The 72,089-nt window shown below is 34.9% G+C and overlaps 1 protein-coding gene across 1 annotated transcript; it reads left to right on the top strand.

Annotated features, from left to right (window-relative positions):
• Positions 1-13,938: 13,938 nt before the first annotated feature.
• Positions 13,939-45,204, top strand: LOC111036335 (PR domain zinc finger protein 16-like). The gene is made up of 7 exons (XM_022318331.1): positions 13,939-14,507; positions 20,496-20,908; positions 33,219-33,344; positions 33,437-33,572; positions 40,207-40,336; positions 41,588-41,909; positions 42,637-45,204. The coding sequence occupies exons 1-7, from the start codon at positions 14,498-14,500 to the stop codon at positions 44,509-44,511; spliced, it is 3,012 nt and encodes a 1,003-aa protein (XP_022174023.1). The 5' UTR covers positions 13,939-14,497; the 3' UTR covers positions 44,512-45,204.
• Positions 45,205-72,089: the final 26,885 nt, after the last annotated feature.

Genomic DNA, 72,089 nt, shown 5'->3' with positions numbered 1-72,089 from the left:
CTCCCCGCGGAGCCCCAACCTAATGGCTTTTATATATTTTACATAAAATGCACCGTGTGACTCTGTCATGGTTTATTTATGGATGTTTGATGTCCTCGTTCTCAAAAAAGTCCACTATTGTAAAAACTATTACGCGTCAGTCGTCAGGTATCAACCCTTTAAGCCAGCTACTATAATACTAACAGCTAAATCCAATTCCATTTACTGCAAGTAGGTGTACTCGGTATATTAATTAATATTGTTTATAATCATTTCCATGTGGTTTATTTCAGCGTATGCCCATTATCTTGATTATGTCATTATACATCTAAGCTGCATTGGTGCAATGCAATTCATCGGAATAGTGTTTCAGAATTACTAAACATTTCAAATCAAAATTTCCAATAACCTCAAAATAGTTTATATACTGCTGTTTTCCGTTGAAAATCGTATTATTTTACGTGTAGCTATTTTTAATCTCAAGTTTTTATATATATATATAAATGTATTTTCTTAAATTGTCAAAGTTATATGATTATACCTTCTTGACTTTTAGTAATTAAATTCTTTCTCTCTTCTACTGCGTAATATAATATTATGCATAGCTAGAATATCCAACATTCGGTCAGAAGTCCTCCACCCGGACAACTTAAAATGCATGATATTTTGTATTATTAATTCTTAATTAATTAATCGTTTGTAATTTGTACAATATGTTCTCAATCTAAATTAAGTTATACGCCGAGGCTGTATTTCATAGTGAATCAAAACAACAACAAATCATTATGTTGTATAATGTATATTGTGATATTTTTAATGTAAAAATTATATTCGAATAGTTTGTTAATATTTTATTTTACGTGCCTATACCTGGCTACCTTTAATAAATAGTTAAGACAAAGTATGTATAACTAATAAACATTAAGACCTTAAAACCACATTTTGCTTTCCATTGTTATATGAAATGCATTCATCTATTCAAGTGAAAGATCTATCGTTTCAAAATATCTTCAGTGTTCAAATCCAAATGTTATTCATGTGTATGCCTATATGAACAGATGAGAGCATTTTGATGTTTTCCCTTTCAAATCACCTGGTGTAATAACACAATAATAAGTGAAATTCGATTATCCCCAAAAATATACATCAACGCTCTAGATACTATAGGGGAGAGAAAAATTGCACAGTTATATTTTTAATTGTAAAAGTTAAATGTTTTAAATGTTTATAATAAATTAAACATACGAAAAATTATATAAATGAATAAACATTTACTACAAATGTTATATCATACAGTTTTTATAAAATAAATATATAATTTGTAATATAAACATAAATGTATATTTATTATGTTATCAGTAACAAACAGTTAATAAGGTTAGGTTGAGTTAAAAAAATAGTTACTATTTTTGGGGTGGTTATTGTCAGTTATAAAACACAGAACTAATGAGTTTATAAAGTTAAAGTATAAAATACTTTCAAGGAGAAACTTCTTATCGAATACGAACATGCGTAAGAGGTGCTAGTGAAGGTATTCAGTTATTTATATCGATAATTAATACGGTATAAATTATTAGTAATTACTAAATAGTTAATAGTAATTACATAATAAATGTAAATTACTTATATAATTTTACTATACAAACTAATTGCAGTGTTTGCAAATTATTATTTTTTTTAATTGCAATTATTAATGTAAGGCAACAATGTTATAGTGAATATTTTAAATAAATAATTTAACCACGGGACATGGTGGGTACCTGTTTGATAATCTCTTACACAGCAACACAAAATTATGACACTTAGCAACTGCATACAACCACAAAGTATATAATATTTTTAATTAGGTACACGCTAAACAAGAACACCTAAAAATTATACATTCATTGATACATATTATATAGATCAGTTTTTGGACGGATGAGTTAACTTTTAGGAAATGTCATCGACTTGTAATAGTTAACATGGTCTGGACTCCTTAACCTGCAGCTGCAACGCGTATTGCTATGACTACCTTCAATACACCTATACATATTAACGCGACATGCGTAAGGTCAGGTTAGGTGCAGGCAAGTAAACTTGTGTGTTTTATACGTGTGTAAAACACCGACGTCGAGTGTTGCTCGAAACGAACGTATTTTTGACAGTCCCGCGAGAAATAACAACACGATATACACAAAATATTATGCTATAGTGAAAAACGTATGTAAAACGATGACAGTGATGCGAATGCCACCGCTCAGCTCGGATTCCGGAAGTCGAAGATTCGCGCGGAGCGTCCTCGCGCCAAACAGACGCAGCCGGCAATGAAATTTGCATATTAATATAATATTATATAATAACATATACCTATACAATAGTAATAAACGCTTGCAGCACATAAAGTATTGTGTACAATACGAATACTGCTCCATATATATATATGTATATAGGTTATACCCGTGACGAGTAGTGTGCGCTTTTGGAGGGGAGAGCCGCGGGTCGACCGTTTTGGTCTATAGATTACAATACAATATAATATGTACAAGCGGTTAAGGTGTATATACTATATATAGAATGTTTATATATATATATATGTATATACACAGAGACGTTTATACACACGCAATAATATATATACATTATGCTATATACACGTGAGTATATATACAGGTCGCGGGGCGCGTGCCCGAGCTCGTCTCGACAACTCATCGACGTCGACTATGATGGGCGTTTTCTTATTTTCTTGCACACGCATAATATAATGTATACGATATAAGTATATTTTATGTATACGCTAGTTTTTTACGGACAATTTTTTTTTTCGTTTCGCCCCGTTGTCGTCGTCGTCCGCCGCGGTGGCGGCAGCTGCCGTCGTCGTTTCGCCGGAAATGGGATGTGAAAACTAGTCTTGAGACGTATGTGTACAATATAATATTACGTTCTCGTTTTCTTCGGCAGCAGCTCGCTCCTCCGCGACGCTTTCATATATTGTTTACGATTGCGTATTGTTTAAGGGCGCGCGCGCTCGCGCCCGTCGTCCTCCCGCCCGCCCACCGACGGGATCCCGTATTCGTGTATGTATAGGTACATAATAATAATAATAATAATAATAATAATAATAATAATAATAATATAATATACGAATGTGCGTGGCATTATAACGGTCATCGGAAGTCGGCGTATACCGTTGCACAACCCGCGCATTGTTCGGCTCTTCCGCCTATCTCTATTGAGGCCAAACTCCGCGGAGACTGACGCGAGAGACCCTCGTCGAGAAGCGTGCCGAGCGCGCGCATGGGCGGACCGCTCGGAAGATCGTATTTCCCGCGCGCGTGTCTATATTATGTACCTTCGTATTGTGTTAAACACATACGCGATAAACACGTATTATATAATGATAGTCAATAGTACGTATATATGTGTACTGTACATAAATATCATGGTACATGGCTGGTATAATATAAAGATGTTGGGTATAATAGGTATACCTTAAGTACGCGGTATGTGTGTACCTATATATATTATTATGCATATAGGAACTGGCGCATTGCATATTATATTGAATATAGACGTGGATCCGACGAGTGGTTGACCCAGTTCTTTGCGGGGGTGAAAGGAATATAAATATAACTTATCTGGGCCGAGTGTGATGCGAGTCGCGTAAAGTCTTCTCCCCCCCCCCCCCCAGTTCAGGGTCGTTGGATCCCCGAGCATATTGTGTTGTACTAATGCGCAGATAGATGTACGTTTAAAACACATATATTATACGCGTATAGGTAGTCGGCATTAAGAACGAAAGCAATAACTATTCTCATTATATTATATTTTATACGATGATAACCTATACATATAAAATCCAAATACCACTTGCGGCCGATTTCACAAAATATGCTTTAATCGTGGTTACAGTAAACAGAATTATAAGTTAATCGTGATTAAATCTAATTTGGAATTCACCATGCTAACCTAACCAGGGTAACCATGATTAGCTCAACTAATCGCAATTAGAGGCACTTTCAAACAGCTGTGTACTATATGATAGTATGATAACATTGACGTTGTTATTTATCAATTTCAGTTTTCGAATTTCGATCGTTTTTTTTCAGTTTTGTTGATTTGTTTTTTAATTTGTGTTAAATATGGAAACTGTAAAAAATTCAAAGTGGAAACGGGAGCGTAGTTACGAGTAGGTACTCCGAAAAATGTGTTAACTAAATTTGATTATGAAATAATAAAACACACTACAACACAGATAGTTATTCCGATCTCTGAGTACGACTAGGTTAATTAAACTTAAACCAATTTAAAATTTAGAACAATTTTTTTATGCTAATTAAAAACAATAATACCCAACTGATAACAACTTTATATTGTTTCTAACCGTGATTAACAACGCAAATCGGCCGAATTTGGACGGTTAGTTCTTAATCACGATTACGCAGCGGTTACGCTTAACTGAGTTTAGTGAAATTCATAATCTCTGGTAATCAATGTTAATCGTGATGAAGGTTAGTTAACCGCGATTAAGAGTGTTGGTGAAATCGGCCCTTAGTCACTAATCTCTGTACTCAAAAACTACGCAACGTACGAACTTGAAATTTGGAATAGAGGTTCTTCTCATATTTTCATGGTGCATCAAGAAAGGATTTTCAATGATGTTGCGTATTAGTGGAGTAATTAACAATTATATTTGTAGTATTGAGCGGCAGGGCTGCTTCTAACTACCTGCAACTGTCCTTCGTGTAGATAAGAATTGTTCTGAGAAGTTATAGGGATATATTGTAAATATAAAAATAAATAAAAATAGAACACGGGCAAAGCTGGGTAATTCGGCTAGTATATTATTATACGCATTGAAACCGTGCCTCAGTCATACCGGGTTAGACCCTCGATGTCTTTCGGTTGTCCCCGCATCGTTGTCGTAATAATATGTTGGTTGGGTGTGCAATATACATGTTATATTATATCCGATATGCGTACTACCATTTTTCCAGCGATTCGTTTTTTTTTGTGAACTTGATACAGTCTCAACGGCTCATGTTGTGTGTTCTTCCTTTCGATTTCGTTGGTTCGAAATGTATCATATGACAATAATTATTATTGATATGTTCGATCGTTATAGATTATTTCGTGGTGTAATGAATACTTTTTAATCTAACTAGATGAAAAATAAATAAAATAATAAATTCTAATTTTTAGGTACATATACCTAATACCTACTTAAAAAATATAGTTTATATTACCTACATAGTATGAACAAAAATTATTTTAATATCAAAAATATATTGTAGCACGAAGTTATATATGTATATGCATACCTGCAGTACAGGCTGAATTGCCCTAGTTCTTATTATAGCATGAATATAAACCATATAATTATTAATCGTGTCTTAAAGTCAAAGAGATTTATACCAGAGAATAATAGATGTATATAAATTTTCTACAAAATCGATCGTTATAACTCAAATAATATAAAGTAGGTACTGAATGTATGAAACTGCTATTATTACGATTTTTATTTTTAATTCTTGAATTTGCATATTTTGAGATGTATTCCAAAATTGAAAAATATAGTAGGTAAGTACTTAATTATATTTTAAATGTATATAGGTATAATATTATATTTATACATTTTAAACTACATAAAATATTAACACACTTTAAATATTAGATAAAATAAATATTTCGTGTTCGATAAATAAAATATATGGATGGTAATGAATTCATGGTAACATTAAAATGTTGAAATTAAAATTAATACATTTTTTTCTTAATTTATTAGGTATTTTATTTGAGTAATATTACTTTAGTTTATCAAGCAGTTGCAGTAGAAGTAATAATTATTAATAAAGAAAGTTAAAACTTTTGATAGGTAGGTACTATCATTCATTATGTCTATAAATTAATTTATAACTACCTATGTATTTATTACCTAGTCATAAGTGAAATAAGCTAAAAAAAATAATATCTGAGACCGGCTGCAGATTATAATTTATAAAAACATAACTGTATTAATTAAAGGATTATTTAAACGGTTACTTCACATTTTTTGATAAATTAATAGCAATAATACATAAAAGTACATATTATTACATATATATTTTTTTTTAATTAAAGATATATTAACATAAATTACATTCAAATTGTTCATTTGAAAAAAGAAATAAGCAATAATTAATAGCATGTACACTGTACAGCCCACCTATTTTTAAATTTTGGGTCCTATTATCGAGGATGCAATGAAGAGCTTTAATTAAGATAAGATTTAGAGACAAGAAGAAAACTAGTATTTTAAATTTCGCCTAATGGAGAATAGAGCCGTATACCTACAGTTTATATTTGCAAATTGTGAAAGTCAAAGAATCGATAATATTATCACAGTTTGGTTGGACTAATAGTTAATTTAGATTCAATATGAATAAATGATGGAGTGGAAGATTATGGTCGATAAGTATAGTTGCAAATAATGTGCCTGAAATAATATAATAATTTAATAGTGTTCATATAACACATATTATTATTTTATTAAAATACTTGTTTACTTAAAATAGCGCTAGCTTGTGTTCATTTTCTAGTATAGCCTGTTTGCAAATGGATTTCTCAACTACATTCGTCGAGGGACACGTAATTCAAAATACTTTAGTGAAATTGATTGTCTGCGTGACCCAATTGAAAATGAAAAAAGGGGGTGCGAAGTGCGCTGCGAAAAAAAAAATACAACAAACAGTGAATCACACGGGTTCACGCCGGACTTTAAAATCATCGTTCCTTTTCCGAGATAAGATCCTTTAAATCCACATGTATCTAAAACATACATATGCTAGTTGCAGCTTCTGTGCGAGACGAGGGGTCATTTATTGCCCGTGCTTCTTTACAAAAGCCGCCGCGCTGACCTTATCGGTCGGCGGTGTATGTATATATACACGGGCACTGCGTATATATAAAAGTACCAGGAGATTTTTCAATCGCGAAAGTCAATTCCGAGCGGATTGAAAAAAAAAAAGAAATAAAAAGAAGAAAAAGAAAAAGCTGAGTGAAAAAAAATACCGCGTCCCTTGTGGCGCTCACGGAACCGCCGCCGCCAGTCGTTATATATATATTTTACATCGGGAGGAGAAAAATAGAAACTTTTCCCGCACAATGGCACGTGTCCACCGCGCCCCCGAAAAAACTATCGCGGCTGCTATATTGCATGTACTTCCCGCTTCTTTGCGTCACCCATCACATGTATAGTAATACAATATATGTATAGGTATATAAACGTCGGTATCGGTTATATGCATAAAACGTATTGCATGTACCTATTAAGAATGGGTCGGTATTGCGTATTTTAAATAATATTCTCATATCGTAATATTCATAATGTGCGTTAAATGACTTTAAAATGGTACATATATGTATACGTACCTGCCGACCGTTCGCTCGGCGAGCGTCTGCAATAATATCCGCCAAAGTCAGCGAACCAGCATCTCAAAACGATCCATTAAAAATCCGTTATGTCGTCCGACGTCGATCATCTCGGCGGGTGGGGATTTCCGTATCGCGGGGAAGGGTCGAAGAGGTGGGGGGATGGCTCGCGAGGTATATGCTCGCGCTAGGCTATTATTCGGCGGTTTTTATTATTATTATTATTATTATTATTATTATTTTTTGCAGCTTGTGCAATTCAATAGTAATTATTATTGTTATTGGAGAGATCTCCGCTGCGTTCCGCACAATGACATAAAACATACGAGCGCTTCCGATCTGTTTCACAAGCACAATAAACCGCGGGCCGGCGGTACTTATCTGTGTTGACGTTATATGTGCGACGGGTGCATGATGTGTTGTACAAGCCTCACCAAATATACATACATTATATATATATATATACGCAGACCGGTAACCCCCGTTGCGGACCCGCGAAGTCGTAGTCGTGACTTCATGAGAAAAACACACACGCTTCTATTATATGTGTGTGTACTACATATATATTGTCGAGTGTATATACGACTTTATATACATATATATATATATATAGTACATATGTAATGCATATTCTATATAGCTGCAGGTATATACAAGTGGTATATAACCCTCTCGTCGTGTGATCATCGCAACGAACATATTATATTATTATTATTATTATTATTATTATAGAGTAGACGCGACTTCTATGTGTATATTATTATTACTATTATTTCGGGTACACAACGCGCAGTGTACCTTCTGCATGTCTACGACGACAACGGCGAGACGACGTCGTGATGTTTGTGTGTCAGGTATCGTGTTACCTTGTGCATATTTTGTGTAAGGACTCGTATGCGCATATATAGTTATGTCACACGCGGATAGTGATCCTCGTTGTCCGTCCGCCGCCCGTCTCCGTGAATGGCTTTTTGATTAGCGCAATTGTTGTCACCGCGGTGCAATAGATATATAATACTATTATGTACGTTGTGTCCGTTATACGACGTACATGTACGAGACACGCATACGACTTGGAGATTTTGCGACGGGTACGCGGGGACGAGCCGAAAAAAAATAACAACAATGCAACAACAATAATAATATAATAATAATAAGCGTATATAATATGTGTGTAGTAACAAGAACGCAGAGTTGTGTATAACGTCGTCGTCGTCGTTCGTCGCGGGGGACGAACGTCGAGGGATGAAAAATGAAATATCATACTTACGAGACTACCTATATACACGAATAAAACTTAAAAGCCCGCGATGCAACGCCAAACGTATACCTATATATACACATACATGTATAGCAGCTGCAGGTTACCTATCCAGGGCGTGGCGAAAAGGTCGCGAATATCGATCGGTTAGCGATTTACCACACGACGCCCGCCGCCGACCCTATGTATATATATTTGCCCGCCGTCGTCGCCAAGAATCTTCAGATTCTGGACCAGCACCGCTCGAGTAAAATCTACTTTCGTGCAGTCGAGCACTGCTGCAACTATATATATAGGTATTTATACCTACTACTTATGTATGTGTATAGGTTCCGTTTGAAAACCAGCTATTAGCTCTGTAAATTGTTTTTTTTTTTAAATTTTAAATTTAATTGACAATTCGTTTTCCCCTTTTACAGATGTGTATACACTTTTACGTATATAGACCTGTACACTATATACATGTAGGCATCGATAAAAATCGTCAAACAGCTTTATGCCACCGTAAACATAACTGTATACATACTGTGTGTCACTGCAGCGAAACGACGACACGAAAATAGCGATTCAGTTGCACTCACTTTTATATAATTTAACATAGGTATATGTACATTATACTTTAACGTATATATAGGCACTCATCGCCGTACCAGCGATAAATCTCATTAAAAATGTTTAGGTGATACGTGTCGTGTATATATAAATACGCGTGTTAAACGCATAACACACACGGATTTGCGTGACTCGCGCTTAGAACGTCGCTTATTACGAGAGGGGCTTAAGCGTTATATATATATATANTAACACACACGGATTTGCGTGACTCGCGCTTAGAACGTCGCTTATTACGAGAGGGGCTTAAGCGTTATATATATATATACTTGTTGATATCCACTCTATAATATATAAAGGTTATAATATATCATATATTTATAGTAAATGTAGATACAACACCTTGTTCACTTATTAATAATAAATACCTAATATATATATGAGGTACCTACACGAATAATAGCTATATATATTAGTGTTTATGCAAGTAGTTATATATTATATGTATTTATACTTTTATATACTAGCTATATATAACAACAACTTTGTTGTTTTACTTCATCAGAAATAGAACTTATACTTATATAATATACAGAACACTATCTGTTGCAATATATTATGTATATATTTTTTATACTAGTATAAATATATACATAATATATATATTTTATTATATATATATTATGAGTATAAGTTCTATTTCTGATGAAGTAAAACAACAAAGTTGTTGTTATATATAGCTAGTATATAAAAGTATAAATACATATAATATATAACTACTTGCATAAACACTAATTTATATAGCTATTATTCGTGTAGGTACCTTATATACAGTTATACGATCTTCACAACTATTTAAATTGAAAACCATGGTGGCATTATATATACTTTAAATTTAAGGGTGTAAATATAAAGAACTTATAAAAATCTTAAAAACTCAGTAAATTCAATAAAAATCCCAAAACCCTAAAAAAAATGTACTACCATGATCAACATTTAAAAAGTAAACCTTTAAACATTTCAAAATGCGATATTATTAAGTATGTTGTTTAATATATCTGCAGGATCTGTATACAACGTGTACTTATCTAGATAATTTCTAAGACAAACAAAAAAAAACCCTAAAATATGTTGTGTAAAAAATTTAAATCGACAAAAATATTATTAAAAATATCAATAAAGTATATAAATTCCTAGAAAAAATGTAATCTGCAGTCAAATTGTCCAGATAATTATACACCCTGCTTCGCTTATGAAAATGGAAATAATGAAAATGTGTATACGGTAATTTCGTTTTCGCCCATTTGTTCGTGTTTAAATATGCATAATATTATATTATCATGTAACAGCTATTACCTATATATATATATATATATATATATATATATATATGTATACTGCAGTAGGTATATAAAAGTGTTGGGTATATACTTGTAAGGGGGTTAAGGGGTGGGGGCATTCGCGAAGCGTCAACGGACCGAAAGCGATGCATTGGCACACACTGCACACTCACACGCATACACACGGATAATATAAAGCAAAACTGGTATTATAGCAGTACCCATAGGTGAGGCGAAATTGAATAAAAAAAGTCGTCGATTGTCTCTATGTACGAAATATGTGTGTAATGTGCTATTAGTATATTGCCGAATACACACGCACACGCGGAGACGACGACGACGGAATCGGATTGACGTATGAAAGCGCCGGGCGGTCCCGAGATAACAATTGCCTTCATGTCATCGCCGCCCAGGAGTCGCGCGGGGGACCGTCCGCGCGATTTGTGTGCATATATGTTATTACTGCGCCAATGACTTCCGGTAGCCCCGACATCCGGCCCCAACGGATTTTCGTTGTTCTACTTTAGTACACACACACACACACACACACACACACACAGACACCCATAGGTACATATTATACACAACGCATCGGCGGCGGCGGCGTTGGTCCACAAGAATAAACGACCGATTATAATTTATATTATTACGTTTAGTTCCTACACACACATATATATATATATGTATATGGTACACACTGTATAGTAGATCATTTATATATATTATCCAAGTAATAGTGACGGTGGCCCACAATTATCGACCGGACACGTCGTCGTCGTCGTGGGAAAGGAAAATACGCGAATTTGTTCCCTTTAATGTACCACTATGTATAGTATTATTATGTATATATAAAAAAAAAATGTATATCAATATAAATATACATACTATGTATCGTTGCTATATTATTATTATTGTTGTGGTGGTATATACTTATAAATAGCCTATATAGTTACACATATAATATGAGCTATTTTTCAGAACAGCCCACTTATAGTTGACGGATATATATATATTATACATATTATATGTATATTATACAAATAGTACTATAATGCGTATAGGTACCTTGCATATAGATCGGACGGTTTGATTCAGTCGTCTGCGACAATAGATTTTTTTACATGTGTCGGACATATTTAGTTATATTTCTATTACATTCATTTAAAAATTATAAATAAGAGCTAGTATACAATACATTTTTTAAGCATAAGGAGATGATATATATATATGTAGTGTATATAATAGTGCGCATCACAACTACAATTTATGACTATTTGCAGTGAAATTGTAAGTGCTATATATAGGAGATATAGTATGGACATAATATCATATAATCATTGCATCATCGTGTATCATCATATGATATATAGTGTATAGGGTCGTATGGAATTTTACAGTAAATATCCAGGTATAAAATATATTTATATCATTAATAGTAAAATATCCGAGTAACATTTTTATATTACCTTTAAAATAGGTATTAATTAATCGGCCCCCAACATTTTTTAAAAGAATAAAACAATTTCAAGGAGTTAATATTATTTAAATAATATATTATGTATAGTGTCCAGTATCTACATTCAAAAATTGTCACCCCCCTATACCCTTTCAAAATTGATATGCGGTCACGGATTTGTGTGCGTAAAACAATAAAGCGTTATATGTACCTACCTATGATTTTTATTTATTATGATGTAAAACGGTGTTATAATGCGTTAGTTGTTACAGTACATTATACAATTATGCGTGTGTATACTATAAACAGTATATCTATATAAAATCACAATAGTTCAATTTTATGTTTTGATAAACGACTTATTGTTTTTGTGGTTAAAAAGTATTCTAATCGAAATGTTACATAATGTAGTTACAAAAGTTTTCAAGACCATAATAAAATATCTGTAATGCATGGATATATTTTATATTACGGCGTATACTTATCCATATATAGTATATATAATATACACTTATTAAGTATCATATTCAATATGTCAGAAATATGTGTCCGTTTGATAAAGTTATAGTACCTATATGTACAGTATGTATATATATATATGTAGCAGGTATCTATATATAGAAAAACTTTAGATGCATATTATTAATAATATTGGTTTGGTAACCACTTATACCACGTCTTGATATAGAATTACAAATGTACCTATATAATTTTGTTCGAATTCGTTTTAAAGCCTCACGTATATAATACAGTTATTGTATTTTTTTCTATTTCAAATGCGACTATTACATACTATAATATACTTAAACCAATCGTAGACATTGTACAGTAAAACCACTTGTTAGATATTTCATTTCATTTTCAATAACAGTACCTATGTGGCTATGTGTAAATGCGTATATTATTTATGTAATTACCTATATATATGTTAAAATAATGTTTTTACTCATGCATGTATACCAATCCGCAGAATAAATACCTATAGTATATTATTAACCAAATGTATTATATTAAGTTGAAATATTATGTAATGTATTGGAAAAAGAGAAAGAGGAAACTTTTGAAAACCATCATGTGTAGAAAACCACTCCGACTTAAAGAACTTTAGTATAGCCTATTTGTATGAATTGGTAATAATATATTATAATACAAAAAAACTCGCATACAAAATCGATGATGTCCGTTGCCAGCAATAATAAAATAAGAATGTTCAAATTAAAACTTGAACAAGTCCACAAAAAAACAGTTTTTCCGCAGTGTAGTGTTCACCTAGAACACAATACTCGTGAAAATTATAATATAATAAAAATGATTGTATATACACTACGGGATCTTATATAGGTGTATATTGCATGGGCGCCCATACTATAATATAGGTACACCCATATACCTATATATATAAAATTAATTTATCAGATTGCAAAATCCAAAACACAAATAATAATATATAATACAATATTAATTAAGAGCGAAAAAAGGAAATCTCACTCGCGGCTTGTTGGCGGCACGGCGAAGACACCCCCTTAAACGGAACGGGCGAGAGTGGTCGGAGTCGGCGTGCGAAGGGATAAGGGCGGCCGCCGCCGCCGCGGATGACCGCGCGCGTCGGCGATGAGCGACGATGAGCGCCGTTGATGAGCGGCGGCGGTGGCGGCTACGACGTCGACGAAGACCGCCGCCGCGGTGGTGGGGAATCGCCGATTGCAGCTGGCAGGGTGCCGGCCCCGCCCACAATCTCCGGAACCGGCTCCGCCCATCAGTCACTCACGCACACACGCGCACACACGCCGCATCGATGTGTGTGCTCGACGGCGGCGAACGTCCCGGCGAGCCCAAGGAAGCGCGTGCGTGCGCATCGTAGTGCACCCGCCGCCGCCACCGCCGCCGACCCATCCCACCCCACCGCACCACCGTCAGCGCGAACCCCGGGGACAGCTTCGGCGTCGTCGATCTCGTGGCCCGGCCGCCGCGGCAGTCAACAGTCCGATCGCGTCGATCCGGTTCGCGGTCTGGTGAACGCAACGCTCATCATCTGACGCTATCATCATTCGTCGTCGGTCGTCGTCGTATAGTTGTCACGGACGGTTGATCTGTTTTACATAAAATCTTTGCTTATTATCGTCGAGTTTAACATATTATACGATGACGGTATGTTTTTTAACGACCCATCATAATTTTATTTACTCATAGAGATATTGTTATTATTATTATTTTTTTTTTTTGTCATACCTCGTCGATTTATTTAATATTTATCGATATATGTATATATCTATATAAACATTATAAGTCGAACACCGCGCTTAATATACGTCCTAGTACAATAATCATTTATTTTGTATACGATTTTCCCGATTGTGCAACCCACTCGCTCTGTATATTCGCGACAATATACACACCTCCCGGGTGGGTTTTTTGTCTTCGGATCGGACGGAGTCGTTTTTTTCTTTACGGAGTGACATCAAAAGTTCATCGCCAGCATTCGTGTATGACTCGACGTCCCCCCGCCCTGTCTAGGTCGACATGAGCAGAGGTGAGTCTTTATTATAATTATATAATCTAAACATCAGTATACAACTCTACATTGTAACACATTTTATATATTATATACACATATGCAACTTCTCAAAGTATTTTTTCTTATTATTATTATAATCGATCTGTGGCATCTATATGGTCATTGGAATTAACGATAAATTACATATTTTTTCTTTTCAAAGTGAGGGATATAATATATAAGTATTACAAAGTATTAAATAGGTACACTAACAATTAATATTACTCAATCGATGTATCTATTATTAGATGGGTACATAGATTTTTAACGTAACTATAGTATTTTTATTATATATATGGCTTGAAAAATTGCTGTAAGAACCGAATATACCTATCTAATAATTATTAACTACTATAATATGTTAATCAGAAGTAAACACCAAAATATAAATACAATTATTTGTAATTATTTTCAACTAAACATTATTATAATATAGGTATCAATTTGTTATAAGTTATAACATCCCAATTACTCATCGAGAATTCTGTTCTTTTGATTTCATCATAGATTATTTTAATAGTTTTAAAATATACCTAATTACTGTTATTATTCAATTAGTTATGTTAATACTATATGCTATATAAGTATATTATGCAGACGTAATAGAAAACATAAATGTTAAATTCAAAATTTAAATGTTAAAATAAAACATATTAGATGTTTATATATTATATAACTGGGACATATCTATATGGTATCAGTTATCACTTATCACTAATATTGTACATATTGTTCAACCTAATTAAGTGAGTATTCAAAGCTCGTATATTATCTATATGTGACACTCCATGTCGACTGTAGATAAAATCTAATTTTATATTTTAGGTTTTTCATATAAATTATCAATGTATACGGAACATTAATTGGCGGTCATTTCGTTCGAAGAATTGTGTGGTTCATCGTTCATGTCTAAATAGACAATCAGGTTTCCTAAAATAACAAAAATTATATTTGTACAGCCCGTATAATATATAGACTGTCATCAATTGGGGGCTAGTATATTATTGCATTGAACGGAATAACCGGATAACCATTAACCATATTCCTGCACTATCGATAATACAAATACTAAAATTATATTATAATATTGATGATTTGACCAAGCTAATTTGCTATAGGTACTTAAAGTAACATTATACTCTGAAATCATTTGAACGTACAATTCTAGTGAATATTATTTAGTTTTCATATCTATGTGCAAGTTGCCTACAACTGACTATGAAATATATTAAATTTCTATAATATATAATATATAATCATATCTAAGTATTTTTTTAATAATGTTAATTTACAATGAGTATTATTGGGTTCAGAAAAGTATTTGTAAATAGTTTTAAGAAAACAAATTAAAACATGGACCATGTATATTTGTGTAAAAGTATTTATGTAAGATATCCACGAGAAAAACTATAATTAATTTCAATGATGAGGATGTCGTACCTATGTGTTATTGTCTTCTTTAGTAGTAAGCGTAAGGTAGGATATGCACAACAGACGACCAAATTGTATACATTCATAATAATCTATTTTACTATTCGTTTTTTTTTAATACTAGACGATAAGTTGATCCCGATATCTATTATAGATATAGATATTATTTAAAGTTAAGAACAATGATTATAGGGCCTTCCGCAGGGTTTTTTCATGTTTTAATATTTAAGTTCATATGATTATATTGGAATTGTAATTTTTTGTAAATCGTATTTAAAAAAAGTGTAAATTATTCATATAATACCTTATAATACATTACATTATAAAGTGTTAAACATACCAAACTATCCAATGTATTTATATTGTTGACACTCGTCGTGTGAAAAATCTTTTCTAAATATATATGGTTGGATCAAATTTTACGTTGAACCACGTATAAATAACGCGTGTATATGTGATACATATTGTATTAAAAAAAATATGTATAATGCTTGACAATTTTTTTCATTGCTTACTTATATTTTTTTGGGGTGTATAATATCTATACACCGTGAAACCTCGATACGTATGTCTCAATAATATAATAGTCCCCTCACGCATGCGATTTATATGTACGATTGCGACGGTTCTTATAGACTGAACAGGTTTACATGAGACAATTTCACGTACGTACACGCTACCACAAAATATAGTCCCCTCATGCGTAACGGACGCAGACGTAAAAATCCGTCAAAATATTGAAAACACCAATTCACGGGAGATGATAGCAAAATATAAAAATTAACACTTTAAAAATAATTACCGGGCCAGTATAATAGCCACGGGGGAGCAAAGTTCAATCGAGTGCTTTAAAAAGTCAAAAGTTCATTATAATATCTGCAGAGCGGCGTATCATATGCAGATGTTATAAATTATAATAAGTAATAACACATTTTTGGTTCGACGACCAATTTCCTTGTCTACTTATTATTGATTTTGTAATAAGCTATTGCTGTCCATGTCATTTATGTACTTCCGCTTTTTCCGCACATGGTTAAATGATTTCTTCCTCGTTGATAACACGTTAAGCGTTTTTAATTAAATGCCATCCCATTCGTTAATTATTATGATTATCAAATCAAAATATTAACAATGGCTGTTGTTTACACACATAATAATATATAATTTGTGTACGAAAATGATTATACATTATTATAATATATTGTTTATTGTGTTACAAATAATATAATACAGCTGTTGTCGATTTCGCCGATTTATTAACGCTAATTAATGCCTATAATATAATATATTATATTTTTGTATGCAATATTATGTACCATATTATATTATATGGATAGGTACGTCCCATTATGTGTATTTTTTATACATATTAATAAATGATAAAAATACACAGTATGCGAGTCGTGTGCGTGTGTTACCGAAATATTTAGATCGTTGATAACAAGTGCGTATAGATTTTGTGTTGCAAAATTGCACGTGTTTATATCGCTATTTGACAAAAATAATAGGTAGGTATTGCAAGTTTTGCGTGTTGAGGTATATAATAGTAACACGCTCTTGATATAATAGGCGCAGTGGGCTGACGAATTGGCACATTGAGTAAATCAATAATCATTATAATATTATTATACACTATTTTTACTATCATTAATAATTATTACATGAATACTTTACCGGTGATCAAAGGAATAATAATAGGTAAATTTCCTCATATCGGTTCGATTACTTAGAAATATCCACGATAACGTTTGTACGATCGATTACTACATGTATATATTTTTTCCAAAGTATTTCCATTCATCGTGTTACTTGGTTCCCATTGAACACTCGTTTTGCGTACAGCTATTATCCACAAACGTATGTATAATATAATAGAATAACAATATAATATTACTGCATGACCGTATATTAAACGAGCGAAAATGCCATTAACGAGCCTGACTTTTTATTATTATACGGTAACCTAGTTGTCGTTACGATAATAATCACCGTAATTATATAGTTATCGGGACAATGCAATATTTATGTGTACTTTTTGTATGCCTATATTATATATGCTTGAATACGATTTATGTAGCGTGTTCAGCATCTTTAAGTTCGCGGTAATGTTGTGATTCTGTTGATTCCGATAAATATAAACAATTTTGATAACTCATATCGTAATTTAGTCATCGAATGCGTCACACAATCACAATTAAGTCGAACAAATAACAAAAGCTGTTTTACACACCGTGATTTGTAAGGGTTCGAAGTTATTATTTCTAAACCTCCATACATTTTATCCAATATTACTGTATGAATATATAGTATTGATACACTAAAAAATATAATCGTTTTTATTGTATGCTTAATATAATACGTATATAATAGTTAACAATATAATTATTGTAGTATATAATATACCAACGTAATCTTGTTTGTGTAAAATAGATTTTTAAGCACCTATATTCTACCCCTAATAGAATGTAGGATACAAAATATGTTATATTGTAGTTGTAGGTGCAACTTATACATTTTATTTGTTTTTTTGTAATTATTATAAGTGATTTATAATATGTGTATAGAGTATATTTGAATAGTTCGAGAAAAGACGGATGATATTAATTATTGCTATAATTTTTCGAGCATTTTATTTTATTTAGTGTTGACATTTTGTAAGTACCTATACGTAATCTTGTATTTTATCTACGTATAAATTTTTGACAAAAAAACACTTAACTTATTATTATTAGTTTTTAATGCAGTATTTATTTTTTGTCTTGACTGGACCTCGAAGCATTGAGTGCACCGGTAGTGATAAGAAAAAAATCCTACGCGATTAGGCATGGGACAGACGGTGTTTGCCTCTTTTAATCTCGACTGGTGTCCAAACATCATGTCTCCTAGGGGATTTGGCTGTAAAAACAAAATAAAAATAAAAACAAAATATAATAAATATCCCTTACTTCGACCTTGTGGTACAATCTTCGAAACCGCAAAAGAGTGTTATTAAACAATGTCGTCAACGAGTTGTTGATCCCAGGGCAATAAATCGGCGCGGGGACGATTTGTACAAATATTTGTACTGTCGACCTTGAATGTGCGATACAGAGACCCCGAGATAGAGATTGCCTGTCATATTTTATGATGTCTTGTATGACGTCAAGACCCGACTACGAGCTGCATGTGATCAACTGTATTGCATTCAAAGTCAAAACGATTATACGTATATTAATATAATACTTTAATTGATATGCCTATAATTTTATGATCCAGATGTCTGAACTACAGCAGCAATGTTTTGTATATAATTTTTCTCAAATATATAGGTATACATTTTGTTATTAAAAAGTTTCCCTTTCATGACCTTTAGCAATTATCGTTATATTTTGCTCGTTACAATATAAAATAATATTGCATTATAATATATCGTGTACATTACATTATGTTCACCTCCGCGTTTTTATACACTCTACCAGCTATAATGCGTCCCTCGATATTTGTCACGTGCATACTATGAAATTCAACGGCTTTCATATGTATACTTCACAAACATTGTTGAACGCGTCGGATAGTGTGTGTATATACTATATAGAAACGTGTTTGGTAGTAATTATTGTAAATTTTTTTTCGTAAAAACTCCCTCAAATGCTCTTTATTTAAAATGGGTATATGAATTAAGTTGTAATTATTCTATACATATATTATATAAATAATATAACATTATGTGGCTTGTATGTCAGGTTTATGGATGTAATATATTTTTTAATCATTCGAAAATTACACGTTTCATAGTTCCTTTGTAAAAACACGCATATTTCTCGAGAATATACTACTTTAATCGAATCCATTAAAATATCGGTTAACGCTGAGTTCGCCGACGGATAATGTAAATTTCGTAAATTCACGGAATTCTCCAGAAATACAATACGCGCAAGTGCATTTAATATAATATATTAATAGGTGCACTATTTGATCGATAAATCTATTTATATGACCACGATGTTTACTGTTTTGATATTTGAGCTGTCGCGGTATCAGCGTTATTTAATATTATGTAAAACAATAATACAAGGGTAAATAATTTTATATTATAATATGTATAGGTATAGGTATATTATAATAATTTGACTGACGGCTGTTAATGCTGGAACTTTTTTAATTTTCTTTGATAAATAATACATTTTGATGAAAAATTTTCTAAAAAAATCAAAAATACACATCGAAAAAAACGGGTAGGTATTACAAGTTTACTTTTATGTTTCATTTAAATAATGTTATCGGCTGCTTCCTCGTGCTACATAATATTATATAATTAATTTTTTTTTTAGTAAAAATCAAATAATTTAAAATTTAAAACTAAACCCATACATTATTATGCCCAATTTATAAGTCATTGATGCTTATACATCATGTATGAGCCCTGAACCTAATAAAAAAATGTACCATTTACATTACCCGTATGATTTTATGGGCACGCACCTAGCATTCACTTTGTGCGTATGTTCATTTTGATCGAAGGAGATTTTAACAAAATTTTTCTCGTTTTCTCAGGCAGTAGCGACGATGGAGGTGGCGGTGGTGGCGACACGGACGCCGGCCGGAGCGACGATGAGCGTTCGTTGTCCAGTGACAGTAGTAGCGTCGGTGGCGGCGGCGGCATCGTCGTCGTCGGTGACGGTTGTCGGAGCCGGAGCAGCAGCGCAAACAGCAACAACAACAACGGGAAAAAAGACACGATCGCCGCTGTCGATGAGGTCGGTGGCGTCATCGGTGCTGGTTTGAACAGTAGTTTCAACTTTTTCGAGCTGCCATCCAACGCGGCTTCCATGCCTTTCAACTTGGAGCTGCGGAACGCGGGCGCTAGCGGCGTGTGGACCAAGACCCAGCTGCCCAAAGGCGTCAAGTACGGACCGTTCCTGGGCAAATGGGGCCCGAAGCCGGTGGACTCGCGGTTCGCCTGGGAGGTGAGTGACGTGCAAACTTCATAAAGAACAATAAATAAATATATATAGGAAAAAAAATCGTTTTACTCGCATCAGCCCGTCATCGGTACTATTATATACGTAATTTTGGTCCCCTTTTTTTCGTCTTCTTTTTTTCTTATCCTCCTCTTGCGCTCGCGCCAGCCTAAACCTATATGGGTCTGTATATAGGTAAATAACAGTAAACACTGTCGAGCAGGACGAGAGGGAATGTGTGTACATATATGTATAACTGTAACAGAGCGATAAATATTGTGAAAAAAAAAATGTGCTACATCTCGGAAACGCACGCCGCCAACGGAAACTATATCGCCGCGGCTCGGGCACTCACAAAAGGTGCGAAGCTACAAAAAAGAAACGTCACACTCTGACAGTTGTCGAAGGGACGAATCGACGGATATAATATAATGTCGTCGAGGTGTCGGATGACCCCGCAGGGGATCTCCGCGAGATTAGCTTCACATCACACTCACACACACACACACACACACACACACACACACACACACACATATAAATCTACACACAACTGATACAATATATATATACTCGATAATAATATGTGTGTACGCGTATATAATAAGATACGTGCGAACACCTCGCCGACATATATATGTATAAAATATAAGCCGCATATAGGCCGCCCCCGTTTGTAGTTCACCCCGAGTCGGTGATCACTCTCGCCCGAGTAAAAGAGAGAGTTTAAGTATAAAACCTCTGATTGTTGTCGGTTCGATCCCTTTTCAATAACATACGCGGCTACTGGCCAATTTTTACCACTGGCTGCAGCGGTCTGTTTGCCGCTCAGGTTTAACCAATATAATATCCGTTCAAAACAATGGATAAAATACTATTCCAGGAATGTTTCGACGTGTCCGCCAAATATTATTATTTGTTATGGTATTTCAAAACAACAACTTTTACCCGTCTATGATTAGTATTGTTTTTCATCTAGTTATCTATGTTTACAAAAGCACTAATACAGTTTGTTCAAAATCATACTTAACAATTATATTATTACGTTTCAAAAATCGAAATATGTTGTAGGCAGGGTGCAGACTCAGTATACGAGACGCACCCCGTACAGATTATTATGTGTACAATAAACGACGCATACACGATATTATATAATATAATATATTGTCAGATTTTCGACGGGCAAACTCGCTTCGCTTTTGGTTCATTAAAATTTGTCCGCCCGGTCAACTGGAAAATTCGCCGCCACCTATATTCGTCGGTGGCTTGTATGAGTGCAGCGCTTATATATATATTTATTATTATCACCACTGAGCCGCACGGATAATGCGCATACGGCTGTATACATTATAATATGCCGCTGGCAGTAGGTATCTATCCATATGCACAATATATACATATTATACGGCCACGCACACACACAATCCGACCGCCTAATGTCCGCGAACCCATTGTCCCCACGGCCGAGGTGTGAACTGATCGAATTTTATGGTCGGTATCATCTGCCCCCGGCGGGCGGTCCGGGCTTACAGTGCAGTCCGCGACGAGGACGACTACTGCGACTATATTATATCATATATACATATACTATGCAAGACGTTTTATACGCGAGCACACATACGCTTATTATATTCTGCTCGGGCGTCCACAATAATAATATAATATTTTATATTATGGTGAAATCCCCGCGATAATCTATGTTATTATGCTGCAGTGTTCGCGCGGATGCAGGAATGCCGGGAGATAATTTCTTGACGCGATTTTCGGCGTACCTCGATGGCCATATGCGGGTTGTTCCGAGGTATGCTCGCATCGCTGCAGTATACATAACACGGTGTTATTATACACACACACACACACACACACACACACACACTACACTAAACGTAGGTATTCTCATACAATCGCACCTGTTTATACACGCTCATGCATATATATATATATATGTATAAACGACAACGGCGTGTATAAAGACGACGAGACGCTAAACCGCCGCACGCCGCCGCTCCGGAGAGTGCTTACCCGAGTATTCCTTCCCACCACACCGCTGCTCGACCCCCGCAGCCGAGATACGACGGCGCTCGTGGATAACGACAACTCTACAGTAATAATAATAATATAACGTGTGTCGTATACGTCCTGGTTACGGGTTCGTTATGATCATACATTTCACCGTCCCCTTGAATACCCGACGTGTATACCGGTTGACGACGCCGCGCCGCTAAATAGAACGCCGAAAACGCGTTGTTATCGCGTCACGCGCACGAACGCCGTTCTTACGCACGCTCGCTTGGTTGCTTACTCGACTTGACAGGTATAGATGGTTAGTTAACCGTAGACAGGTCGCTTATAGGTGTTTATTATGCGTTGTATTATATAATGTACGAATTAGGTAGACAACCGCGCTCGTTTATCGCTAAATCGAGTGTCGTGCGGACAACCGAACACTGTTCGACAAAATAATGTGACAATGCTCTTTTTGTATGTTATTACTTATTATATTGCTATAATATAAAGTCTTATGTACAGTCTTTCATCCCTTATTGTTCCTAACCTATTTATTACATCACAACATCATATTTTAAGTACGCATCTAGCTGCAAGTAGGCACTTATGCTATTATATAACGCACATTTTTGTGCTTATATTTTAGAATTTAGATTGTGTATAAAACTATACAAACAGGGAGGTCATGTAACAGTGTAAACGTTAACACCCTTCGATATTTAAGCGCTTTGTATACTATAAATCATTATTCATTTCGAAATCGTCGTTCAATGCTTATAAGTTTATTATTTGTTACATTTTCACTGCTGTCAATAGTCTCGATGGGCATAGTCAGTGATTTTTTTCTTCTACTTCGTGTTAATATTATTTCACATCGTTCGTTACCAAGTGGTACACTCGATTGCGCGCTTAAACTGCCGAGCACGTCATAATACTATAGGTATGTTATTTTTGTTGCACTCTCGACGTGGTGCATCGTTCCGAATAAACGTATTTTTAGATCAAAGTTCATAAATACTACAGAGTATTGTATGTCTTCCAATCACACGGCAGCGGGTAAGGAAACCCTTTTTCGATTAATTTTCCAGACAAAGACGTGAGCTTATATGACGGTGTCGGTTCTTTGAACGCAATTCAAAATCTGTTTGTTTTTCGATGCTTAGGTAGAATATTATATGTACAACGATGATGACGACGTCGTAGCAACAGCAGCAGTAGAACGTATGGTCGGCGGGTGGGTGGGTAGGTATGTGTGTGCGCGTTACGCACGCAGCAATAATGGTTTTTCATCAATCAAAGTATATAGTATAATATTATACTCGGCGGCGGATATTGCCTCAGCGTCATCTGTTATCAGCATTCACACATCTGTAGAAACCATTCGGAGCGTGATGCTATCCGCGGGCCCGGAATGATTTCGTGAAAAATCGGTGTGTATACATATATATATTAGGTTATATGTGTGTATGTACACGCGTTATTTATTAAAATCGCGAGGGTTTTTACCATTTGTGGAGGCGACGTGGCACCATTCATCTCAATCATTTCCGCGGAGGAATTCGCGCGCGCGGAGGCTGTTGCGCCGTTGCTGATTTGTCAGTTAAACGTAACGGAAAACACTCGCGGCGGCGGCAGCGTCGATTTGGCTCAGGTTTTTTCTCCTCTTCCGCTGAATGCTTCCGTTCACTCCCCACCATCACCCTGCCCTGCCAGGCCGAGTCACTGGAAGAAAATATTGTTTTAATAATACCCAATCTGTGCGTGCAAAAATCCCGACCATAGTCCCTGCAGTATATACTATACATAGGTAGCTCTGTGAGTCATGTACTTATTGTACATACGCCTTTTTTCAGACTCCTCGATCGATACCTACCCGCTGCTGAGTAAATCAGATATTAATATATACCTACGATTCCGAAATATCGAAAACTGGAGTGATTTTAGGATGTGATTTGCATCTATTTAATATTTCGAAATGGGCGAACAATTCGGTTCGAACAAAAAATATTTGGCGTTTGATGTTTTTGCTGATGATTTTTCGTTTTAGCCTTTTGGCGTTTCTTGTGTGTATATTTTGCCTGTTTTACTTTCTCTTTTGCTATTATTTTTATTATAATATATACTTTAACCGTTAAACGATTTATATATAAGGGATATGTGGAAAATTCGAGCGAAACGTTGGCTGCAGGCTGTTTGAAACTGACCGCAAGTGCCGCAAGTATATAAAATAATATCTCGTTTTCCCCGTGCAAGTCGAGGTCGGTATATATAACCACGCCTTCGTAACCGCACGCGAAACGAAAGATCCGGGGCCAGCGTTTGGCTAATTGGACAAGACCCGCCAACCAAGCTCCGCCTTTTCAAACTTCACCGGAGCGGAAAAACGATTCGTTTTCCGTCTCGAGTGGTCTTAGAGAAGAGAGCAGAAGTTGGGTTTTTTTTTCATTTTTTTTTTTTTGTTTGTTTGTTTGCTCGTGACCTGACGACCGGAAAAATAGTTCATGCTGACGAGCGGAGAGAGAGCAAGAAATTCGGGGTTGGTTGATAATTCGAGTGTCTCATACCGTGTGCAGTGGACCCCCCAATCAGAGTCCTTATTATGTATTTTTTTTTTTTTGCATAATAAATTGCGAACGTATAAAATACATAATATTATATACCTTCTAAGAAAACAGGTAAAAACCGTCGTCGTCGTATTCAAATTATTGTATTTATAATTTTTTTCCCGACCTTATTCGCGAACTGCAGATGTATTGAAATTGTATGCAAAACGTCAAGTGTTCACTAAACCGTGACTTTGTGCCAAATCAAAAAAATGAAAAAGACGTTGAACTGTCAAGATTTTTTTGAGGGGTGTTTTTTTTCTTATTTTTTGATCACAAATAGCCGTTTCGCACACGGACCGTTATCTGTACATAACATTACGATATAACTTATAAGATTATACGTTCCCCTCGTGGACGTATGAAACTGAAAAAAAATAACACAGTACGTGTTTATCATGTTGCCAATTATACAAGAGAAGGGCTGAAAGACAAAAGAGAGGGAATTACATGTTATATTGTATATTGTTTCCCTATCCTAAACAACTATATAATATGTGTGCAGCACGTGACACCCTCGGGCCGATGTACAAATTAAACTCCACTTTTCCATTTATTATTTACGATCGAACGTCGTCTTCGGAATATTGCGAGTGTTATTCTTTCTTTTTTTTGTTCTTCAAAAAACTTTCGTTGATTTTTTTTATTAATTCCCTTGACGGTATACGATATTTGCGCACCGCACGCGCTGTACTGAAACTACTGTGATGTATATAATATCTATATAGGATATGCGTAAAAAGTTTATAGTAAGGAACGCTTAGTATAATAATAATAATAATAATGCAAGCGATTGTTGTCGTATAACCGACCGCGTCACCCTCGTCGCATGTGGCCCACTGTTTGTATGACGTATCATACTATTTAACAGGGAAACTAATCCAAAGACTGTATTCATAAATGTATACACGATACTGTAATAATAACGACAATGATGATGTTCTAGTTAGTAGTTGGTAATTGGTGTATATTCAATAAAAACAATTGTTTATCTCCTACAATCAATGTATTATACCGTCGTCGGTAAATCACATATATTGGTATAGTGAGTACATAGAAAATGCGCGGGAAACTTTTTGTGAAAATAAATTAATAATCATAAACATATTTAATATTATAATGTAGGATAGCTGGGCATTGTTTCGATTTACGTCTTTTGTCGGCATCAAGTTTTTGTTAAGAAAACCCGCAACAGTTTACCGGAGTTTGATTTATTATGGGGTCCCCGTCGATTTTCCGCCCTTCGCATGCACGTTCTCGGAATTATTTAATTTCCCGCATCATTGACACATGTTGTCTGATGCTGTTTTGTGCAGTATGTGTGTGTGTGCGTGTTATGGAAGAAGGGTCGTCGGCAGCAGATAGGAAGAGGGTCGGTTGTTCTCCGTATCTATCTCTCTCCCTCACACACACTCTCACTCGGTACATGCTTACTATACATACATGTATAATAATATACGCGTGAATCGCAGTCATCATATATATATATATATATATATTGTAATATCACACAAGGGTTGGGCTCACGCGCGCGTCAATCCCTCGCACACGCGTTATCTCTTTCCCCGCGTGTTATTGTTTGTCGGGATACGGTCCCGTGAACGTCGAGGGCCATTAACGTCCGCGTCCTATTTATATAGTATAATATAATATATTATATACAATTATCGTTTATAACATTATTACCGTCGTGTGTACAGTGATAGTAGGATAATACGAGTACACATAATATAATTTTTATAATAATAATATGTCGCGTTATTATATTATTTTTGTCTGAGAACATTATTGCATGTATATCGTGCATACGGTGCATCGTATCGTATATTTAATTGCATACAGAGGTCAAGACTGAAGACTGCATCAGCAGCTAAAATATATATATATATATATAATGTATATATCGTGGACGGGATCGGTGCAGCTCAGCACGAAATTCGATAGGGGTTGTGGAGAGACGCGCTAGGGATTAATATTATTATCGCCTATATAATACGTGTGTGTGTGTGTGTGTGTGTGTGTATGTATAATATTATATCGTCCGCGGATGCGAGTGGCGTTAATGAGTTATTACGGTCATCTCTTCGCACACGATATTTAAACGAGCAAAGCGTCCGCAGTGTCAGCTGCTGGACGGACCGCGATATTGTGCATATAAATCATTCAACGCTTGTGTACCATATATATATATATAATATGTGATGGATATAATATGCGACGTATATATTATGGATATGATGATATTAAATACAATATTTCAAAACTCGACCGTGACGTTCCTAATTAAAAACAATTTTTTACTGAAAATCGCATTTCGATACACTCCAGTTGTAGGTATTATGATATTAATATACAATGTATAATATGTAGCCGTATATCGCGTACATGATTCCGACGACAAATTGCCTCGAACTCTATATATATCTTATACAATATACATACATATTATATTAATATCTCTTTTGACGAGATAAATTATACTTTAAAGTTACGACGACGACTGTCCGTATTGGATTGTTGTATGTATTACCTGCTACGATAAATGCGCAATGAGACAAAAACGATTTAAACGCCGGCTAACAATATTTTATCCTTTGCAGCGATATTTCATTAGGTAACATTAATTATTAAGACTTTGACATGAAAGAAAAAACCGATTGGGTTCGCGTGGTCTTAAAAACTTATACAATATTTTGATGTCATCAGTATATCCGTATATTGTGCAGTGCGCGGGTCCGATCCAAATCATTGTACCGTGATTGTCTTATGTGTGGCAGACACTCGCATATGTGCCACTAACTTTTTATTATCACGTTAAAATGTTACATTTTGATATAATTATACTTATTTATACTGCAAACGCGATGTTTTATTGACCGTGACCTACGCGCGTGTGCACGTTACGCGAGCGACTACAATGCGGTGACAAGAGTTTGGTAATTATATATGGCAGCTGTAGTGAATGAAATAAAACGTGTTCATATTATATAGTATTGTTCTTAAAATGAAAAAAAAATCAATAACGTTCCAATTTTTGCTTTTGTTTTAAATAAATTGCGATTACTCGTCTTATCGTCATTATCAAGTCACTATAACTGTATATTGTGTACTATATATATTTATTATACTGTATATATTGTATATAATATATAAATATTATACCACGTGCATTTGTTAATATGAGATCGGGAACACATGGATTGATTAATGCTCGTCAGCATTTTTTTTTTTTTAATATAACAATAATACAATTATTAGCTGTTACACAATATTATATTATACCGATAAGAATGTACGATATATTTGTGTCGAACAACGTTGTTAACAAAACCCGTTCGCTTTCAATAATAATAATAACAATACTGTGTACACGTAAACTATTTATATGACTAACGTCCCTTATTCCCTTATTCTACACTTCTGTGTAAGTAGTCCTGTTATTATCGCGACCGATTCACCCGAGCAAACACATCGGTTGTGTATATTTATGAGGGGATTCAATCCTCGCAATTGTCGCCCTTTCGGAGAGTTTCTTGGACACCTAACAGTTAATTATCATAAAAAATGTTTAAACTTATTAAATTAAATTGAAACATCTTCCTTTAGATAAATTCTTAATACTCATATTACATACTCGAATTTTTATCCAACACAGGCTTTATGACTTTAAATTGTTCAACTGCAAACAAACAATAATTATTATAATAACAGTAGTAAAACAAAATTATTACCATGTTCTACTTAAATACACAGACAAGCGCGATGCGAGATGATTATCCTCACAAATTGACAGAAAGTGACTTGGTTTGCTAACATCTCTTCGGAACCATTTGGGTTCTTGAATTGGGCTTTTTTTATAACGGCCGATATTTGATTCTAATTCTAATATATAATAATAAGTATTGATAGAAAATACTATAAACTAATGATGATTATCATTCAGTCTTCTACAGAACATAATTAAAGCTTGTGCACCGTCCATGTAAATATGAACATTGTATTATCTCGAACTTGGTGCTGTATAACATTTTTAATAAATATAATGTCTTTTAATGTTTATGTTATTAACTTTGAAAATTTAAATACTATGTTCATGAACGATTTAAAAAAAACAAAGATACAAATTACTCGAATTTCCTAAGGAATTGCTTGGTCACGATGTAAAAGAGTCAACCTATTGTATGATAAAAAGTCGATGAATGATATTAAACAACCGCAGGCGAGTTGTCTTTTGCAGTCGACGATTCTGGATAGAGAAAACGATGCCGGGCGTCGGTAGAGGTGCAGGATAGTGAGTAGGCACTATTATAGTACTGTACACATACATAATATATCGTCGATGAGTGAAAAACGAGCCGCACGTGCGCCCCCGAGGAGGAAATACCAGTTAAGTACGAAATAAAGGTTGGCTGTTGAGCAATAGAGTATAATATTCGCGGTGCGCAGCGCAAACACAAAAAGGCAGCCGTTGCGTGCGTTACATTACTATATATAAATATATACTTATAGTGTATAACGCGATTTGATATATAATATATGTACACAACGCAATTATTCACAAGTTGGTTTTTGATAAAACAGCAATAACGTTGCAGCAGTGCCGTCGGCTGCGTCGGGGCCGAATCCCGTACAACGGGAGATGGTACTGGCGGGGCGTAGAAGAAGGCCCGACTGACGGGGCGCAAGCGCCGGAAAGGAGATTTAATATTAAATTATATAAAACCTCGCGGACAGAGGTAGTTTAAAAATTCATCGGATACCAACCAAACAGCCGCGGGAGGATCGTCCGCCGTGGCAGCATTATTATGTTTATAAACCTAAGCCCAGCCCCGTTGCCTCCTCTTTCGCCAAACTTCCCGTGCGCATATTAAAAAAATATATATATATATAATATACAAACTGTTGGTGCAGCGAAGGTATATAATAAGAGTTGGTATATTTATGGTTTCGAGACTTCGAGTGATGCCTTTGTACCTGCGCGTGGAGCGGCGGTGGGCATTTTCGCTCCAGCAAAGGTCAGACTCGTCGCTCGGCGCTACGACGTTTTACAATTATATTATCATCTTATGAGACTTGATGGTTTCAGACTCTGCTGCGACAATATTATAGCAACCACACGACACTGTACGAGTAAAGGTGCAGCCCTCATATCACGATTGTCCATAATTTCTTGTGTTTATATGACCACATTATTATAACATTAATACTCATTTGACCACTGTAACCAGACGTCGACAGGTTAAATATTTTTCGACTTAACAGTAATTCCCTGGAATATGGTGCGTTAAAAAGATAACCAAAGTAGCATTTAACTAATTAAAACACCGGGAACTTAACACGACATTATACATTACGAATGCACAATAAGTGTAAAGACTTCTTAATTATTATTATGGTATACCATGCGGACAGCGTCTGTTGGACTCGCGGGGTGCTAACTACGGTATTATTATGGTATGTAAATGTTTTAATCAAAGACGGTATTATTACATAATATTTAAAATAATAATAATTATTATTGTTATTTAAGCGAAAAATATTCTCTCGTACGTAATATTATGTATATTATTATTATTTATTACTATTATAATATGAAATTCATGTGTGTGCGTGTATTTGTTGGACATCTGCCACCGGGCGGCTACTGAATATAATACAATAATATAGATGTTTCCTATTGTGTTTGACATTCGGGCGAGAAACTACTACGATGACGAAGGCGGCGAGGTGTCAATGGGACGCGCATTATGTTTTCGCCCCGATATATGCAATTATAATAATATATAGTAGTGGTAATAATAATAATAATAATATCGTATAGTGGCGTACTTGCATGACATGTAACGTACATGTATATTATATTATAATATTTAGTTGTCAACTTTTTTTTACTAATTTTTTTTTAAAAAATATTATTTTTAACGCCCGTAATTCCGCTCTCGCATCGATCAAGTCCGTGAGTGAATGAAGTATTAATTGCGTGCGAAAATAAAAGATGTAAAAAACGCGACCGATATGCAAATATTATCGCGAATTTTTAACGCGCCGCCGTTTTGACTGATCACTTGAAACGCTACAGAAATCGCCCCGCCCCGTCCGTGCGTGTGTGCGTGTGATACACATACAAAATATTACTATACACATAATATTATAATGTGCATTTTATGACGTGTAGCGTATAAAATTATGTATTATGCAAAAGCCGTACGAATTTTATACGATTAGAAAGCGTTATCAGTGGGTACGATTATTATTATTATTATTATTTCATGTAATATCGCGGGCGCCCAAGTGGCCACTCGTAAACCGTACTTAGTATAAACCGCGTACATAATTGACGGGGATTATAATAAATAATAATAATATAGTATAATGGAGCTGAATATTCATTATACTCAAGATATGATTTGATTTTCAAAACGACGCCCATTAAAAACGGAAAACACCTATTTAAATCATTATTAATCATCTCTCAAAATATTAAATAAACATTGGTCGTCGTTGGAAGAACGGGTGTTTTTTATTTTATTTTTTTTTACACTTTTTACACCGCGGTGTAGAGCATATCGAAACCAAATGAAAAATATATAATTAAACTAAAAGTAAAAAATCATAATACGCTCGTATAACGCGTTTTGCTAACGATCGAATTACAGTTTTGAACAGGCGAAAACGATTATGGTTTATAGAACAAACAGTCAACGATTTTTGCCGACTGATCATTCAAATTTTGTTTGCTACTGCTTATTATGTCTCGTCGCAATTTCCAAAACGCATTTAATTTTTAAGCCACTCTATAAATCGAGACCATAATTTATTTAACGCATTGAAATCGCGTCGTGTGTGTTACGAAATTATTTTTTGAAGTGTGTATTCTTCGGAAAGAATAATATAAATATAAATTATTGTTCGCGAACGAATAATAACAATAATATAACAAAAAGAAATAATAACAAATATTGCGCCCGAATGTATTCTGTTGAGGCCTCTAGTCGTTAATCCGTGTTTAGCGGTTGCCGCCTCGAGCGCCTTAGTTTCCAAACTATAATACAAATTGAACATTCCCGCGCCGCTCGCGAACAATAATAATAATAATTCGAGTTTCGACTTTTATCGTCTCGGCTCGTGATGCTAATTGCAAAGTGTACGCCGAAAAAAGGTCCTCCAAATGTGTCACGTTTAATTAATAAGGACCCCCTCGTCCGGGTCACACACACACACACACACACACACACGCGCACAGTACACTGGCATATAATATATAGTTTATTATATATGTATATAAACATATATCCGCGGGGATCTTTTTCGCCGCAACCATCAATTAACACCCGCAAAGGGTTCATCTTTTTCTTGGCCGAAGGGTGCATTTGCGAAACGTCGCTAGTGGTTTCTCCTTTATATACGATTCTTTTCAGACCCCGACCCGCTGATGGTGATTTATGTCTGGCCGTGAATAAGAGTAGAGGATAGACAGGGAGCGCGCGAAGACCTAACGACCGCCGATTTCGTATACACATTTAATGGCCAAGTTGTCCTAAAGCTCGCGTAATTAATTACGATCTCTCCGGCTGTGGTTGGAGTTGGAAAGCAAGCGAGACGCCACATAAAACGACCCGCTACGCGCCTGACACTTTCCCGCTCATCTGCGCAAGTTGTACTGCAAAATAATAATATACGGTTTACGATTTTTTTTCTGTTCACAGGTTCGCATCGCTGGGTACTCTGGATATTTGGACGGGACGATTGAAATCTGTAACTGGCTAAAATTCATCCGGTCCACCAACGACTGTAGTAGACAAAACGTCCGAGCGTTCTTGTTGGCCGGACAGGTAAACAATGTCGTTGGCGATAATTTTATTGTATTCGTCTCTGCTGCGATGTCGAATTTATGTTTATAATACCTGTTTTGTTTGTTTAATAGATATTTTACGAATTGACACAAACAGTCAGAGCTTCAGAAGAACTACTCTTGGGCAAGAGAGAGCCGCTGAATTTAGACGCAGCATTTGGAGAATTAATGACTACGTCCGCAGAGGATCGGAGTGAAAGAGATTCGGGTGAGTGCTTGTCACCTATTTTCCATGTATTAGATAATTATTATTAGTTTGTTATCTATTTTAATTTGTTGTCCATTGTGATGATTAATTATAAACTTTTTTCAAACTGAACCCGAACTCATTTTTAGTTCATGTTTTCAAATTTTCATCGAACATCGGTTAAAACTTAAAATATATTCCTTTCGACATAGCATATCATATTATAATGTACGTGATAATATTCTCCCAGTACTTTTTTCCTCACGTCACACCCCATTGTCGTAGACGTTCCCGCAAATGCCTCAATTAAAACGTCACTAATAATAATAATATAATGTTAATATTTTATGACAATGAGCGTATATCTGCCACTGCAATATGATCGGAATCGAGTTCGTGTATAATAATACGGTCGCAGATCTATTTAAAATCGGTCGGCACCACCAATACCCCATCGTACGGCTCGCACCCTTTCGTACGCACGTCTTTTAATCTTGACGTTAAGCTCGTTATTCTGTGTATTGTCTATCCATATTCTATGTTATTATATGCACGGCGGCCAGCAAATCCCGACAATGGCCTTCGCTGGAGAATTAATTCACAATTAATCGTATACAATATGATATTATATATTATACCACCGTACGCGCGTCGTCTCGTCACGGTCACATTTTTTGCGCCCGACACAATGATTTCGTTTTACGATCATTTTTTTTTTTTTTTTTTATCGCCGTCGTTTACGGTCGGCCGGCGGGGAGATCACCGCAATAATATTATATACATAATGTATAAAAACAACTTTATTATAACGGGGGCAGAGCGAAAAAAAATCGGAATTTGCGCACACACCTCCTCGCCTCACACAACGGGCAGGGGTGTTGATCTCTCTCGCTCTCTCTCTCTCTCCCAACATGTCTAAAGTCCCCGCCGACGACTGATAAAAGAGCTGTTCAAACACACACACACACACACGCATGTGACACAATCGTCGTGATGTATTCGTCGCCGATACATATATTATATACACAGGGAAAAGGGGTATATGGTGCAGCGTGTGTGTGCGCGTGGACTTACAACACCCCCTCGTCTCCCCGATGGTGGATGGGTTCTCGGTGGCGGGGCACCGTTAATGATCTGTACGCATGTCCGTTGTATTGTACGATATTTGTCATTTCGCGTCCGTCGCCGCTTTATTACACGCACACGTATGTATGGATCGCGGAACCCCTCCGCCGCGTATTAGGGTCGTTTCTATTCATTATTATATGAATCATATTTCTGGGCGGTTTATATCATAACTCACCTTCGTTCTCTCTTTATTCCTGTGTGTGGGTATATATATATATATAATTTTTTTTGCACCCCGTCCGCACACATGACGGAGAACAATATAATAATGTACGCGGAACCCACCGTGAAACCGACGCTCTCTCGCGCGCGCGACAAACGTCGCTAGATTATCTGTGTGTTTATAATATGCACATACACACATGTATATAGCTTTAATCGCGTCCGACATAATAATAATAGAGATGTCGACGGTGGCGGTGGCGGTGGCGGTGGCGACGAGGGGCACGGAAAACAACTGGGGAACGAGCATAAAAGAAAATTAGGGTAGATAATTTGTCTTCCGCCTGTACGAGTAATAAAGACCTAATAGCTTTGAATTGATTAAATGGGATTTTTTTTTCGCCCCGTACCACAAAACCCAATCCGTGTAACGTGGTACACACACACACACACACACACACACACACACACACACACACACACATTCACACACACGGACGCAGTTTAATACGGTCTATTATATATTATGTTATATTTTATTATATTATTCCGAGCAAACAAGACTGATTTGAGGCGTATATCGGACTTGAATTTCTCGAAAAGTGACTAACGTTTCTATCATAATATTATTATCCGTACATTCCGTCGGTACATCTACATAAAATCACCATTCGATACGATTGCGCCGCAAGGAATCGTTGCAGCGATATCCGAACCGACGACGGGTGTCGATCATTGCTTTACATATTTTATATTACATTATTATATATATTCTATTTAAGAGACCTATCGGCTTCACGTTTATTTTACTCCAGAATTCGGCTTCGTGTGAGGGGTAACGTCTGAACGTTGCACTTTCTGCAGTCGGCGTCAATCCCCGAAGATTAAACAAATTTATAACGTCAATAGGTCATAGTGATCATAGGACTGACTAATGACATTGACAAGTAGTCATAGTATTTAAGTAATTGTGTTGAAGCCTAAATGTCATTGAGTAACTTTTTATATCAAAACATTTTCAAATTCATCAAAATACGATTTGCTATAATACTATGATGAGTGATGACCATAATGACAAATGAGTAATGGACATGAAATTGTAATGCTTTTATGATTATGATCGTGTCAGAACACGAAGAGTAAAAAGAAATTTGAACTTTTATTGACTCAAAATAGTTTGATTGACTATAACATGCGGGTTTTAATCCGAGTCCAAAATCCGACCATCCAACTTCACCTCTGTCATCAGTCGATGATATTCTCGTAGTATTTGTTTTTAGTTCTTATATATTTTAATCAAATGTTGTTACAAATATTATCAAATATCATTACAGCGTGTTCGGCAACAATATCGTTATGATTTATGACGAACAGCTAGCTGTTCGGACACGTTCGTATTTGACTGTGCGAAACCGCAATAAAATGAAAAGTCGAGATATATATTAAATATTATATATGATTCGAAGTATTGTGTACCGATTGAGATCTTTCTCGGTACGCTATTAATGCGACAACAAGAGCTCGAATTACACTGAACAGTATGCGTTTTCCGTTTATTTCTACTTCTTGTATTTTATACATAATTTAAAATAATATCTTGTGAAAACATATATCGGACGATAAAAATGATTTTTTTTTTGGTTCTGAACATAACAAAATATACTATTGCGTTTCACAATATTAATAATACAATAGTTATTACGGTGAGACGGTGAGACGGTGATATATTATTATTTTATTTATACGTCTCATCGGTGCGTAGGCGCATGACGCTCACACCGTTTTACTGCATTGGCAACAATTGTAATATTTTTATTATTGTTACCACGATCGGTGCAATGAGTCACGTTTTCTCAAAAACAATATATTGTAACAACATCTCGTTTTACGCTCTACGATCTCAAACGAAAAACACGAAAAATTTGCGAACCAAAAATAAAAAACGATCGTAAACACATCACGGCCAAACGCCACAGCCGCCACAGCGAGCTCCTCGAGATAAATACTGCGACAACCGAGAGGGTGTTTTTAATTAGCGATTACTATTCGCGGGCGCGCGAGTCCCGGGGAAGACCGTTAGCTACATCTGATGCAAATATTAATTAAAACAAGTTCTCGGCTCCGTCGTGTCAGTCACGGTATTATCGTTATCACGAATTCACAGCGGGGGGAGGGGGGCTCGTAGGTCGTAAAAATTAGCTCTTGATGGTGTTCGCGCGCGACGGGTTCACACTCGCCTCATCTTAGCGGATAGGGCGGTTTCGAGTGTATTATGTAAAATATTATATCGTATAATATAGAGAGACCTCGAGACAATAAACGCCCGGCGGGTTTAAGAGCTTCGAAGTATATAGTAAGTATTATATAGTATAATAATAATTATAGTATAGTACCCGCTTACGCCACAGCGCGCGGCAGCAAGTCTCTATTTTATTGTTAATGTTGTTATGATATGAGCCGTTTGTTTTTTGTTTGTCGTCAGTTGGTGGATTTTTTTTGTCCAAACCTCATTTCATATATATGGCGATTAACGTTTGATTAAAATCGGGGTTTTTTTTTACGGTCGACACGAGCCGACTTCACGATGTCACGCGATTGCCCTAACCGGTTCGTATACCTACAATATGTGTACGTGCCCGCGTGCTCGCAGATGTTATGTGCTGGATTTGACTTGCCATAGGTCACGCGAGATTTTTCGGATCAAATCGAATCGCAGGGGTCGGCTGCACACGTGTCCCGTAAAAATAAAACGCGATCGTCGGTCACGGCCAAACGACACAGCCGACCGCCGCCGTCTAATCGCTGCTACTGCAGTGTGCACCCAGTACATAACATAGGTACATCTCTACCCCTGGAAATTCTCGGGGGGGGGGGGGGGCACATGGAATAAAACAAAAACAAACCCCTCGATGCTCATATACTACACATTAAAGTTATAAGGAGCTGTAATATAATTCGTATATAGGAACGACGCCGATATGTGAGTCCTCGACCGAAACAATTCAATAATTCTATAATCATCGGGCACCGTATAATACACGGCATTGCCGGACCGGATGAACAATGTAGTGCCTTGTACTTGGCTGTGCAGCGAAATCTCCCGAATTCATTATCCCGCGGATCGATCGGGCGCCCCCTTTTTGTTTTTTAACGGTTTTCACATGACCGGAAGAGATTCAAACTCCCACTTCCTGGTGCCAGTCGCAGACACCTGGCCGACGTCGCCCCCCTTCCCCCCTGGACAATCAGTGTGACTTAACCCCTATTACGCGTTATTATATTCTTATATATTTTTCATATTTTATTTTTCCCGTTCCGTGTACCTACGTATATATATATATACCGTTGCCCGTCGTCATGGACACGTTTTATATCATATTTTATTATTGTTTGACGTGCTCCGGAGTATTGTTATTGCACTGCAGTTTATTATATTCGGTGGCCGTACCGTCGCCGGAACCGTGTGTGGCTTGTACACTTTCACGACGATTTCGAGTGGGTCAGAAAACACGGGTGGAAAAAAATAATTCTTCTGCGCCCGGCCGCCTCGTCGCCGTTGAATTAACGTTGTTTTAGACCGTTTCGCAACGCTGCCCGTTGTACGCGATGTATACCTATACGGTCGTGTATCCACGTATAATGATACGAGTCCGTCTCCCGCAGTCGCCCATCGTGCATGCATATAGTTGTTATTCCGGACCATATTGAATTATAATATACGTTCGCGTCTGGCGTTTGTCTTGCATCAGCGAATCCGTTGCGATGGCGGAGAAGTGGGGGGGGGGGGAGGGCAAGGCGAATGACTCGTATGCTTGGTCCACCGCAGTGTGTCGTCCGCGTTTCTCACGCAAATCACCGGAGTCTGTCCGTGTACGCACAATGAATGGCTGCACCGTACGGTGGTTACGTGTAGGTATCTATGGGTACAATACAACGACGCTGCAATTAGCCCATCTGTGCGATCCGTTACAGACTTGTGTGGCGGAAACACAGGATGCAGGTGTGACTTATACTCGAGCTTGAGCAGTGCATGATGACGCGACGACGTATTATAATATTATGCAATAATGTTATATATTCGTGACGGAAAAAGATAGAGTCTCCATACTATTTATATATAATATATATATATATATATACACATGTGTAGAATCGCCGTTGTATATATATATATATACGTATATTATAATAATATCCGCCCGTCGGAGCTTTTGACTTTGCAGAATATGCGATTAGCGCGGGTGTGTGTGTGTGTTTTTTTTTAACGTGACATAAAAGTGTGCGCGAGGGTCCCCGAAAAGAAGGGGTGTTGCGTGCCGTGTGAACTCAAACGAAAACCGAGTATTAGTGGGCGGATATTCGATTACACGCGTCAAACGTCCCCTTATATCGGGTATATGTATATATGTATGTAATATCGTAGTTCTGCCACACACAGCAGTCTTAATAGTTTCTGCGAACAATATGCTTTTTGATTTTTATATTTTTTTTTTTTTTTTATTCGTCGCCCGGCGGATCGCTCTGTTTTATATTTATCGGTCGTATTTTTATTTTCGAATTTATAAACTGTCGTTCGTAGGGCGTATAGTCGGCGGTTATATTAATTCGATCTTCGACCACCGGAGACTGCGGTTTATCGTACGTTTGCCTGCATATATACTTTTATCACCGGGATGCGGATCCTGGGTCTGTTGGTCACGTTTTCGGTTATGCGTATACTGCAGTTTCACGTGCAGTAATAATAATATATACGATAATAACAGGTGTGGCAAAACGTCAGTTGAAAATCCCAATCGCACCTGACGCATCGGTTCCAATGATATGGCGCAATTCGAGAACCCCCTCGCCCAACCACCCCGGCAACCCCGCGAGCTCCGTTAACGTCCGCGTAAACTTACGGCCGCGCGTGAATTAATTATGCCATCAGGTACACACACACATACAAACAACGGTGCAGCTCTAATACACGTCACGGAGCCCTCTGTGTTTGGTTTCCGTTCCGGAAGGTAGCTTTCATCCCTCGAATTAAAAGCGGGAGCGGATAGTGTCCCGCAGATAGCCAATAGCACACCGGAGGGTATAATAATATGTAAACACACACGCAAACGATACAGTAGTACCTACCGTCTACCGAGTCGATGTCGGTATAATTTTTTTCACCTCAATCACGCAGCGACACCCCGAGCGCAGGTACGCTCCTCAAACGCGTTTATGTGTTCTATATGATATTATGATATACCGTCCGTCGCTCGAGATTATCCCTGCACCCTGACCCCCTTAGTAATTTTAAATCAACACATTGTTGTACATCGACTGTCAATATCTTATACTGATCGTGCGTTTTGGTCGTTGTGTTTTTATTTAGTCGTCGCGTCGCAGAACTCACTGGGATCGATCGACGGTGACGGAGACGTGGACGTGGACGCCGAGGAGCCGGACGAAGACGACCAAAATCGGTGCATCTTGTGCGAGAAGTGTTTTCCCGACATCGAACAGTAAGTCGAAAGCGCATTATAATTATTATTTATGGGATATTACACTGCAGTAGTACTCGCTACACTTACTATATTTTACCTACAGCGGTTTTCGTTCACTAATAAAATAAATGTACACATCACGACGTTTTTTTTATATATTATATATTATATTTTAGACTTTCTATATCGTCCCTCGATTCCCCGCAGTTCGCTATTTCAGCGTAGTATGTATTATTATTATGTACGATATATCTAGTCCGCGCAGACAACAAGCAAGCTTGTTGAGGGGAGGGTGTGAACGCCTAAGTGCTTAAACGTGTAACTGCGGTCACGGTCCGGAGACCGCCCGCCGGTCCGGCACTTCATTTTTCAAGACGCCCTCTTTTTTTCTCTTCTTTTTCGCTCTCATCCGAGAATCATTGGTCCCCGCGACGACGTCGTTTCCTTGCCCCCAACCTTGCCGACCGACCGTCCGAAGACGTGACCGATAATAGCGGGGCAATAAGACATTATATATAAATATCGATTTTCGTATATATATAAGCCGTTCGTCCTCCAAACTTTAGAGATTTTTCGAGGGGTAGGTGTAAAAGAAATGCGTGTGCATATCATATAACGCGTTTAACGGCTTCTCGACACGATCGTAATCGAGCTTTGTCGCCGATCTAATAATAATAATAACCGACCATCATACAATATTATTATATCACAATGACATAGTGTCAAGAGGACGCGCGCAAAGACAAGTCTAACCGCTTGACTTTAGTCGTATCCGTGATATTTTACTGTCGTGGCACATGTCCTGATAATACCATTTTACGTAATACGGTTAATTTTTCAATGACAACGAGCATTTTTAATTTCTTATTCTAAAGCCGAATGTTTTTGGAGTTGGTACTTCTATGTATTTCGAGTTTTCGACCAGATAACTATTTAAAGTTTAGACGAGCAGAGTGGAGTGTGAATGTCGCAAAATGTTGATCCGCCAGCGGAATGGTCATCTAAACTTTAAAACAATTTTGTCCAAAATGTGATTTTTATAGATTCCGATGTATGACAATCAAATAACTCCGGTACTTTGAATAATATTCTGCTTCGGAAGATATTAAATCAAAAATAATCGTAGTTGTAAAAATATAATTTTTTCCACAAAAATATTTCTGTTTTCTGAAATAACGGGTGTCTCGCGTTACATGGATCAACCCGTGTATTCTGTCACACTTTCAATGATGACGATCTACAGCCAATAACGTTTCTATTCATTCGCAGGCTCGATGATCATCTGGTGTCTGGTCACCACTACAAGGCCAATCAGTACGGGTGTGAGCTGTGCCCGCAGTCGTACAGCTGGAAGCCGTGCCTGATCCGGCACCTAGCTTTGGCCCACAGCCGAAAGTTCACGTGCGAGACCTGTTCCAAGGTGTTCAGCGACCCGAGCAACCTGCAGAGGCACATCCGGACCAATCACGCGGGTGCCCGGTCGCACGCTTGTTCCGAGTGCGGCAAAACGTTCGCCACGTCCAGCGGGCTCAAGCAGCACACGCACATACACTCCAGCGTGAAACCGTTCCAGTGTGAAGTGTGTTTCAAGGTGCGTTCCCTATATACATTATTACAACATTGAAATTATGCGCGTTACCGATTCGTCGCTATAATAATATGTCGCTCACCGCCGCCGCCGAATATCATATTATTATTATTTAGCCAGCCGTACTGCCATTGTGCGCGTCTTATCGCGTTGTTGTGTTCGCGCGCTGCATTAGGTAAAGCGTGCAGTGCGTGTACGTACAGTTATTTAATCAATCGGTTCCCGTTGTGTCGCCGATGACGACGACGACGACGACGACGTGCCCGCAGTTATCCCGTCCGTTTCCTCAATGATAGCCCGCGTAGATGCCGTCGCAATCTGCACCGCGGTTGTTGTACCGGTCACGTATATTGCCGCCGACTGTGAGAGGTCCGCCCGATAGGCGCGCGTTTGTTATCGGTGGCAATACGTGCGCGATGCGTACGACAAGGATGCCTTATTGTCTCAGTCGACGGCCACCGATTTTCACTACGGTCGCCCGATAACGGAATAATATAATAATGATTAATATACAGGACGAGAAAAAATAATAAAAAAATAATTATACAACGACGCGAACCGCAGTCTGGTCGCGATCTCCGCGCGCGCGCGCTCTCGTTTTTCTCACACGTCTCCCGCGGTGACGACAATCGTTGTCTTTTGTGCAGCTTTTCTGCTGTTACCTTGTTATAATATTTTACTTTACACCGTAATCTAACGCACCATCTGTCGCTGCTTGTTCTGTTTGCAGGCGTACACTCAGTTCTCAAACCTCTGCCGGCATAAGAGGATGCATGCCGACTGCCGAATGCAGGTAAAGTGCGACCGCTGTGACCAGTCGTTCAGCACGGGGACGTCGCTGTCCAAACACAAGCGGTTCTGCGAGTCGAACCCGTCGCCGTCGCCGTCGTCTCTCACGACGTCCGGCGCGGGGGTCGGTGGCGGAATGTCATCGTTACAGCAGCAACCCGGGTCCGCGGCCACCGCCGGATCTTCGCCGTTCGCCGTTTACCCGCGGTTCCCGCTGTACCCGCCGCACCCGCTCGTCCATCCGTTCTACTTCCCGTTGGCCAACGGATCACTGCCACCGCCGCTGTTCCCGACGCCGTTCGGCCAGTTCACGCCCAAGCTGAACATGGACATGTTGTCCCTGTCCAGCGCCGTCGAGCTGTGCAACAACCGGTTCAAGAGGTCTGCAGGCGAATCGGAACACAACGAAACGCCCGCCAAACGGTCGTCTTCGTCGTCGTTCAACGCCGGCCAAAAGACTCCGCCGCCGCAACCGCCGACGTCGTCCAGCGTGGCTATGCTGATGGGCTCGAGCAAGACGTCGCCGCTAGTCGGCGAAGAGGCGTCATCCAACCAGCGGCCGTCGCCGGCCCGTCCCAGCGCTACTTACCCTGATCCCAAAGTGCACGTTAAACGGCAGCCGTCCGGGGACGAGGATTGTGGCCCGTGTGACCTGTCCGTCAACACTGACATCCTGTGCAACGGCGGTGGTTCGGCAGACGAGCTGACGACGGACGACAGTGCTGGCGGACGCCGATCGTCGGACGATGATGGGTCGCCCTGCCGATCGGCGGACAGGTCAGACCAGCCGCTAGACTTGTCGGTAACGAAAGTGCAGCGCCGCCGAAAAAAGTCGCCGACGGCCGTTCGTCCACCACCACGTGATGACAGCCCTCGTGCCGACCACGTCGGCGGGCGATCCGAGCAGCGTGGCCGCAAGTGGTCGCCACCGTCTTCGACACCACCTCCACCACCACCCCCGCCGCCACCACCGCCGCCGACTCAGAGGCCGTCGTCGTCGTCGCCGTACTCCTCGGTCAGCAACCTGATGGCCTACCCCAAACCGCTGTACTTGGACTCCATGTATCCTTCAGCGCTGTCCGGGTTCGCAGAGAGCCAGCTGCAGCACATGCAGGCGCATCAGCCTTTCGGGCCGTCCGCCACCAGGTCGTTTCCGTTCATGTCCAGCTCGTCGCCCGCCATCGAACACTTTCTCCGGCAGCCAATGCCCAACTACTCGAAATCGTACCAAGACATCATCCAGCAGCATCAGAACCATCACGGACAGCACCAGAACCAGCACGGACAGCACCAGAACCAGCACGGACAGCAGCAGCAACAGCAGCACGTCAAGTCCAAGGACAGGTACGCGTGCAAGTACTGCGGCAAGGTTTTCCCGCGCAGCGCCAACCTGACCAGGCACGTGCGTACGCACACCGGCGAACAGCCATACCGGTGCGCGCACTGCGAACGGTCTTTCAGCATATCGTCCAACCTTCAGCGGCACGTGCGCAACATACACCGGCAGGAGCGCAACTTCAAGTGCAATCTGTGCAACCGTCGGTTCTCGCAGCAAACCAATCTGGACCGGCACGTCAAGAAGCACGAGGCGGACGACGGCACCGCCGTCGGCACCGTCACCAGCAGTTCGGCGAGCAGCGTCGACGAGAAGGAGGACCCCAGGCTGTTCGAGATCCGGAGCTTCATGAAGAAGGTGAGCGACCACGGGTCGGCGGCCGCAGCCGCCGCCGCCGAGATGCAGAACAACAACGTGGTGGTGGACCCGTGCGGCCTGCAACAGCCCGACGACGGTCTGCAGTACGCGGCCCACTTATGACCCGTGGCTCCGCCGCTCTACTTGAATTGGGCCCGTTGATGGGCCCCCCACGGCCCTCCGCCATGCGATGTCGTCATACGGCCGTCATGGCACAATAAACATTATTATGTAATATTACATATGTCATATATATATCGTCACAAATCTCCGAGTACCTCCACACGCATATTATATTATACATATTATTATTATAACATTATATATATTATTATTATATTATATATTATTATCATAGGTCCTATCCTCTATCGTTCGTTTTCTTCTATATTTGTTTATATTTATTTATTTATTTATTTCGGCGTTTTACATTCGGTTCGCCCATCACAAGGGTACTGTATTATTACAACGGTTAATTAATATACGTCACCGACCGTCGTCATCGTCTGTATAGATGCTTTATAATATGCTCATCGCGTCCGTGGTATGACAAATATTATGTCTGAGATTATATTACGTTGATATATTATATATTCTCTCTCGGCCAAAAATAATATTAAAATATGTAAGTACAATATTATTATTGTCATTATACCATAATATTATTATAATACCGCGACAAGGTCGTCGCTGTTTGCTGCTGCTCCTGCTACCGACTAATATAATATATTATATTATTATACGTACATATTTATAAATTATAAATATTATTATTATTATTATTATTATTATTATTATTGTATTGATATTATTATTACGCTCGCACCAAAGTAGACATTATGATATTATTATTAAACTATACAAATTTTTAGAAGATTTACATAGCAAGGTTTTTTTTTTATTTTTTACTTCTCTATATTTGATAATATATGTATACAAATTATACGTTGTACTTTTATTTTAGTTTGTAACTTTGTAAAATTTAACTCAATTATTATAATCTTGTGATAAAAATTCCTAGGTTTTTCTTAATTTTAGTGTATACCAGTGTAAATTTGTTTTGTTATACTATTATTATTATTATTATTATTATTATTTTTTAACAATTAAGACCAAGTATCACGTTATTTAGTCATCACAACAACTGTGTATAGCAATATATACTATTTGTCATTTGATATTTTTTCCAAAGCAAAACTAGTGTTTATATATGTATTAAAATAATTATCAAATAATTTAAGTATTATTTATATTTATATATGTGTAATGTATACAATTTAATTAAACTTTACCAAACGTAAATTATTATTGTATAAGTTAATCAATCCCAAAAAATTAAATCCATTTTCGATAGTATTTATAATAATATTATATTATACTCACAATTCTGTTATAACTTAATATAAATATTATTAATCTAATTTAATTTATTAATAATACTTTTATTTATTTTGCTAAAAATTAATGTTAAATTGAATTTATTTATAAGAATGTTTTTTTCGAAATAAATCAATATCATAATATTATCCTCAATAAAATTCCGAACTACTGTTATTTTTTTATTTATACCTAAAGTTAATTTGTGATGATAAAAAAATACTTAGGATTACCGATTATGTCATATCTTGTTGTTCGCAAAAAAGAAACATATTTTATGATGTTAGCTTATCGGCGTACGTTCTTAAATTTCTGTTGCCAAACCGTCTACAATAATGAGTAATGACATATACGCACTTATAATTGAAAACAAATGGTATTTAAAACAATTAAAAATTTATTAGCGAAGATAGGACTCGTTAGAATATTACACATCTAACCTCTTTAAAAGAATAATGAAAACATTTAGTAACCATTAACTTACTATTGTCCTAAGATATTTATTTCATTTTTTTGCTGTTGTACTGATAAAATGACCTTTTCATGACATTTAATTGAAACTTTATTTTAATTTAATATGTTGTGATACAATATAACAAAGGATTTGATTTTAACTGGCCAAAATGATAGAAAACAGACTTTACGAAAATCAAATAATATTGCTTTCGGCAAAAGACCGAATATCCACCTAGCTGCGCCTATGAATAAATTCGTAATATTATTTGTACACAAAAATATAGAGTTGAACAAACTGCTGTAATGGTACCTATGGCATATTATATTGCATAAGTAACTGTCTCACTAACGTAATTAAATTTAAAAAAAAGTTCAAACATATACATGTTATTTTATTTCGACGATAAAGCACGTATATTAATCGTAAATGACATTGTGAGATACTGCTTATTTTTAATTACATCTAGTTCTAAAAAAAATGGTTAATTTTCAGTACCTACCGCCAGTTTTGTACAAGGAACTATTGAAGATAATATTGTAATAATAAATGTATGAAACGATTAACCTGAGTGCAACAGGTCTCTGGTGACGTGCTGCAATAAGAATGAAATTTACTAAACACGTGTGTTATTGTACAATCGATTACGATTTATTTTATTGTAAAACGACCTTAATGTTGCCGCAATATTGCAGACCTTAAACGAATGGTGATTTGACATTTTTAATTCATACATGAGCACTCGGTATACAATATCGTCTTTGGGCCCGATGTCAACGGGATACCGTGTAAGAACACGCATTTGTTCATAAAATAATATTCAGAAATTATATTCGAAACTGACCAATGAACTAATTTTGCAGGTCAAACACTAGTAATATAATTACAGGGGATTAGTTTCACTGTGTGTAGCAGTGGTTTTTTTCCGGTAGCGATGTGCTTCACAAATCATAATATGTAATAGGTACTTTGTAATTATTATACTTCGAAAAATTAAACGATTATTTAGTTATTTGATTATGCCATAATATTCATAATAAGCGTAGGTACAGGCTTAATGCTCATACCGTTTTGTAAATTTGTTTTGCACAACATTGTATTTTGAATGTTATCGAATAATTGTATTTCAATTCAAGATTTCTGAAAACGTTTTTTATAGAATAGATTGCCCGTCAGTTTTGTTCATTTTTAGATATGATCTCATGGCCTGTGTGAACGACCACAATACACTTACATGTGTATATGATTAAATGCATATAGGTAGTATTTAATTTATTATTTTTCTGTTAAAACTTAAAATCATGAACATTTAAACATTTGTGTTATCTTATCAAATAATTGATAGGTATTGTGTAAATCGTATTAACCTTTTTAAGTTACACTCGCCGATATATTGATGATCGATGGGGTTACACATTCTTATGAAATATATACCGTTATAAACAATTAATTTTTTTACAGTAATATTTCACAGCTTATGGTTAACAACTGCGTATTTATAACGTAATATCTAGAAATGTTATCTAGATAAAAACCACTTATCTCTTCTACATAAGTTTCGGTTCAACTATCTTTGTCTTGAGTGGAGCGATGAATGTATTAGTTTTACAATAAATTATGTGTTTTTTGAGTGTATATTATCACCTTTTGGAAAAAACTATTTATAAAACGAGAAAACGCATTTATTATTATTTGGTCGCCACTGAGATTAGACACTAAGTACCTACGGAATTGTAATCATCTAAAAACATAACAGAAATGTAATCTTCCTAAGGTGATGTACCGAAATTGCCTATTTAGAACGCCGAGCGATCGTCATTTAATTGGAAAAAAAAAGATCCAAACATTCTAACGCACGAGCCAGAAGAGTGGAGAGTGTAAATAAAAATCAAAAAAAAGTTCAATAATGTTATTGTTATGACTACAAAGCGGTTCGTCTTGCGTTCGTTCAGAACGCAGGTTAGGAAGTAACGCGGGATTCACGTCACTTTTATTATTTATTCTTTAATTATCTTTTGATACACAGATTCGTGTTTCAGTAGGCACGTGGAACATTATCGACGTAAATCATATCCGGTATTATCGGATGCACGTCAATCAGAATCAGAGATCGTCGTAATATAATAATATGTAGTGTTATATATTAATATTTTGTAGTGACCGATGGTGTATTATACTATGTGGGACGGATAACGAAACACGTTGTCACCTATCGGCGTTCACCCACCATGTCGTTAGAAGGAATCAACGACGATGTAGTTATTTGCAGATTATTAATTGATATCATGTGCACTATGATTTTATTTTAAATTTAGGCTCAGTGTGGCCCAGAAAATATAAAATTGTAGGAAAGGAAAAAATATACCGTTATTAAGCGCGCTTCAACATTTGGAAAAAAAGACAAAAGTATAAATATGTAATACAATAAAGTGGCTCAAAGTGTCACGTTTAGAAAAAAGAGACGGATATGAATAAAAAAAAAACAGTCAGGAAATCTCGCTCACTCCACGAGCAGCGTGTTAAAAAGAGTGCTTTTGGAAAAAAAAAAAAACATAAACATTAGGCGAGAGACATAAGCTATGGAGGGGGTTTACGTGAATCCATTTGTGGGCATTTGTTGGCCACTGGTCACTTCCACAGCATTCTCACGGCTAGTCCCTAGCCGACGAGTGTCGCTGGCGCTTGATGGCAGGCGAAACACGATCGCGACAGTGGTTGGAGCGACGACGGCTTACAACGAGCGGATAGTGTACCTCGGAGATGCGCAGGACTATCGTGGTAACGACGACATCTACACGGTCGTGTTGCATGTACCGCCAGGACAGCGCCGTGGTCCTTGCCGCGCAGTGTCCTCTTGGTCTGGTGGTCGTCCGTCTCTGCTCGAGACAGTGACAGGCTGGGGCCCGCCGAGCCGCCAGGAGGTCTCGCGTGTCAGCGATCGCGAAAGCCTCATCACGTCTGTACCTTTGCGGGTGACCGAAGAACACGCGCGCGGGTAACGTACACGGAGCGACAAAACAAGACCGGGTCTATACAATTATTTGGGTATGGTCGAATTGCACGTCTTATTTTAGTCGAATTGCACTCGGGTTTTAAAAAAGGTAATGGTCGAACTGCACTCGGGTAAAAAACAGGTGGTGGTCGGACTGCACTTGGGCTCAAAAAAATATTTTAATAAAATTATCGTGCATTTGAAGGGCTTTTTTCTTTGCTGAATTTGAAATCATTCTCCGAGGTAAGTGGTTCTTCATGAATATGTGTCAATTCAGACCGAAAAATTACTTTAGAAAATTCATCTAGATATAGTTTTGAAAGACAACCACGATGGGTACCACGCCATTTAACACCATCATTTACATATTTTTCTTCACAATATTTTTAACGGGTTTTCCATTTTAATTTTTTTTTTTTTTTGAACGAGTGCAGTTCGACCACTACCTTTTTTCAATCCATATGCAATTCGACCATTCATTTGTTGGTAATAAGTGCAATTCGACTATCCCGAATTATTTAACTCCTCTCCAAGCGTCGAATCGCATTACCCGACCGTGTCGGGTTTAGTGTGGTGCGCTGGTGTTACTTCCGGTTCAAGCCATCCGACTAGTGGTCAACTGCAGGCGTGTTTCTCGCCTTCGAGCTCTTGGCCGGAATCACGTAGACCATCAACGCTATACGTCGCCGACGGTTCCGTCCTCCTATTATGTTGGACAGCTGTTCCTTTCTCGAGTGGTCCGAACATGCGGCCTCGTGTATGCCGCTGGACGTGGAGCGTTTGTGTGGTCACATTCGTTTCCATGTTCCACCTTGAAATGTCAACCTCTGTTCGGAACTGTGCGTTTTGGCGAGGCGCTTCATCCGTCCTCGTAAGTCTGAGATGTTTTCATGCCCAGAGCGGCACTATGGCCCATTCGTATTTTAGTGCAGCCACGCGTTGTTTATAAATAAGTATCTAAAAAAACATTTTCAACGCGATAATGCCCTCAAGAATTGTCCAACATTTTTTTTTTTTTTTGATAGGTGTGCGACTATATGTGACCGGTTGGATAACGACTGCTTAACTAATGATATTCTATTAACATTTCTTTGTCCAGACTAAACTAATAATGATACAGATAACTTTGAAACACACACACAATAATTAAAGAGTAGGTTAGATTACTCGAAAATCAAAATACTGAATAAAACCTGATGTTTAGGCCTAAATAGTAGTCTTGCCTAAAAGTTTGATTCATTTGATCAAATTCCTTCGATAGTTCACTCTAATATTATCAAAACTAACAGCGCACTATTAAAACTAGTGACCGAAAAAGTTCTATGTCGTACGTGTGAAAGACAGAGAAAAGTATACAACAGGCGCACGAGTAGCGTCCGCTTGATATTAAACTACTTTGTTATGCATTTTATTGCCAGATTGCTTACTACCAATTTACATACTCGATTGGGGACATTAAGTATCCATCTAATAGGGACATAGGTACGAGTGTAGGTGCATGACCATAATTTAGAATTGTTCAAATAATTAAATGTTTTCTGCCAATAAAAATATAAAACACTCTAGACAGTCCACCGTATTGATTAGGTGAAGGTACACTATACAGTAGCCATTATAACATCATCATAATATTGTCCTATATTTTTATTAACTGATTATATCAAATGATATTAGCTGGTGAGTATACCTGTATACCTAATACCATTGACGCACATACAGGTTGCCAGTGGTTGCTTAGCACCCCCCCCCCCCCTCCCCCAAGCCCTTAATTAGCACCTCCCGATTATTTTGAGTTAAAAATACTGTTTAAAATACAGTTTTAAGTTTATAATAATGAGTTTATTCCAGTTATTACTGCAGGTAAAGCACTCGTGCCACTGACATATATTTCTTGTTTCAATATGTTTGGTACATTTAAATTGAACAAAACAAGTAAAATAACAAAAATGACGAAAGTAGGTAGTGAAAATGTGGATGAACCTGATTGCATCCCTCGTTTGTCGAACAATGCAATAGTGGTTGCAATCTATCAGTTAAAAAAAATATTCTTTATTGAAAATCAGATTCACTACTTCGATTTCTTTTCAGCATAGTAATTTATAATTTCATTTGAAATGAAATCACCTTATGTCTGGTGTGTATAACTGTATGGGAGGCGAAGGCGAAGACTGCAAGGGCTACTTTGGGGTAAGACATTGCATGTAGCACTACCAAGTTTAAGATTCAATGTGCGCTCATGTCTAATACAGCAATACCTATATTGACTGAATTATATTATTATTGTTTATCTGCTTTAATTATATCTAATATTAATTTATATTCTGCGTGCCTAAATATTTTTTAATTTTGCATAGAATAAATACATTCAGGTACCTGATATTAATTAACTATTCACTAAATTTCTACGGCTATAGAGCACACTTTGATACTGTCGAAATCGGTCAAAAACTGAAAATTTAGTTATAATACAATAATCTATAAAAATACGAATAGTATTTCATTTAAATACTGTAATTTCCTCCGAATCTTATCGCCAACGACCATACCACGTTGAATACACCAGTTCTCGTCCGATCACTGAAGTTAAGCAACGTCGGGCGTAGTTAGTACTTGGATGGGTGACCGCTTGGGAACACTACGTGCCGTTGGCAATCTTTTGCTTTTTTTTTCTTGAACATTTTTTTTTTAAATTTAACTTAAAGAATATAAAAATATTTTTGCTTTGGCAACCCTCGACTGACAGTTGTAGACATTTTTTTCGTGATAAATTTAAATAATTGTTACATTATATTTAACTCGAGCCCCAACAAATTCACATTTGAATTATAACAAAAAATAAACTAAAATTATTTTGTTGACAAATTTCTAGTTTTTCCTATCTTTTTCTGCATGGTCACTTAACCCCCAAGGTTCCAATCAGATCCAACTTGCTACCTGAAACCGCCCTGAAATAAAAGATTTTTTAAGTACTACTTCTGTAGAAAAAATTTGCCACACACACACCATCGTAAAACCAATACATAGTGTCCATACTGCAAATCTGTACTGATCACCAGTGGTCGAAGTGGCTCAAAATAAGTGGTGGGATGCTTGTCATGGCTTATATAGTTCTCGTGTACCGCTTAAACAGTCATACAAAATAAGTGGTGGGATGGAAAATGTGAATTATAAAATGTCGAGGGACACCATCCCACCGTCCCCCCCCCCCACTTCGACCATAACTTTTATTTAATACCTACGTGCGCTGAGGATCTAAAATTATAAATTTTAAACAGTACCCACGGGCTGCCAGTTGTTTCATTTCATAGGTGAACAGTTCAAACATGTTTACACCAGCATTTCCGTTATATTTTATTTTTATTCTTCTACTATTAAAGGCTATTATCGTTGAGTGCTGTATATTGTACGCAATATATCATACTCTAAGCTATTATACTGTCAATGTGTTGTATTATATTTGTGTACTTTTATTTGTGAATCGAGTTTCTTTCCTTTGTAGAGATTATTATTACCATCACCATCACATTAATTTGAAACAATTTGGAAAGCGAGCTGCGGGGTATTAGGGGCTGCGGGGTTGCGGTTCCAAAACATACATTATTATTCTACTATAGTATATTACTATAGCGTATAGAAAGATAAAGTTCGATGTTATTTTCACTCTACGCTCAGAAGCGGCTCCTCCAGAGACTTGTTTGGCAGGAAGGGGGAGGGGCTAAGTCATAATTTTCAGAAAACTTTCGATGTTTTAATATGTTTTTTTTTTTTTTTTGTCATATTGTTTTTAACAATAAAACATTGCTTAGAAATAGGGACTTGGTGAGGAGGTCGGTTACGTTTGATTAGTTTATTGTTGCAAACATACCATATAGTGCTCTACCAGTCGTCACTAATGACATTATTTTATTTCTCAAAAGTGTAATGAAATAATATGATATTACTCATATTTTATTGCTTGACATAATACTAATATATTATATTACTCAATGATCTCAATGTTAATATTATGTAATATTGGTTTTACAAATAATTAACGGTGGGTATACCCATAGATTCACTGTGTGCATTAATTTTTACTTTTGTTTTCCATGAAAAATATTTACGAACTAATATGCACCAATAAATTACATCTCGATATCAATATATTTGATGTTAATGCCTATGGTTTTTATTTGCGTTGGAAACTTTGTATTCTATCATCGGTGTTTATAATGGTTTATAATATACATTGTCTTGTGTCGACATTGTTAAGCTATAAAAATAATAAAGATATGGGAATTCATATTGTTTGAACCTTACTCAACAGTCGGAAAACGAGATATTTAGTCGTCGTTGCAAAATGTTATCTTTGTAATATAAGCACATTATATGACAACTATATAAAGTGTATAAGTATACTCGCAATCACTATAAAATAATAAACAAAATTAGACGACTCAATAAAAAGACCACAATAAAATTATTCTACTCGTGTTCGTTTTTAAGAATACTACTCACATTTAATATAGGATGTCGTTAAGTTTTGTATTTATTTTTACTGTTTTAATGTTTACTATGCTCACCGCGAACTGTTTTCATATCAGTACATAATATAGTCAGCAGTATCCAGTAGGTAGGTACGCAGGTTCATCAAATTTTTTTTCCTTGTTTTTTCGTCGTAAACGGTGTATTTTTTTTTATATATTTTTGGTAGTTTTTAATAATACTATAATGACCATAATAATTATACATACGTTTTTTTTTTCATATTAAAGAGATAGCTCTACTTTCATTCCAATAATCCAGAATATTTTGTCTCATGAAATTAATGTTGTTTTTCCAAATATTATGGAAAGTGGATATTATTCCACAACAGATATCATTTGATCTTTGTATCTTTTTTTTTTTTTTGAACCGAGAACCGGGGATAGAACTACTTTCTCATTATTTCTTTAATACCATTGTATCTATCGCGTGTCCGTTGATTTTTAAACCACTATTTTATCAATATCGAGTTCCACGATTATGAAAAGCGGGTAAGTGGATGTCGCTCTGCTGTACATTAGGTGTCTAAGAGGTAGCAGTAATGGATGGTATTAAATTTGAATTCAATGATATCAAATCATTGCATACGAAAAACGATTCTGAGCGGAAACGGTATGTCAGTTTAGGATATATTATATAGTTATTACTTATTATTAATATGGTAGCCGGTAAGTCGAAATAATATTATTCTTAAATTATCAGTGATGCTGGAAAAATATTAAATATACCTATGTGTAAAATTGGGCTGTTTTAGAACCGAATTACAACAAAATGTTAAACGCTATTCTTTGTGTTAATATGCAATTTTGTCCAAATTGGACTTAAAATGTTTGTAAAAAATAACTATTCATATATTTTTTATATTTCTTAGTTACAAAAAAAACTGCTTAATTGGAACCTTGTTTTAAATTTTTAATCCTTATCTAAAAAAATTGAAAATTTTATAGGTACATTCTTAGTTCTTACCTACAAAATCTTTTTCAATTTTCAATTTGATAAAATTGCCAAAATTTGAACTTTAAATACTTATAAAAAAAATCGTGCCTATGCATTTTAATATCTTTCAACTGCTATTTGTAAAAAGTTATCAAGAGTGTTCACTGTTCATGCCTTTTGATCCAACCAATATAATTGTATTGACATTTATAGAAAAAAAAATGAAAATTGAAAATGTCCGTCAACATAGTAAAACGAGTCACAATATTTTGAAGCCTATGAATTTATTAAATAAACATTTGGGGTAAATTTCAAGAGTCCACAGTAATTCGTTTTTGAATTACAACAAAATAAGAAAATCACAACAAGAGAAATCGAGTGAATGATTGAATCCAATGTTCAAACGTTCATACAAATTTAATTCGACTTTCTGGTAGATATTTTTTTTTTAAAAAAGGTAAAAAAAACTTGTAAGGAATTTTGTACTAAATTTTTAAATCTTAGACCTAAAAAGAAAATTTTTTATTAATTTGTAATAAATGTAATTTTCTAATTTTCGAGATTTTTACGATTTTTGTCAAAATTCTAAGTTTAAACGCTCCTAAAAATTATTGTAGACCTACGTTTAATTTTTTTTTAAATTTCCATTAACAACTTACTTACAAGGATCTTTGTATCAAGTTTTTTGACTGAGCGAAAATTTTTTTATCGACTTTAGTTTAAAAAAAACAAATAATAATCGAACATTTCATAAGCCTAAAAATAGTTCAACACAAATCAAAATATTTTGAAAATTATATGGCGTATAGAAAATGCTAACACAAATATTCAGTGAAAATTTCATGAATCCACGGTAATTTTTGTAAGAGTTCCGATAAAAACCAAAATCGATTTTTCGAAAACTGATTTTGAGTGAAAATTCCCTGTTGCTTTTGAAAACTATTGGAAATTTTAAATGTTGACCTCCCGAATGCACCAACTAGATTCACTTTCCTACCAGAAAAGTTTCTGCTGAAGAAAATCGAAGCACTTTTACTGCAAGAAGCAGTGATTACAGACACAAATAAATAAATAAATAAATATAAAAACACACATCATTGTAAAATCAATATATTTCATCGCTCCGCTCGGAATTTAAAATGTTTAATATTTTTCGGTTTATTTGATTAAAATAAATCATATTAGGTCGGTACCTAATCCAAAAATAAATAACAGAGCAACTATATTACATAACATTCACTGGAAGTATTAACTTTTTAATGGGTTATTGTCAATATTTTATCTTTCGGTAAGAATATTTCTGCCATGTGCTATATAATTAATTCTGAAGAACAAATTGTATTTGTGGCGTTAGCAGTCGGCACGATGATATTTTGTAAGTATAAAATGGGTACCCATCAAATTATAGCCCCTAGAACAAATTCAGTTATGCGATATACACACACACCAATCTGTGGGTTAGATCCCCAGAGACGTGTCTGTGACATTTACGTCCGTTTATATTATTATAATTTTTGTTTAAATAAGACGTAAGTATATTAAACTTACGTTTTACACATCGAGGTAAATATTGCAGTCATTAAAATACTGAATAGTTATCGTTCGATACTTTACGCACTGTCTTGTTGATTACATGTTATTACGTCGTGTTTACGATTTTTTATTACTTCGACGAAAGAAGAGATGTAATTACATTTTTTATAGAGGTGGTGGGGAGCTGAAATAATTAATAGTTTACTTAACCTCAGGCTTTAACTACCCCACCCCCTCCCCCTTTCCACCGTGACTACTTTTGTACTTGTTATAGAAGGCTATACCTATTGGAAATTCAGGGGGCTTAGCCACAAAAAGCTCTTTCCGATTTCCGCCTTCACAATTTCTGCACCACACTGTTTAGAAACATCGGCCAATGTTCTAGGTGCGGCTGTAGAGGGACCAAAAACTAGATCTCATAGTATCAGCATATTTTATTATTATCATAAATTCTAATCGCCTCATTGTTAACAGCTCCACAGCGGTCCTGCGCGTGTTCTGTGATACGGACTCGCGCTGGCGGCGATCGGTCTACTGACCCGTATTGTTTGTTCCACGTCAATGTTTTGTGGAAACAACCTTTGCGAGAGGAAATCCCGTCTATACCGTGAAAAAAACCAAATAGACGCTTTGGCTGGGTGTTTTTGACACGGGTGATTTCTTGCAACAAACAGTTCGAGTGGACAAGTTCATAGACAACTGTGAAGATCAAAGTATACGATGAAAAACATACTTATTGAGGTATTTTAATTTCATTTCCTCTTATGATTTAGATAGATATATGATATATCATACACTTTTTGAACTAGTGTAAACAACGCCCGCACAGGTCTTCATGATGGGAAAGCTAGGGGCCATAATAGGACATCGATGTGATCTTTTTTTTTTTTTTTTTTGGGGGGGGGGGCTATTAAACCCTCAAAATTCTCCAAAATCAAAAATTTGTTTTATAAAGTGTTTTCATAATTTCATAAATGCTTTCCTAAAAAATTAAATGTCGGGTAAAATATACAAGGCAGTAAATATTGCAGAGAATGTAACTTCATTCTGATTGCCCACCACTGCCTCCCTCGCGGGCATGGACAGGAGTGGAAGATGGACAGGACATAGGTATACATTGTAAATTAAAATTAGATCCTAGAAGTACAAATTAGTTCAATTATGAAATAATAATACCTTCATTAAAATCGTAATATTAAAATTAAAACATTTGTATTAGTACTTTATAGCATTAAATTATAACTTATAGAACAATTAAATTTAATTCAAAATGTTATGAAAATAAAATTATTTACTTAATCGGGTTCAAATATTTTACTTTTCAAACAATGATCATATTTTTATTTTGAAATCTGTTCACCTATTTTTGCATAGTGTACCCTTTTTGTTTTTAAGCTCTAAATTCTGCGTTATAGCCTACAGGAAAACCTCAGTAGTTATCAGTCGTTTTGACACTTAAGCCATCTGGACCCAACTTTAGATGTCAATTTTTTAAGCGTGGGATCCAATTCTGATGTAGTTCCAAACACTATAGTTATATAAATTGCAGTGCTGTCTGTTAGAATGCGTGTAGTTTTAATATAGAAAATGTTTGAATAATGTTTGTTCCAATCGCCCAAGAATGCGATAAATAATTTTTCTTATTTCCCTGCACAACACACTTACATAATATTATATAACAGTAATATATAAACTAACGTCATTGACCTCAAATTACATGATATATTATTAAAACCATTCCCTTTAAAGTTAAAGTTTAAGCTAACCTTGTGCGAATAGTTTGAAACATAAATATTGCGCGACGTTTTGATAACGACTTGTACGATGTACCATACTAGGGATTATCATTTATTTTCATAAATTTAAGTGCAAGTAGAAAAAACGATTTTTGTAATGCAACGTATTGTACAACTCAACAATTTTTAAGTTAACTGTATTTACTACTTATATAGTTATATATCATTTTATGTAAATAATATATTTAATCATAGTGCAGCCCATCTAATTAGTTCACCAATTTTGAAGCTGTTGTTTTTGGAAAAAAAATATTTTGATGAGTAGATCTCTATCATTTTGCTCTTCTAAGCTATGCACTTAGGTACTTGGGTATTAATATTATAATAATCTTTTTTTTTTAATTTCCCATATTAAAATGGTAATGGGTACAATAATTCTTTATAGAAAATCATTACGTTTTAAATCATAAGATCAAATGAAACATGTCTATAGGTAGTTTTACCAAACTTTTTAAATAACTCCTACAAACCCTAAGCAACAGTAGGATATTACATTTTTTTGACTGTAGTATATTAATACTCCTAAATACTTATAAAAAAAAAACTATACACATATAAAATTACCTATAAGTTGTTTATATTATTCCAAACTATATTTATAAATGAACATTATTTTATAATAGTAAAATTTACCTGGGAAATTAGAGTAGCGAGTTAAAATCTATTTAATGTTAAATGGGTAACATCGTTTAATATTATATTGTATTAAATTATGAGTTGTGACGTTGTCGTAACCTTCCACTTGTCTGAAATGACCCCTCGTTTACGTACATGCTTCCGATTAATCGCTGTTACCTATAATTACCTTTAAGTTAAATTGTACAATGCAATATCCACTGTCCCCACCATTCAAAAAAGTATAGACACCTTATTTGATGCTAAATATTTTACCTAACATAGTAACATTATAACAAATAACAATGACGTAGAAGCATATTCTGTTCTAACCCGTTGTCATTATGGCAATCCATACCAAAAAATCGAATCAGAAAAACATGTGGTATCTTATACTATTACTTATTAGTTATTACTTATTAGAGTAATAAGTATTATGATTATTCCTAAACTATTTTTTAAAAAAACAATCAATTTAAGAAAATCCAATCGACAATTTACTGACTCCATAAACACATTCATTGACTTAATTTAAATCTAGAATAAACACAGTTGAATTATACGAAGTCTTTAGAATAATTGTGTTATATTAATTATAGATTTCACTTAAAACATTATTCAATTATTATTTATGATTTTTGCACCAATAAATGTAATATACGACGACTAGATTGATAAATTTAATTCTGAAGACATAATGGGCCCTTACATCGTCACGTGAAAGCTACATAATGTACACGTGTCTCCCCTCCCGCACTTGGCCCTGTGACAGTTATCTTATAATGTCTTTATTGTGAATAAATAAAAAAAAAATGATTATTTATCCGGTGATATAAACGACTTTTCATCGGTTAAGTGTTTTGGTGGAACAGTGTTAGCGAGATCCCTGAATTATTTTGAGCGATAAATATTTTACGATTTTGTGTCCAAGTTCTAACCGTGAAGTGAAAAGCCACATCGATTGTTTATTTTGAAGTCGACATCGCTTTTAGAATCGTGTACTTTTCGGAATTTTCCGGAGCGTGGAAAGCACTAATTCTCGCTATAGAGCGCCAAATTGTAGTGTTATAAATAATTAGTGCATTCAGGAAACACAAAAATAAAAATTAGTGCTCCTTCCAAAAACTCGACCCTTTTAAGTTCTGATACGATATATTAAACGAAACAGTAAACGAACGATCGGGTCGCATTTTGGATCGCTCGTGATAAATCACGTAACTACGAGTAGGTAAGCTGTCGCCTTCGTCGTATTGCTATATATACGTATAATATATTTAATATTTATACACATATGTGTATATATTTTCATTATGAACGTCGCGAGTTTTGCCGATATAATAATAGAAAGACGCATACAAGTATACATATTAGTACGATTGTTGCATATTATGTGTGTGGGTATACACGATTGGTGATAATATTATACGAAGCACTTGACAAGAATTTCTCGTGCTGTCGACCGACGACCCCGTGGACAGAAATTTCACGCGATACGAACTCTATTACGAGAGGAATTTTGTTCCTATATTTAATGTATAGTTGACGTCAAGAAATTCATCGTACTTACATGTAATAAATGTATACAGAGTGATTCAGGGCGATTCCATTATTCTGTTAACAACGTATTCATCCAAATTATGATTTTTGGAATTTTTGAACATACTTAAAGACCACATTTTCAAGTTTACGAGATTTTTCGTAATAATTAATGAGTATCCTGTGGAGGTACAATAATAAATTTCAGTTTTTTTTTTCAAACAAGAAGCCAATTCTTATGTAATTAATTAGTAAATAAGTGTTTTGAAAATGTTAATGTACCCAGTTCAAAATACGAATGAGTATTTTCTCAGTTATTAAAAATGTTAACTATATTATGTAAAATTGAATGATAGCGTATTTATTAAACTTATAGACTATTTTTCAAAATTATAATTGTTGTTAGAACAATATTAATTACTACAATATTCAAATCATCGTAGCCCATCTTCTGAACCCATCATCATGGACCATTATTATTTTCAATCCTACATAAATAAAAAAAATTCAAAAACGACTTGTTAGTATTTTGATTTTGATACATACTAATTTTCAGAGAAACTATCCATTAATTAATTTACAGGGAAAAAGTGGTTATTCTCATTTGAAAAAAAAAGAAATCAATAATATATAATAATATATTGTACTCGTACGTATTGTAAATTTTTTTTTCAAAACTAAATTATCAATGCGTTCTAATAAGTAATTGAAAACGACAGTTGTAATATTATAATTAAATGTCTAAAGTGATACTTATATAGTTACAACTTTACAACATTACAAGATATATAATACTATACCGACCCACCCCGGCTCCGCACGGGTGTAATGTTGATACTAAATAGTACAAAATTATGTTTTTATATGTATACACGGTTCACAGTTTTTTGGTCATTATATCACAATACAAACATAATATGTTTAATGTATATTTTATTTTTTTATTGTATATTTATTATGCTATTTATAGGCAATATATATCCGCTATATCGCTATATCTGTAACAACTGCTAAATCTGTAATATCTTCGAAAATGTTTATTTAAATTACACGCTGTAAAGGGCCATATTGATCTATATTAAATGCACAGTGTATTTAAGGTATTGAATTGGATAAGGATTAATAATGCATTGCTTAAAATCGCTTCTTACATATGCCGTTATTTCTCGTAAAAGTAAAGGACAAAAAACTGTTATTGCGTTTATCCCTAAGAGATGAACATATACTATCGGGGACTTTTTTGAAAACCTTTTTAAGATGTACAATACTGTAGTACATTATTTTGGGTTCAGTCAGCGTTTGCAATGTGAGTTCAAAAATATGTGTTTATTTAGGACACAACATTGGCAACCTTAACCTTTAAAATGATTACTGTTTCTGTACTATATTATGCATGTTATAAACATATAAACTTTCCTCTTGAATCACTCTATCAATTAAAAAAAAAACCGCATCAAAATCCGTTGCATAGTTTTGAAGATCTAAGCATACATAAGGACAGACAGACAGTGGGAAGCGAATTAGTTTTATACTATGTAAAAATGCTTTCTGGCGTGCACTTTACACGACGGAGAGACTTTCGAACAGTTCATTGAATAATTTATGTTTGTAATTTATTTCTGTAAATTAAATTGTAAATGAAAATGTATAGTAATGTTAAAAAAATAAAATAGAAATTCTGTTTCTTGAAAATAACATGTTTAAACTATGTTATTTAATAATGTGCAATAATAAAATAAGATATTAATTCATAAATAGTAAATAGTTCATTAGTTTAATGATAAAAATGTTGATTATTTGTTTCAGGAGAAAGTGTTTAGAAGAAAAATATAAGTACATACAGTTGGACAAAAAAAATTAATAATATTGAATTTTTAAATTTTTAAATTCTAAGTAGCTCTAGTTTAGTCAATTTTGGGTTTAGGACAAAAGTCGATTTATCAAAATGGCTTGAAAAAATCGATAAACCCGAATATGATATTCAAATTACGGGTTGTCATTTAAAAAAATTTAAGTTTTATTGCGCATGCGCCAGATTTATGAGTTAAAACATAGTAAGTCATAGAAATTTACGATCCATTAGTCTAGTTTAATGTCCCAAAAACAGAATTGAAAAATATTTTCATGGTAATAAGTGGTAACATGGCCCCTTCTTTTTGGGACACACGGTATATATATATATATACACGTTTTATATTATTATTATTATTTCATTTTTTATATTATTTATATTTATTTATGTTATGTATTAACGTGGCATAAATCCTTTTAAAAAGTATATAAGAAAAACATATTCAGACTAAAAACTATTTAATTATGTGTAGTAATATAAAAAAATAACACTAGTAATATAATATAAATAATTCATACTAATAAGTACATATTGTGGCAAAATATAAACATTTTTGCTGGCTAGATAATAATATGTTTGTTATTAATTTTTATTTCCATGTATCATTATAAGATATAGTTGATTGTTCGTTTGTTATTATTGTTTCGATTTTGTTCTGAATATGTACATTTAAATAATAATCTATCTAAATCAGTCTTCGCTTTAATAAATTAAATTTATAATTTTCCGATTACTGTTATAACTAGTAATTTTTAAAAGTTTTCTAAGATTCTTTTTAACTTTTCTTAGTTTCTTTTTGTTCGTAAACTATAATTTATTTTTTTCTATTTTCATAACCATTACACCTTTTTAGATTCGTATAGCCGATAGGCGTACAGCGCATGCACATCAACAATTAATGCAATAAATATCATTGATGAAGGATTTAATTTCTCGGAACACAGATCTTAAACAATTGTATGTACCTCAATGTTTCATAAATGTTAAGCTTTATAGAAAAGTTATGGAGTTCAAGCTATAGTAAGAAATTATTTTGATATATTATAAGTCACCAAAGCTAAGAAAACTAGATGCCTATTATACCAAGTGAGATAATTGTATGTATTTAGACATAAATATTTGTTATAAGTATTCTTATAAAATATCATCAGTATTTATTGTAGTAGTGTATAATATTAGTTATTATATTAGGCTATGATGTGATAGTGACCGATGATAAATGCAGTGTGCCAGTGTCTATAGAGTATTTCGGCGATTTACGGGTAGTCGGGCAGGTATGAAAATTGTTCGTTGAGCATCGTCCGCGTATTGTTATTTTGTATCCCATATAATTGTCATTTTATCTAATATGGTCGTCCCCCCACGAGTCACCATTTCAACATGTTTAACACTTCATACACATATCGCCGGCCGGCATTACACACACTCGTCATACACATTCGTCGTTCCAGGACCGAAAAAAAATGTTTTTGAAGGAGTCTTGTGAAACTTTAGACGGATTGAATGAATAGTGAGATCCTATTGGAGTGAGTGATTGGATATTTAGAAATAAGACGTTGGTTGATCACTACGTGATAATTAACAAAATATAGATAAGTACTAATAAATAAAATATATATGATAATAATAATAATAATACCTATTGTTATGGTTATAGTATTAGGACAGTGTTGAATTTAAACGAGTCTCAAATCCTGTAAATAATTTAAAACTACTGTTATTATTTTATCGTATAGTACATAAATTAGAATAATTCATTATTCCCAGTTCTATCACATTAAAATTCAGCACTAGTAAGTTGGAACGGGCGAATGCCGTGTTGCGAAAAAATAAAAATTATAAAGCAATTATAACCTGTCAAAACTATGATTCGATATTTATTTATTCATATTATATGTTCTATTGATGTATAAACGGTTGTATTACAGTATAATTTTCGCTGTACCAAACTTAGTAAATTATCCATTACCATTGTAGTCTTCCGGCTTTCTCGCCTTCTCGCTTACAATGTGGAATTAGGCCTACTGGGGAAACCACAATAAAAAAAACGCGCCACGTGTAATACCTCATACTTTTGAACGACATGGACGATGTAATATTAAATCGTTTAATAGGCGAAGGTGGTGAGGAAATTTACACAACATTGTAATTCTACTTAAAGTTGTAATAGGCACACTATACTATAGTAATATATTACTTATTTTATAAAACAATAACAAGATAAAATAAATTAAGCATTAGTTCTATTTTTAAAAGCAGAGTTTGCTCTAAAAAGATAGAGAGTTCGTTTAAATACCTACAATAATAATTTTACTGTGTACAATAAATGATTATTTTATCAGTAAACATCTAGGTATTATAAAAATTGTTAAATACCACCTAAATTATTTTTTTTTTTCGACATATCTTAAGACATCACAAAAACGATTATTTTTAAAAATCATTGTATTTTTTACTATTCTAATCATTAGTGTTTTTTAAGTAATTTACATGTAGTAGTCGGATAGTCGTCACTCGTCGCACACTACTCCCAGATTGCCTACATGTAATGTAATGTACATGTGCTGCACGAACGGAGTTTGTTTTTCGGGGTATTTCGATCCCAGTTCGAGCTTGTCTCATACAATTAATTTGATTTATTTTTCGAAAATAACTACTAACAATTATAGGACTTAACGTTTTGTTATTGCCTGTCATATAGGCCCAGCGTATAGATTCGGGAGAACCTGGATATTGGATAATATTGATCTTTTTACAGTAGACACTTAAACTACTTATCCCCCCAAAAAGGTATATTTTGCAGATAGTAAATTTGCAGATGCAAGTCAGCTATATCATTATCGATTTTATCCTATTACTATAATTATTAATGTTTAGTTTTCAATATAGGTAAATCGATAGACATTAATTATTTAATACCAAATTTTTTTTTTATTAATGTTTTAAATGTTATATCAGCTGATTTCTTAATATTTAGGTGTTTATTAGTTATTATATAAACAAAAAAAAAAAAACGTGGTAGGTAACAAAAATATTGACTTATTTACATAAAAAAATAGTTTTCGTATCTTGGATAGTATATATAACCACAGAGGTTACCTTCATATCTATAATATGTTACAGTTAAAGTGTTGACTATCAATATTCTATGAAAAAAAAAGTTAACTTATGAATAAATGAACAGCAGTTGGGTGTTTAGGTAAAGTGTAAAAAAAAACTTGCTAAGAACTTTATAAATCCGTTTCCCATAAGCTGCAATACCAAATTAATCTTATTACTCTAGGTATCTATTTAAATATAATATATTTGATTAAACCACCACTGAAAACTTATAATAGCTATAAATAATAAATATTTTCATGAGCTGACAGATTTATAGGTATTATCATTCAAAATAAAATATAAAAAAATATACTATTCAAAAAATACGAGTAGGTAGTTGTGTATAAATAGTTTTTCTAGAGATTGATTCAACGACATTTTGAATGTTGACTCAAATTGTTGAGATTAATTTCAACTGTAGACGTATCTGTTCGACTGTAACTGCATCATATAGGTGACTGATAAGGTGTTATCCGTGTATCATGATGTTTTATCACGTTATTATTGTCAATATTGTTCTAAATATTTTGATGCATTGTGAGTAAATTTGCCAGCATTTATACAACTGTTTCCGCTATTAAAATCATATTGTACTATATCGTCTATCGATCCTCCACTTTCAGACACACTACAATTGCAGTCGGCAGAAGTCTTTCATTATTTTATTTTGATATTATGCCATTTTTATGTGCCGATATATTTTAATTATTAATATTATATTACAGCTAGTAATTATAAAATATGACTTTCGTCGAACTTGAGAATGTTTTATTAATTTGGCTGTTAGACATAACGATTTGTTTACCAATTTACAATACTTTATTAATTTGACCTATACACGACGATTGACCGCAGACGGTGTAATCACTATAATTCGAGTTATGTTGATTCACAAACCGTCAGAGCAGATAACGATATTATACGAATATTTGAGCTCCCACCCCGAAATTTTTTAATTACAATTTTTTTTCCGGATACGTTACTGATGTTACGACACATTTTGCAACCGAAATACGATCAAGAACGCGTTGATTTTCCTTAAAATTCTGAAAAAAATTCCATATTATCATTGTTGTCCCGGTGATATAACGTCGTCGCGTGATAACGTATAACGATCATCAGACATCAACACATACCAGCTTTGAACGGTATTTTATAAGACGTGTCTTATTAACAACATAATAATTCCAAAATAAAAGTGACGTATCAGCTTCCAGATTGTCAAAATAGCAGACATAATTTATTATAATATAATATAGGTACCCGCTATAATTTTTTTTTGTTTTATAAAGCCATACATCGCTCGGTAGCGTTCGATTATTTTTAAACTTATTTACTGTTATTCTTGTGCAAATAACTATTACTATTGGTTAGTAATTTTTGTTACCTCACTAATATTTCAGTTTTGTTAAAACTTTTTTTGTTTTGTTTAGTTTTGAGTACTTTTAAAATGTATTCAAAATACGTGATAAAATATTTGGTGTCCTTTGTATTTGAAATACGCATTCGAATACTGTCTTTCAAAAGTATTAAAAATATTTTAGAAATATACTTTTTGTTGTATTCAAATATTTGTACGTTTATCACAAATGTAGGTATACTTAGAATTATTAGTAAATATTTAAATGAAATAATTGGTTCAAGAATTTCAGATGTCACTACCTATTATATTTTGGTCAGGCCAAGTTAAGCTTCAGATAGGTAGATATTAATTTTAGCTATTGTATCATCTGCGTATTTGCATGAAACATTATAAATTCTTAGAAACATGATAAAATATTATTATTAGAACAATTTTTAAAACAGTGAAATACAAAATGAAAATATTGGTTGTTGGCATACGACAGTAGAAAGAAAACAAGTATTTAGTACTTTGGCATAAAATATAAAGAAAAACTGGTCAAAAAGTATTCATAATGTCTTGTCAAAAAGTATTTGAGGATTGCTTGAAATACCATAAAATTATTTTAGTAGCCACGTATTCGAGTACTTAACAAGGATACTTTGTAGTTGATCAGTTTTTAATAATTTATAATCTTAAACAGTTAAAGGTAGGTATTACGCAGAGGCAGTCGTACAGCAACAAGATTTTCTTATCACTCTACATGACATTGTCTTGTCAGAAATTTCACGTAGATGCTTTATGCAACGCATATTTCAAACAAATTAATTTTAAAAAAAAATATAATTTTTTTAACGTTTCAACCGGCATGGAAAATTGTTTTTCAGCGCAGACGTGACAATAAAAACAATGCGTGTGGTTTATGTGACAATCGTCTCGTCTGCGGTTGTTCTCACGCTGGTGATATTCAATTGAGTCCAACTGTCCAAGCTACTTTTATGTGTTTGAATTGAGTCTAGTTTTATTATTTTAATATTTTTGAATTGAGTCCGTATAGATAAAATATCATATTATTTAAACGAAAATGATTTTAATACCTAGTATAATGTTTCACTGAAAATTTTATGGCAATAAAACCACGTCATGACGAAAAAATTGACAGTCTTACAGAGTAAATTTTAAATGATTACTTTGACGATGACTTTACACAGTTTCTCAAAAATGTTTGGTGTGATTTTTCAGCAAGCACTCATTAGACTACTAACAGTAAGTTGTGAAAGTTTTCACTGAAAGTTAAATGCATTTTTCCACTCGGGACATAAAAATGTTTTTAATTTGTTGGGGAGCTCTTCTAGGAATACAGTTCGATACGTACATACTATTTCGAAGCTAAGTAACCAAACCGTGTAAAAATACATTGGAAAAGGAACAATTTTTACGGGAGTAGACCAACAAATATATAAATAAACAAATTTGAACATTTTCTAAAATCTGTCATTTAAATTTTTACCAGCAACCATTTAATTGTATTGACTTTTTATACTTGTTATTTTTACGATTAAAAAAATAAAAAACTGTTTAAACAATCTCATAATCACACCCATTTGTTGGGTGACCAACCCAGCCAGAAGGTTCCACGTGGTGTCTCCTGGATAACGTTAATAGGCTGAGGGGAATAAACCTAACAATATCTGACTCAACTCCGATAACCCAAAAGCATTTGTGGGACTCAATTCAATGTTATCTACTCACCAACGATTGAAATAGCTCCCTTCCCGTCCCGCCAAATACAAGTTTCATTTGTTCTATTCGAACCACTTAAGTGGCAAAATAAATGTTTTTTTTTTGAGTTTTACTTATATAGGCAACTTAATATACATATCAGCATTATGTTTCATATTTCTGTTATTAACATTGGATTCAAATTATCGTCTTCATAAAATAACCTATAGATAGCGCTACTTATTCTTAAACACGAAATCAAATAAATAATATTTTTCTTTACTTCTATTCTAATATCAATAGATATTATCATACCGGAATGAAATCGAATGTTTCACTGTCATATAATAATAACACTAATAACAGTAACTGCGATTTTATCCAAAGCACTTTTAAATTACTAATGATTTGTATAAAAACATTATTTTTCGAAGGCAATGTCATGAAATGATTGAAATGATTGCTATATTAATACTACAACGAGATGTTTTTCTTTTAGGTACATTTGGTAACCCATCTATTTTCAATATTAATTTTTCTTCATACGTGGCATATCATGTTTGACATTTTTTTTCTATTTATCAAAATAATGATTAAAAATATTTAATTCAGATTGTTGTTAAATGTTCTATACGCATTATAGGAACACAGTTATTAAATATTTTTTATTTTAATTTAAATTTATTTGTGAAACGTAATATATGGGTATAACATAATAATATTTTATATACACTACTAAGGATGTGCATATTATGTTGTGTCTATACGACTATACCGTACCTAGAATGTTTGAAAACCCTTCAAAATTATACGGCGATCATTAAATTAAGATTGCCTGCAATCAATATTACGAGCGGATAGATATAACAATAACCTAATCAACATTTTGCTTTATTATTAATCGTTACCTGTGAATTATATAATAATATTATATTATATTATTTTACATAATATTACTGTAAATTTTGATTTGTACCACCTCCCAAAACCTACGCACACTTTATTATTATCAAATGTACCACGAAATATTTTAATCCTGCGGCAGTGTATATCTTTATTGTAGTAGGTATTACTATTAATGTCATTAAATATAATCAATGATGAGTGATAACATTTTAGAGTAAATCATTTAAAATTTAAATTAAATCGCTTTGGACAATATACCATATTTTAACCGTCTTGTAAATGCATAGTTGTTAAAAATATTTCAGATAGGTGTTTAAATACAAGTATATTTGAGAGACATTTAAAATAATTATGTTGAAAAGTATTACAAATGTATACAAAAAAAGTATTTAAGTATGAATGTAATGACATAATATTTTATTGGCACTCAGAATTACACAAATGGTTATAGTTATGAATATTTGTGACTTTTTTAAAAACATTGTAGTATTGTTAAATTATTTAACGTATTTCATTTTGGGGCTCCGTCGTGTGGTGTAAGATATGCATTTGATTCTTAATTCTAAATTTAGAAAATAAATATTTAGTTTTATATTCGTTAAATTGATTATTGGTGTTTGCGTTTGGAATTGAGTACTGACAAAAATAGTAAAACGGTGACCGATTAGTTTAGTAGGAATAATTATAATTTTTTTTTTTAACAAATACATTTATTTGCAATCTGTATGAACAACATGTACATTTTGATAACCTATAGTGGAATAGTCCATGATATTTTGTTCAACGTCATAATTATAAATTCAGCATTAGCACAAATTATATGTTCTTTTTAATGATATTTTTTATGATTCTACTCTCGTTTTTATTAGTATTTTAGGTATGTATTTTATTTTAATATGTGGTATCGAATTAAATTAGAGAAACACACGTAATTAGCTTTAATATTAAGTACGAGTATATATTATAAAAATCTATAACATTTTATCGATGAAATTACGTTTTTGTTACTTAATTTTATCATCTTATCGGCAGTGGTTATTGACGAAGGTGAATCACTTATGAAGCAACTTCTTAATCAATACTCAACTTGTTCATTTAATTTGAATAAATTGTTTTCTTAATATCTAAATTAACGAATAATAAAATTATTTAGTTTTATGTCGTAGCCAGGAACTTTATATTATAAATTTAATACAACCTGTTACGGTATAAATTATATTTTGATTTACTTAGCGGCTTACATAGTTCGATAATCGATTTACTATAATATGTATAGCTCTGAACCACTCGATATGGAATAATTCGTAATATAATATTATGATCGTAATGATTTTTTATTAGTTATCACCGTTCACACTTATTTACACAGTAATTTCATATCATGTATACTTGTACTAGTTGTACTTATAATGTCAGCAAAAAAAAAATATATACATATATAAATAAATAATGTAATAAATTATTAAATTCGTTTGAAAACTTTTAACATAATATTTACATAACGTATTATTATAGTATAATTAGACTATATATATTTGTACTTTTGAAATAAAAGGGAGGGGCTCATCGATTGAACAATAGAACTGTAAAACTGTAAAAGAAACTGCTCGTCGTGATATCCGGGTATCAATGAAATCGTGGATGTCTATTTTTCACAAAAAAAATAAAAATACATAACATTGGTTTATTCCCTAAACACCATACCTTCATATTGCATTATTCTTAAATTATTGTTGTTTCCCGTTCTGCACACACTACGGGTTCTATGCGGAATTCGATAATTCACCTTATTTTTTTTGCCCGAGTTACCTGTGAGCTATGTTGTTGTTAATACCTAGTCCGCCACTTCCGGTGTTCTTTTCCATTTCATTGTCTCCCCAGCCGGAACAATGACGTGAAACTGTAAGCAGAACGTTTTCCGAAGTTATCGCACATTTCACGTGTTGTGTATGAACTATGAGAAGGCGATGATAAAAACGATGACAATTTGAATCTGCGGTCACGCCATTATAATATTATTTTTAGGTATTTCTACTGCCTGAAAATCTCGTCGCTCCGATGGTGTTCGGCAAACTATTTGATATTTTTATATGTTATACATACTATTAATATAATCGGTGTACCATTATTCTGTGCGTATTTATTGTTATGTACTAGCTATTATCATAAATCAGTAAGTCACACTCTCCTCTGTTTATTCGCCGAGGCTTACATAATGCGAAAAAATAAACTTTTATCAAATAATAATTGTAACATGTTTTGACTACCTAATTTTTTTTTTTTTGAGGTAGATACTATGACTTGTTCTTTATACAATTATACACTGGTGTATTCAAAAAGTTTTTAGAACAGTTTAACACTGTATACAACAAACTAACGTATAGCGTCGTAGGGCGAATACAGGAAAAATGCGAAAGATGTCGTTGCGGTTAAACGACGTTACGACGATAATATTATATTATATTAAGCGATTTCCAAACACTCTAGTCGCATGGTATGAATTTGTCTTTTTTACGTGGCTAATCATTCGCTTAACGCGCCTTACAAATTATTTTAACGCAGCAGCGTCGGATCCGTAAAGAGATATTATCGATCAACACGTTGCTTATTTTTCGCCCCCGCGAGCAACTGGGTCAGTAGTTAATTAAAACTCCGCGCAATACGTTCAACAGGTGAAACGGGTTACCGTGCCGGTCACCGCACTAACAGATCGGTCTCTATACACAATATAATATTATCTATATATTAAACCGATCGACTTATAACGATGTATATTCTCAATATATTATTATTATTATTCGGTTCGTCTAAACGAGTCTATTCCGTTTCAACGCATCTCTTGATCTGTATGCGATTTTAATAATATTGTTATTTCGTCTATTATGAGCTAGGTATTGACGTGGAATAAATTCGATTGACGGAAATAACGTAGTAGGTGAAAATAAATATAATATTGTGTTGTACGTCATAAAGAAAGTTCGCAAAAATTGAGATATTTTTAATGTTTTCTTCCG

The sequence above is a fragment of the Myzus persicae genome, unplaced genomic scaffold (assembly GCF_001856785.1).
Source record: "Myzus persicae strain clone G006 unplaced genomic scaffold, MPER_G0061.0, whole genome shotgun sequence".
In the NCBI taxonomy this organism is placed as follows: domain Eukaryota; kingdom Metazoa; phylum Arthropoda; class Insecta; order Hemiptera; family Aphididae; genus Myzus; species Myzus persicae.
The sequence above is the reverse complement of the archived record's forward strand: the minus strand, read 5'-3'. Positions and strand labels throughout refer to the sequence as shown.

Excerpts from the sequence above, each read along its gene's own strand:
- LOC111036335 (XM_022318331.1), top strand. Across the intron at positions 33,345-33,436 it reads CGTTCTTGTTGGCCGGACAG|ATATTTTACGAATTGACACA; the intron begins GTAAACAATGTC and ends TTTGTTTAATAG. Across the intron at positions 33,573-40,206 it reads TCGGAGTGAAAGAGATTCGG|TCGTCGCGTCGCAGAACTCA; the intron begins GTGAGTGCTTGT and ends GTTTTTATTTAG.